Source organism: Somniosus microcephalus, chromosome 20 (assembly GCF_052327205.1).
Source record: "Somniosus microcephalus isolate GS21.2 chromosome 20, FLI_Smic_1.0, whole genome shotgun sequence".
NCBI lineage: Eukaryota > Metazoa > Chordata > Chondrichthyes > Squaliformes > Somniosidae > Somniosus > Somniosus microcephalus.
Genome location: NC_141006.1, coordinates 49,284,707 through 49,356,795, shown reverse-complemented (window position 1 = coordinate 49,356,795; position 72,089 = coordinate 49,284,707). Strand labels below are relative to the sequence as shown.

At 42.9% G+C, this 72,089-nt stretch overlaps 3 protein-coding genes across 3 annotated transcripts; 2 read left to right on the top strand and 1 right to left on the bottom strand.

The window, feature by feature from the left end:
* Positions 1–12,318: 12,318 nt before the first annotated feature.
* On the top strand, positions 12,319–43,202 carry rhd (Rh blood group, D antigen). The gene is made up of 10 exons (XM_085962648.1): positions 12,319–12,584; positions 15,490–15,676; positions 20,131–20,281; positions 22,253–22,400; positions 29,108–29,268; positions 32,072–32,209; positions 33,257–33,381; positions 37,139–37,218; positions 40,981–41,054; positions 42,899–43,202. Exons 1-10 carry the CDS (start codon positions 12,443–12,445, stop codon positions 42,923–42,925), a joined length of 1,233 nt encoding a protein of 410 aa, XP_085818774.1. The 5' UTR covers positions 12,319–12,442; the 3' UTR covers positions 42,926–43,202.
* A 2,538-nt stretch (positions 43,203–45,740) lies between these two features.
* tmem50a (transmembrane protein 50A) lies at positions 45,741–63,281 on the bottom strand. The gene is made up of 7 exons (XM_085962645.1): positions 63,172–63,281; positions 55,238–55,347; positions 53,900–54,012; positions 50,840–50,907; positions 49,945–50,037; positions 48,710–48,770; positions 45,741–48,567 (listed from the first exon to the last, which is right to left on the bottom strand). The coding sequence occupies exons 2-7, from the start codon at positions 55,334–55,336 to the stop codon at positions 48,522–48,524; spliced, it is 480 nt and encodes a 159-aa protein (XP_085818771.1). The 5' UTR covers positions 55,337–55,347; positions 63,172–63,281; the 3' UTR covers positions 45,741–48,521.
* Positions 63,282–63,484: 203 nt separating this feature from the next.
* Positions 63,485–64,844, top strand: snrpc (small nuclear ribonucleoprotein polypeptide C). Its single transcript, XM_085962646.1, has one exon. It carries the CDS (start codon positions 63,570–63,572, stop codon positions 64,053–64,055), a length of 486 nt encoding a protein of 161 aa, XP_085818772.1. The 5' UTR covers positions 63,485–63,569; the 3' UTR covers positions 64,056–64,844.
* The last annotated feature ends 7,245 nt before the right edge of the window (positions 64,845–72,089 follow it).

The window sequence follows — 72,089 nt, the reverse complement described above, 5'->3', positions numbered from 1 at the left end:
TTGGCATAAAAATAAAACAAAAAAGGTGACTCAACCGTGGTTAACAAGGGAAATTAGGTATAGCATAAGATCCAAGGAGAGGACATATAAATTGGCCAGAAAAAGCAACAAACCTGAAGATTGGGAGCAGTTTAGGAATCAGCAAAGGAGGACAAAGGGATTAATTAAGAGGGAGAAAATAGAGTATGAGAGTAAGCTTGCACGGAACATAAAAACTGACTGTAAAAACTTCTATAGATATGTGAAGAGAAAAAGATTGGTGAAGTCAAGCGTAGGTCCCTTGCAGTCAGAATCAGGGGAATTTATAATGGGGAACAAAGAAATGGCAGACCAATTAAATACATACTTTGGTTCTGTCTTCACAAAGGAGGACACAAATAACCTTCCAGAGATGTCAGGGAACATAGGGTCTAATGAGAAGGAGGAACTGAATGAAATCAGTATTTGTAGGGAAATGGTGTTAGGGAAATTGACGGGATTGAAGGCCGATAAATCCCCAGGGCCTGATAATCTACATCCTAGGGTACTTAAGGAAGTGGCCTTAGAAATAGTAGATGCATTGCTGGTCATCTTCCAAAATTCTATAGATTCTGGAACAGTTCCCATGGATTGGAGGGTAACTAATGTAACCCCACTATTCAAAAAAGGTGGTAGAGAGAAAACAGGGAATGATAGACCGGTAAGCCTGACATCGGTAGTGGGGAAAATGCTAGAGTCCATTATAAAAGATGTAATAGCAGAGCACTTGGAAAACAGTGACAGGATCGGACAAAGTCAACATGGATTTACAAAAGGTAAATCATGCTTGACTAATCTACTGGAATTTTTTGAGGATGTAACTGGTAGAATAGATAACAGAGAACCAGTGGATGTGGTGTATTTGGACTTTCAGAAGGCTTTCGATAAGGTCCTGCATAAGAGATTAGCATGTAAAGTTAAAGCACATGGGATTGGAGTAAGGTACTGACTTGGATAGAGAACTGGTTGGCAGACAGGAAGCAAAGAGTTGGAATAAACGGGTCTTTCTCCGAATGGCAGGCAGTGACTAGTGGGGTACCGCAGGGATCGGTGCTAGGACCCCAGCTATTCACAATATATATTAATGATCTAGACGAGGGAACTAGATGTAATATCTCCAAGTTTGCAGATGACACAAAGCTGGGTGGGCGTGTGTGCTGTGAGGAGGATGCAGAGAAACTCCAGTATGATTTGGACAGGTTGGGTGATTGGGCAGAAGCATGGCAGATGCAGTATGATGTGGATAAATCCGAGGTTATCCACTTTGGTGGCAAAAACAGGAAGGCAGATTATTATCTGAATGGCAATAGATTGGGAGAAGGGGAAGTGCAACGAGACCTGGGTGTCCTTGTGCACCAGTTGCTGAAGGTAAGCATGCAGGTGCAGCAGGTGGTTAAGAAGGCAAATGGTATGTTGGCCTTCATAGCGAGAGGATTCGAGTACAGGAGCAAGGATGTCTTTCTGCAGTTGTACAGGGCCTTGGTGAGACCACACTTTGAGTATTGTATGCAGTTTTGGTCACCTTATCTGAGGAAGGATGTTCTTGCCATGGAGGGAGTGCAGCGAAGATTCACCAGACTGATAGCTGGGATGGCAGGAATGACGTATGAGGAGAGATTGGGTCGATTGGGCTAATATTCGCTAGAGTTTAGAAGATTGAGAGGGGATCTCATTGAAACTTATAAAATTCTAACAGGACTAGACAGACTAGATGCAGGAAGGATGATCCCGATGGTGGGGGAGTCCAGAACCAGGGGTCACAGTCTAAAGATAAGGGGTAAGCCATTTAGGACAGAGATGAGGAGGGATTTCTTCACCCAGAGAGTGGTGAACCTGTGGAATTCTCTACCACAGAAGGCAGTGGAGGCCAATTCATTAAATATACTCAAGAAGGAGTTGGATATATTTCTTAAGGCTAAAGGGATCAAGGGATATGGGGAGAAAGCAGGGACAGGGTACTGACGTCATTTAATGAGATCAGCCATGGCTAACTGTATATAATTCTCTTTAACGATGTTCTAACACCAGCCTAAACCTGTACCATTGTGTTAGGCATTACTGTGTTTTGTATATAGAGTTTGCATGTACGGGGCGTGGCCCCTTTAAGAGCGCGGGAAAACGCGGGCAAACGCGATGATGTCACGTCGCAACCCACGGGACTGTCCAGTCAGTCCTCGTGGCCTCTCCGTTGAGTAAAGACCTGTTTAACTGTTCTCTTGTGTCGATCTCCGTTATTCGTAGGAATTCGTTAATTCCTACATTGGTGACCCCATTTTTGTGAACGTTTTCACAAAAGAAGAGCACAGCATGGAAGAAAACGCTGTTTCTCTAAAGCTACCGCAGTTCTGGGAGCAGCAAGCACCCTCGTGGTTTATTCAGGTCGAAGCCCAGTTCGCCCTGAGGAACATCGATGCGGATCAGACCAAGTACCTTTACGTGGTCTCCGCACTCGACAGCTCTACCGCCTCTCGGATCGTCAGCCTCCTCGAAAACACCCCAACGGAGCGCAAGAATGAAACCCTCAAGCGCGGTTACTGCAGGTTTTCGGGCTAACAAAATCGGAGCGCGCCAGTCGATTACTCGCTATGCCCGGGCTCGGGGACTCCAAGCCTTCAGAGTTGATGAGCCAAATGCTCACACTCCTGGGCTCAGAACGGGAATGTTTCCTATTCCGCGAGATTTTCCTCAGCCAACTGCCTGAACAGGTCCAAGCTGCCCTGGCCAGCTCTGAAATTGAGGACTGCGCAACACTCGCTGCGGAGGCTGACAAAATTTTCGCTGTAACTCGGCAGTACTGCGCCACCACGAGGCACCCATCCCCCACAGACGTCGCCCCAGCTCGTCAGCCTGCTGGGCTGTGTTTCTACCATGCGCAGTTCGGCGCGAAGGCAAAGCGTTGCCGCCCTCCCTGCAGTTTTCCCCCAAAACACAAACAACAACTGACACTGCGACCACCGAGGAACGAGTCTAACGGGCACCCCGCGGCCGCGATGGCGATCGGCAACGCGGGAAAACTGCTGTTCATCACTGATACTCTCTCCAGTCGTCGTTTTCTGTGCGACACCGGAGCGCAGTGCAGCATTTTACCCGCACCCGCCCTCGATGTGCAGACGGGGAACCACGGCCCCACCCTTGAAGCGGCCAATGGCGGAACAATTCGGACCTTCGGCAGACGGCGAGTGGAGGTGTGCCTCGGGGGGCAACGTTTTCACTGGGAGTTTGTTACGGCCAAAGTCTCCCAGCCCCTCCTCGGCGCGGATTTCCTGTGCGCCAACAGCCTCCTGGTCGACGTTAGGAACCGGCGGCTGATCAACGCAGCAACTTTTGATTCTCTTCCGTGTTACCGCAGTAACACTACGTCACGCACCGTCTCCTGTGCGTTCCCGACTCCTGATGAGTTCGCTCGCCTGCTCGGCGAATTCCCCAACCTGACAAGACCCACATTCTCCTCCACCGCTACGAAACATGGTGTGGAACACCACATCGCCACCAACGGCCCCCCGGTCTACGCGCGGGCCCGGCGCCTGGAACCTGGCAAGTTGGCGGTCGCAAAGGCGGAGTTCGCAACCATGGAACGGTTAGGGATTATTCGCCGGTTGAATAGTCCTTGGTCTTCACCCCTCCATATCGTCCCGAAGCCTGGCGGCGGATGGCGGCCATGCGGTGACTGTTGCCGCCTCAACGACGCCACTACTCCTGATCGGTACCCGATCCCCCACATACAGGATTTCTCTGCCCATTTGGCAGGGAACACCGTGTTCTCAAAAGTCGACCTCGTCCAGGGCTACCACCAGGTCGCAGTTCATCCACAAGACGTCCAGAAGACCGCAGTCATCACCCCATTCGGCCTCTTTGAGTTTTTACGAATGCTGTTTGGGTTAAAGAACACCACCCAGGCTTTCCAACGCCTGATGGATTCCGTGCTGCGGGACCTCAAGTTCCTCTTTGTCTACTTGGATGATATTCTGATTGCCAGTCCTACTAAGGAAGAACATACCTGTCACCTATGCACCCTTTTTCGACGCCTCAGCCAACACGGCCTGATTATCAACCCAGCCAAGTGTCAGTTTGGTCTGCACCAAATTGACTTCCTGGGGCATCGCATCACCTCAGAGGGAGCGGTTCCTTTACCTTCGAAAGTAGAGGCGGTGACATCCTTTCCACGCCCGCAGAACATAAAGGCCCTGCAGGAATTCCTAGGCATGGTAAACTTTTACCACCGTTTTGTGCCTAAGGCGGCACTACTCATGCAGCCCCTGTACGAGGCCCTCAAGGGCAAGACTGGCAAGAACCCGGTAGAGTGGTCGGATGACATGGTCCGAGCGTTCGCCAACACCAAAAACGCCTTAGCCAACGCGACTATGCTGGCGCACCCACTGCCAGGAGCCACCATCGCCCTCACCACCGACGCGTCGGACTACGCAGTCGGTGCCGTGCAACAGCAGTGGGTGAATGGGACGTGGCAGCCATTGGCATTCTTCAGCCGTCAACTACGGCAGAACGAGAGAGCATACAGCACGTTCGACCGGGAGTTGCTCGCCCTTTTTCTGGCCATCCGCCATTTTCGGTTCCTATTGGAAGGACGTCCTTTCACCGCCTTTGTGGACCATAAGCCGTTAACCTTTGCAATGGCCAAGACCGCCAAACCGTGGTCAGCCCGACAGCAGCGTCAACTGACCTACATATCCGAATTCACCACGGATATACGGCATGTGGCCGGTCAGGACAACCTGGTGGCAGACTGCCTGTCCCGCGCGATCGTCAATACGGTTCATTTGGGCATTGACTACGCCCTCATGGCAGCGGACCAAGCCTCAGACCCGGAAGTCCAAGCTTACAGAACGGCCATCACGGGCCTCCAGTTGGCCGACATCAAGTTCCATTCGGCAGGTACCACGCTGTTGTGTGACGTCTCCGTACAGGATCCTCGCCCTGTCGTGCCGGTCGTCTGGCGCCGCAAAGTGTTCGACGCCATACATGGGTTGTCACACCCAGGAATGAAGGCCTCTCAGAAACTGATGTCAGCAAAATTTGTATGGCATGGCATACATAAAGATGTCCGCGACTGGGCCAACACCTGCATGGTCTGCCAAAAGGCCAAGGTACAGCGCCACATCAAAGCTCCGTTGCCCACCTTCACAGTTCCGGAGCAACGTTTTGACCATGTCAACGTGGACCTGGTAGGACCACTCCCACCCTCCCATGGTTTTTCACACATCCTGACCATGGTTGACCGCACCACCAGATGGCCGGAGGCGGTCCCCCTGTCATCCACTACTTCGGCGGACGTGGCCAGGGCGTTCATTTCCTCCTGGATCGCCCGTTTCGGAGTGCCCGCAGATATTTCATCAGACAGGGGACCGCAGATTTCCTCCGAACTCTGGAATGCAGTGGCCCAGGGACTCGGTGTCAAATTACACCGCACCACAGCCTACCACCCACAGGCGAATGGCCTCTGCGAGCGCTTCCACCGGTCAATGAAAGCCGCCCTGAGGGCCAGCCTCCAGGACGCTGGATGGGCAGACAAGCTACCGTGGGTCCTGTTGGGCCTTCGCACGGCCCCCAAAGAAGACCTTCACTCTTCATCAGCGGAGCTTGTGTATGGTCAGCCACTGCGAGTCCCAGGGGATTTCCTGCCGACATCGACGGAGCCATGGTCCGCGTCTGCCCAGCTTGCTCATCACCAAGAGGCGGCCAGATGTTTCGCACCGGTGCCCACTTCGCACCACGGGCTGCAGCGGTCACACGTTCCCACGGAGCTTCACAAGGCTGAATACGTTTTTATTCGCCATGACGCACATAGGGATCCGCTCAAGGTCCCATATACCGGTCCCTTCCGCGTGTTGGAAGCAGGGGACAAAACCTTCACAGTAGATGTCAGTGGTAAACCAGACCACATTTTGGTCGACCGTTTAAAGCCAGTGCATTTAGACCTCGGCCGCCCCGTCGAGACAGCACAACCGCCGAGACGGGGTCGGCCACCCATCGTCGTTACAGCAGACCAAGTGCGACCGCCCGCCGGACCGCCAGCCGCCCAGCAGCCTCCGCCTCGAGAGTACAGGAGTCGCTCTGACAGGCTCGTCAGACCCCCTCACCGTTTGACTTTGTCCGTTAAAGCGAATTCTGGGGGGGCGCATGTAGCAGAACCATTGAATGACTCTGGCTAACTGTATATAATTCTCTTTAACGATGTTCTAACACCAGCCTAAACCTGTACCATTGTGTTAGGCATTACTGTGTTTTGTATATAGAGTTTGCATGTACGAGGCATGGCCCCTTTAAGAGCGCGGGAAAACGCGGGCAAACGCGATGACGTCACGTCGCAAACCACGGGGCTGTCCAGTCAGTCCTCGTGGCCTCTCCGTTGAGTAAAGACCTGTTTAACTGTTCTCTTGTGTCGATCTCCGTTATTCGTAGGAATTCGTTAATTCCTACAGTGCGATCACCTTTCATGAAATCCATCCGTCCCAGTAACATATGTCACCGGCAAATCCATCCCAGTGAAATATCTAGCCCTATTGAATCCATGCCAGTACAAAGTCTCCGCTCCCCCCAATGAATTCACCCAAGTACCGTGTCCCTCTCCTTGTGAGCCCAACCTGTTAGTGTCCCTCCTCTTGTGAGCCCAACCTGTTAGTGTCCCTCCTCTTGTGAATCCAACCCAGTACAGAGTCTGCTGCCTCAAAATAATCTCTCCATCAATAAAATAAAGTCACGTTAAACCTAACCCAAGGAGATTTTATTCTAAAGTAAAATTGCTGGTTCTTAAAAAGGGTGAAATGTGCTTCTTAAAGGGGCCGAATTTATTTTGTGTCACCCTGCCTGAACGTACTTTCTTTATCTGAAAGCTGAGACACAGAAACATAGGAACAGAAGAAGGCCATTCAGTCCCTCAATCCTGCACCGCCATTCAATTAGATTATAGGTGATCTGCACCTTAACACCATTTACCCACCTTAGCTTCATATCCCTTGATACCCTTACCTAACCAAATCTATTAATCTCAGTCTTGAAAGTTCCAATTGTCCCAGTAGCCACAGCCTTTTGGGGGAGAGAATTGCAGATTTCTACCACCCTTTGTGTGGAAAAAGTGCTTCCTGATTTCCCTTCTATATTGCCTGGCTCTAACTTTAAGATTATGTCCTCTCACTCTTGATTCCCCACCAAATGAAATAGTTTCTCTACCTCATCGAATCCTTTGAACCTTTAAACACCTCAATCCTCTATACTCAAAGGAATACAAGCCAAGTTTGTGTAACCTGTCCTCATAATTTAACCCTCTAAGCCCCGGTATCATTGTATGTGCTGCATTCCCTCTAAGGCCTTCCTGAGGTGCGGTGCCCAAAACTGAATATTATCCTCCAGTTGGGGTCTAACTGAGGCTCTATACAACTGAAGCATAACTTTCAGCCCTTAGTAATCCAGTCCCCTTTAGATAAAAGCCAACATTGTATTAGCCTTTTTGATTGCTTTTTGTGCCTGCCTGCTAGCTTTAAATGATTTGTGTGCTTGGACTCCCAAATCTCTTTGATCCTCTATAGTTCTTAGTGTCTCACCATTTAGAAAGTACTCGGATTTATCTTTCTTAGGTCCAAAGTGAATGGCCTCACATTTGCCCACATTAAACTCCATCTGCCATCGTTTTTCTTACTCTGTCTATGTCCCTTTACAACTTCCTGCTCCCACCTGCACTACTTACTGCCCCTCCTAATGCCTTCCAGAAGGCATTCAATAAAGTTCCACACAAATGATTATTGGCAAAAATGAGAGCGCACAGAATTGGAGGTAGCCTTTTGACTTGGGTTGGAAATTGGTTGGGAGGTACGAGACTTTGCTTTCAGGGGCTCAACATCTGTTTATAAATACCACCTATTTATCAGATGGAAGCTTTTTTGGTTCCAGTAGATGTATGCATTAATTGCAGGGTATAGAGCTACAATCAGTCAAACCTAAGAGATTTGGCATTGTAGTACAGTAATGGACATTGTAACACCACTACCATAGTTGCAGTTGAGATCAGTTAGTCCAGTACAGACTATAGAACAAATATGTTCCACCACTATCTGCTGATAAAACACTCATCCCTGCTTTTGATACCTCCAGACTCAAATACCCTAATGCTCTCCTGGCCGACCTCTCACTTTCCACCCTCTGTAAACTTGAGCTTATCCAAAACTCTGCTGCCCGTATCCTAACTCGCACCAAGTCCCATTCACCTTTCACCCCTGTGCTCGCTGACCGACATGAACTCCCAGTCCACCAACGCAAATTAAAAATTCTCATCCTTGTGTTCAAATCCCTCCATGGCCGTACCTCTCCCTATCTCTGTAACCTCCTCCAGCCCCAAAACCTTCCGAGAATTCTGCATTCCTCCAGTTCTGGCTTCCGGTGCATCCCTGATTTCCTTCGCCCCACCATTGGCGGCCGTGTCTTCAACTGTCTAGGCCCCAAGCGCTGGAATTCCCTCCGTAAACCTCTCCGCCTATCCACCGCTCTCTCCTCCTTTAAGATGCTCCTTAAAACCCACCTCTTTGACCGAGCTTTTGGTCACCTGTCAATTTTAATCTGATTATGCTCCTGTGAAGCACCTTGGGACGTTTTACTACATTAAAGGCGCTATATAAATGCAAGAAGTTGTTGTTTCACTGGATAAACTTCCTGAGCCATCAAATTAGCTACAGGTAATTTTTTGGTTCTCTTTTACTACTGCTGGGAAGTCGGGAACCTGACATAACAAGGTATCCGCCTGAGTAAAACAGTGGCAATGCTGACTGGAGATTACTGATTGATTGACAACCACGGTTGTTTCATGGCGTGAAAGGGGCTGATAGTACTGAAGAAGAATGTAATAATGTTTGAGAATTTATAGGCATTCCTTTAACAGCAGTAAATGGTGTATCGATTTTGCAATTAAGCAACCGGTTAGCCGGACTGAAAAACTTTAAATGCACAGGTGGTATTTAGTGCCAGGAATATCATTAAGAACATGACCATCAGTTACACTGGTAGCATCCATCATAATTTTACCCTTGCAATTCTGAACTAGGCAAAGAATAGTCTGCTGAATGGTTGGTAAGTAAATGATCAAGTTGTGAATCTGTGCCTGCTTCCAAAAAGAACTGTCAGTCCCTATTTGACATTTAATAGATGCTATTTGATTCACCTCTCCAATCCAACAAAAAGAGAGACATAATGGGGCATACACTACCACAAGGAGAACAATTACAAATGAGGTATTCTGGGATTTGTATGTTTAGGTCTCAAGGTCAAAGCACATCGCAGAGCTAAGAATGGCTGCAATTGTTTTCTGTTGTATCCTGTGCAACATGGCAACACTGCATGGTATTACCATTGACATGTTAGAGGTTACAAATGACTGCGGATGATGATGGAGGACGCGGAGTGAAAACAACATCAGGTAGATGCTGGTATGTGGATAATCACTCTTTTGCTAGTAATTTTGGCACTTACTCACGTAAGGTTCGGATGTTTGTCAGGAGAATGGTAAAGAAAAGATCATTTTCATAAGAAGTAATTTGAGGACTTACTACATAAATGCCTTTTGTTTAAATTATAGAGCACTGAGTCATCCTCGGTTCCCGAGGGACTGCCTAAGAAGAAGAGCACTAAAATGGTATGGCATTTTAAGTATTAGCTAGGGAATCTTCCTTGGCACTTTTCACAGATATTCTGGGCACTAGAGTGTGGTTTTTGATGTTTACTGCAGTCCCACAGCAGCCTAAACATGGCATTGGTTTGTCCATGACTGTAATACAGCCAGTTTACTGAAGCAATATATCACATTTCTGACTAAAGATAAATCAGATACGTGTTTACTGATACTGAAAGATACAGGCCTCACATGTATAATAGTATTGCTTACCCACCACTTTACAAAACTTCCTTAAGGTACAGTTAACCCTTCAAAACCTCTTATTCCCATTATTTACATTATAAAATATTTATTTTCTTGCAATACCTCTCCCAGTGGATTCACAATATTGCCAGTTTAACAGGAGAGTGGTTATTTGAGCCAATCACAATCTTTTACTCTAAGGGGGTGCGATAAGTTGGAGGTGTGACTCCTTTGAAAAATGTAATGTGACGGACGCATGTTAAACATAATTTTTAAATTTTTTTATACCTAAGTCTTATATAGTGTAAGGATTTCAATACAAAACCCAAAATAAATGTAACAAACATATGCTATTATTGTGCTAAGGAGTATAAAATGGAAAATGCAGCTCTGTTTAAACATTTACAAACAGACCATTCTACTTACACAGCTTTTTATGTTTTCAGATTCAAACAGTAGTCACTTTGTGGGGAGCAGTATTGGAACAACACTATTTGTGTGGCCGGAAAAGCTTGATTGTGCCAGACAAGCTGAAATATCCACAAAGGTAAAGTCTGGAAGTAGACTGTATTGAAACGTTGACTCTATTTCTCTCTCCACGGATGTTGCCTGGCCTGCTGAGTTTTTCCAGCATTTTCTGTTGTTATTCTGGAAGTAGATACTGTTTAATTGCATCCACTTATTTTGTTGGACCAGGACTTACGCCCATCATTCCCTTTTCAAACCCATTCTTAACCTCACACATTCTATCCATACTTTCTTCCATGTTTCTCTGATTGCATTCCTTTTCTAACCTTCTTGTGGCCCATAGAATCATACAGCACAGGAGGAAGCCATTCGGCCCATCGTGCCAGTGCTGACTCTTTGAAAACGCTATCCAATACATGTTTATTCCACGTGCTCTCTACTAATTTTCCTCTTAATTGGATAAATTGGGTGCTGTCTTCCCTCCTGTCCACTTTAATGGCTTCCTTCAAATGCTTTTCTTTTGCAAGCCTGGGTTTCATAGGCAATATGCAGAAATGAAGATTGCTATCCTGGTGGAGAGTGAGGAGGGAGATTATCATTGCAAGGGATCTTTTTTTCCAAAAGATGATATGGGTTTCTTAGTGTTGTTCCTTTGATTCGCCAGGATTGGTGCTGACTGGCAGAACAATGCTTTTATAACCTTATAGGAACGAAGGAACAGGAGTAGGCCATTCCGCTTCTCGATGGATTATAATGTGAAAGAACACTAAGCTACATGAACTTCATTTGAAACAAAGAAGTGTGTCATTCATTATTTGTACTTTTCCAGTAGTTAAGGGAAGGGGTTCTTAATGCATGGTCCTGGGGCATCGTGTGGTGTTCCCCAAGGTACCTTATTTGCTGGGGGGTACAATAAATTGAATTTAGTATGGATTTTGGTGTGGGGTGCAGATTGGGCTGGAGGTGGGTGGGGCTACTGCTCCACCCGCCTGCCTTTTGATGGTCTGGGCCTCCTTTAAATCGAACAAGCACGCTGTCAGTGCTATGCACCCTGCCTATAGGCAGCTCGCCATTTGAGAGGGTGGGAAATCTGACAGGGCAGAAGCTCATCATGGGCCTGCAGCAGCATCTTAAAGGGGAGGGCTGGAAGGGTCAGGCGCTAAACAGAGCAGCAGATTCCGGTGGCAGGACGTTTGATTAGCACACACAGCAGCAGGAAGCTGAACTTAATAAAGCCTTGAAGGCTCGAAACTCTCAAGACACTCAAGAAAATTGACTGCCAGACCTACTTCCACCTTTCCGTCACTGCAGTTAAGGATCCCTTTAAATAGTGCAGTACATGGCCACCTCCCTGGGTTGAGGAAGTAGGGGCAGCAGTTCTGATGATAGACACGGAAATGGCACTCGGGGCCCTGACAGTGTCAGTTGACCTCCATTCAAATATTTTAGTTAGGCCCCTGCATGTTTCCTATGGGACCGCTGGCCGTCTGAATGGGAATGGGCGGACTTCCAGCGGCTAGTTGCCATTTTTTGTCTCGTTACCACCCCTTTCCCCCACCCAAAAAAAAAAATGGGGCAGTAGTGAGACGAAAATCATCTCCAATGTCCCTTGGGCTGTGAGGTTTACGTGAGATGGAGGAACTCGGTGTCGGCTGTGTGTGCAGTGAGGCAGCACCTCCATTTGTCCCATTAAAAACCCTGGTGGGTAATCAGGAAGATGGATAATTGGCACACGGATAATGGTGATTATTACACTTCATAAAATGGAGCAACAAATGTAGATTAAAGTCAATATCCAAGCCTAAATATAAGTTTGTGCCAAGGAGATATTAAAGAGGACAATAAATGTTAACCATAATTTGATAAAGCTCTTAAAGGGGAAGTTGATTGGACGAGTGTGTCTGGATAACTGTGCATCCTATTAAGTCACTGCCCCTTGAAGATATAGGCGTGTCCAATATAATTTATCTAACAGCAGCTTTTTGCTTGTGACTGGGTAAAAGGAAACTGACAAATACTCCCGAGGACTTTATACTTATTCATTTTATTGACATATTTAATTGGTAGGAGAAAGTTCCCAAAATATTTAGAAAAATCATAATGTCTCAGAAGCTAGCTCCAAGCATCAGAATTAGCTTTCCTCTGCTGGCTCTGATTTTACAATGTACAATAATAGTGTCATTTGTATTATTTGCTGATTACCGTAAAGATAGTCCAAGAAATTACACCGCCACATACCCAGGTAAGTGTGCATAAAACTATTTCCCGTAGCATTTAAAATGTTAAGTGTGTGCTTTTTTAGATTAATGCTGTTAAATCCTTTCCACTGGGGAACGGCTTGTGACTAACCAGACTTACTTCACACAGGAGCTTTCATAACCGACAGACATAGGAAACCTTCAACAAGTCTGTCCAGGTTAGCTTTGGATTTAGTTGCCAGAAGTCAGAAGACAGGGCTCTAACATTTAGTTTTCCACCATCATTTAACCACTAACAGACTTTCAATACATGTAGCTCATTTTATTGGGCCTTGTATAATAGAAACTCAATAACGAAATTGTTCTCTGCATCTGTAGGTGCATTTGTAAAATTATTGCAAAACATATAGTAAACAGAGTCAAGAACAACTGTAAATTTTGTATAGACTGGGATGTTTACATCAGAAATACAGGAATAATTAAAGGAATCAGTTCATGTTGGCGAGGACAAAAAAAAGTAATTGTGAGTGTAAAATGGTGTTCCCCGTTTGATACACATGACCACTTTTTCATTGGCATTAGTGGATGAAGGAAAATTATAGTCCCAGGCTGAAGGCAACAAATTGCAGATGCAAAGATCGAGATCGACATTTCCTGAATTCCGGAATTGTCTGTAGAGGGTGCCACTCATTAGGGTGATTAATGCACTGATGTCCCAAGCTTATTTTTATGATAACATTAACAAAATGTAATTTTCTGCATATTTCTATTTCCACCTAATCCCTTCCCCCTTCACTTTTAAGTTATCTTCCCCCTGCTGTTAGGTTTCTCTGCACTTCACACTTGACTGACGTTCGGTAAGTGGTGTATCAAGGGGGCACGAGTGGCTCACCCTCCAATGTCTCCCTATTTGCTATGGGGAATAACCCATCATCAGTCTTCCCCTAATGTACGGCGAAAGTCATGAATTTGTCGTGTGCTGTATTATAGGTGGAAACTGTGTTTTTATTTGTTAGCTTGCACAGCTCACTGGAGCAATACTTCCTGCATCACCACATTGCTGTTTTTTCTTTATGTGTCTAACATTGAATGTTATATTAAAAAGTAGAGCCATATATCCCAGTCTAACAATAATTCTCAATTCACAATATTAATAAATAAGGAAAAGTACATTTTAAACTGATATACTGTTAATTTGTGAATTAAAATGTTACATTTGTGAAGTGCCTTGCGATGTTTCCGTGCATTAATTATTTAATCACCTTCAGTTTTATCAAAGTAAAAAAGAAATGTATATATTATTAAATAGAGTCAGTAGTGATTTTTAGTTACTAGAATTATTTATAAACTGGAACTCAAAGGTTAACTACAATAGGGCAAAACCCAGGAACCAAAACAATATAGTTCAACTAAGTTGTATTGTCCAGTAAATTTAAGTTAAAATATATGTTGTATGATGTGTTCTATGTGGCAACATGTCACTGACAAGCCAGGTCACTGTGGAATGTGGAATTTCCCCCTGTTATATTTCAAATATGATGGGGAAAAATTATGGAAATTAAAACAGGATTTAATGTGCTTGTATCTTTTTTTAAAAATTAAATGATGTCCAAAACCCAAATGTTAGCAGTTTGGTGGGTTTGTTTTGCTTGTTGATGCATAATTTGCTGTACATTACAACCTTACTTTAAAACAATTTTGTGAAAAGTTTTAAATGTTGTTCACCTGCAGGAGTATATCTTGTTACCAGGGGCCGGAAGCAACAAAGTTAAAGCACGCTTGTGAAAGTGTCTTACAACATAGGATGTAAATGGAGACTTTCGAGTGCCGTGTTTTGGCTGTTCTTCTGATGCAACATGTTTGGGCGAGGCTATAAACATCAGTAGTTCACAGCAGTAACTCCTAAGATATGATAAGACCAAACCACTAATTCCAGTGTCAAAATAACTGGGCGTTAAACTTTGACAATGCTGATAAGAGAAACCATTAACGGTCTCTTTTTAAAAGTCAATTTGGAATTCTATTTATCTTAATTTCGATTTTAAACTAAGAAACACAGTACAGAAAAAATTAGAAACCGTGAAAAAAGTATTAATTTTGTCAGAAGATACATGCAAATAATATTTTTCATCCATATGGTTACCGCCCCATTGAATGTTGATATTTACATTGTTTCACATTATTACTATTAAAGATTCGCAGTTACATAGCACCAAGTCACATTTCTTGGAAGCATCTCAGAGCACTTCACATGCAGGCAAACACAACAGCCAATTTGCACAAACAAGATCCAACAACGTGATGAGTGAGTTTGTTTTGATAGTGTTGGTTGAGGGAAGAATGTTGACCAGGACGCTGGGAGAACTCTCTACTCTACTTCAAATAGTGGCATTGGATCTTCAATATCCACCTGATCCACAGGATCGGGGAGGATTAACAACTCAAATTATTTACCATTGCAACAATTAACATTGGGGCTTGCAGTACGTTCAAGTCACAATAAAATACAGATACTGTATATACTGGTACCGATTTTAGTAGCGCCATTTACCGCCATCCACTTTTGTAGTGAAACCTGGGAACTGTATATAGCCAGGCGTTAAAGTAAATTTTGGTTACTACACCCCTATAAAGAAAGCACTTGTGGTTATATAGCACCTTTTACGACCTCAGGACGTCCCAAATTTACAACCAATTTTGAAGGGCAGTTCCTGTTGTACTGTAGGAAACCTATAGCGAAAGTGCAGATTTATAGCTGGCTTTGAAACAAAATTACAATTAATTGAAGTTGTTTCAAAGACAAATCGTAATTACTATAGTGGAAGTGGAGTAATATTGGAACACAACCAATAAAGCCATGTATCATTTTAGATTATGATTTAATTCTCTCCCAATGATTAAAGTTTCAGTTTTGACTGCACTCTCTTTTACCTTTATTTTCAACAATAGTATTTCAAGATGTCAATACAATGGTCTTTGTCGGCTTTGGCTTCCTGGCAACATTCCTCAGGAGATATGGGCACAGCGGCATTGCCTTTACTCTGCTCCTTGCAGCCTTTGCACTTCAGTGGGCCACACTCCTAGAAGGGTTGCTCTTTGACTTTGAGGACTCAAAGATACGAATAAGCCTGAGCAGGTAACAGTTTCTTTATACCTCATTAGAAATGACCTTAAACTCACTAGGCTGTATAGAATGCAGATACCTTTATTAATCCTGTGTTAATAGTTTTAGCTGATGCCCAAAGTGAAATATATTGAAATAGTAAATAATTGTGCCTGTTGTGGGATTACCTGAGAGTGCAGCAATTTTGGAGAGAAGTACAGTACCTCATCTTTCCCAGAGCTCCCTACAGCTTTGAGTTTCCTTTCACCAGGCCTTTGCATTCCTAGGAGATCAACTGTACTTAAGCGAGACAGGACTATAAATCTAGGTTGGTACTTGAGGGGCCATTGCTAACCAGGAAATGCTTACTTGAGACCTTGACAGATGCTAGGTTTAATGAGATATTTATGATTGCCGCTTTTGAAAAGAGTCGTATGCTGGATCAACAGAGACTGAAGTACAATAGAATCCTTATTAAAATGCCTTGAATAGTTCCTCCTCTTGCAAGTTGATCTTTATGGGCAATTGTGTAATACACTGGGAACAAGCTGTTGTACCACTGAGAGTATGTGTTCTGTATGATGTGTGAGGATAGAGTATAGTAGCTTCACTTTTTAGTATGATTGCAATTAACCTACATAATTAGTTTTTTAAAAGAAGAGATCATGTGATCTATAAACGTAGCGATTGCATTTGTATAGACTCTCATATTTTAAATTCAAGTTCCAAAACTGCCTGCCACTAAACTTCACTTGTCACAGTTAGGATGCTTTTGCTTTTTAATTTTAGCCAACTCCAAGGTAGAGAGCATTGGAATAGTAAATCATTCAACTTCCTGCTGAGGCAATGGCACTGCACATAACGTTGTTGCATCCATGATAGTTCATCCAATTAGACATATAGGCCTAGAAATTCAGTTAGGCCCCGCCAGCAGGCTAACGCCCAAAAGTTAGCGCTGCGCGCGGAGCCCGTTGCGACCGCCAGAAATTCACTTTTAGCGCCCCAATTCGGAACCGGGCACTGTTCCAGGGTGTGCCCGCCTCCGCTTGGGGCGTTGAAAGTGAATTTCAGCGCTCCAGCTGCCGCTGCCGATGCGGTGCGGCAGGCTGGGGTACTGCAGGCCTCCTCCTTCTCTTAAGGAGGAGCTGCCGGCAGCCGTGAGATCGCCGCTGGATTCTGGCAGCAAATGAGCCCAGCACCACGGAGAAGTGCCGGACTCACGGGAATCAGCCCCGGGTGGTGGAGGAGGCCGGGGAGGGAGGTGCGGGCAGGCGGCCGCCGAAAAAGCGGCCGGCCGCACCTCCACCTTAAAGCGCCCCAGTAGCGCAGCAGTATGGCCCCGTTTCACGAACGTTGTTTGCGGCCGCTGCAGAAGAGGCGGCCGCAACTAAATATGGGGTTTGGGCCGGAAGCGGGGCGGTACCGGGGCACTGCGCACACCGATGACGTCATCGGTGTCGGCGCAGCGCTACCGGCTACCGCCGCCATTACCACAGCGCTGAATATCAGCGCAACCTCTTATACTGGCGCAGAAACCCTCTTTAGGCGCCAACTGGGCGCAAAGCTTGCAGCGCCCAACTGAATTTCTAGGCCACAGCTCCCCATTACTGCTTATTTGGTTTGTAAAGCAAAGCTGTTAGTAAGGACCGAATGCTGAATGCTTTAAACTTGCAGCAGAAGAGCAGTTTAGAAACATAGAAACATAGAAGATAGGAGCAGGCGTAGGCCATTTGGCCCCTCGAGCCTGCTCCGCCATTCAATGAGATCATGGCTGATCATCCAAATTCAGTACCCTGTCCCTGCCTTCTCCCCATATCCCTTGATCCCTTTAGCCTTAAGAAATATATCTAACTCCTTCTTGAATATATTTAATGAATTGGCCTCCACTGCCTTCTGTGGTAGAGAATTCCACAGGTTTACTACTCTCTGGGTGAAGTAATTCCTCCTCATCTCTGTCCTAAATGGCTTATCCCTTATCCTTAGACTGTGACCCCTGGTTCTGGACTCCCCGGCCATTGGGAACATCCTTCCTGCATCCAGTCTATTTGGTCCTGTTAGAATTTTATAAGTTTCAATGAGATCCCCTCTCATTCTTCTAAACTTCATGTTTGGCTCACAGGACTTGGTTTAACTCATTAGCTGCACCCTGATCAGCAGAGTTGTTTCTTCTGCTATCGCACTCTGGGCTGTGATCAAGAAATCATGATGGCTAACATGGGAGAATTTATGTAACAAACCATCATCCCTCACCCTTCTTCATAAACCACTAATTCGACAATATGGACTGATGCCATTTATCATTACCTATGGTTGTTTTTTTTTAATTCATTGATGGGATGTGGGCGTCGCTGGCTAGGCCTGCATTTAGTGCCCATCCCTAATTGCCCTTGAGAAGATGGTGGTGAGCCGCCTTCTTGAACCGCTGCAGTCCATACGGTGTAGGTACACCCACAATGCTGTTAGGAAGGGAGTTCCAGGATTTTGGCCCAGCGACAGTGAAGGATCGGCGATACAGGTCCAAGTCAGGATGGTGTGTGGCTTGGAGGGGAACTTGTAGGTGGTGATGTTCATAGAGCTCAGATGCATGGCTCCACACAGTAGTGTGATGTGGTTTTGCTCTCCATTATAATCCATCGGGATGTCCGAGGAGGAGCTGAGTAGAGTTATGGCATTTCCCCACAAGCAAGGAAAGAAAAGCAGGGGATGAATCAGCCCTCACTGCTCCTGTATATATTACAATAGTAGACAGTTCAAAATCATTGTAGGCAAAGCACGAGCAGCAGGTCATTTACAAAATTTAGGTCAGGTAGTCATGTTTAGTGGAAGGAGAACAAGAGAGGAAAATAGAAATAAATATAGAGACAAAAATAAAAAGAATAATTGAGGTATAATATGAGCAGTAAGAAATCAGCATGTGCAAAGCTAGGAATTGGAATAGTTATGGCTGCTTAGGTATAAAGTGTAAAAATTAATACACTTCTATAAAAGTGCCAGAACTTCTGAGAGAAATTGCATTATTCCTTTGGGCTGATTTGCGTTTGTGTTCCTGCTAAACCTATACCTGCGTATAGTAAAAAACAGTATAACAGCAATCTGTGGTCTCAACCAGAAACACGTGACTAAATCTGGTAGCCTACAAGTGAATCCTTTGTACTGTAGTTGGAAGAGTCTCAAGCCTGCCGTTGAAGCTTGGTAAATTGGAATACTGCAATTTTAAGTTTTAAGCAGAATGGCAAAACTTAATCAGAGTTGGATGTCTGTGCAGAGAATTTAAAAGGAATGTTGTACATGGCGGGAGATCAAAGGATGCATACAATGTAGGGGATTACAGCGGTCAGACTAGACATAGCCTTGTGGCGCTGCTCCCTTTCAGTGCCTGTCTAGTCATTGTGGAATTGACAGCTGAATTCTACCAGGTGTGGCGAGGGGGCTACAGTTTAGTCTGTACTTTTGGGGATAAATTGGACATATATCAGAAAGAACTATTTACATATTGGACCTTGGTCTTAGACTGTGGGATATCCAATGGTCACGTTTATCTGCGTTCCCAAATATGTGAAGCTTTATATTGCATATTATACATTTCTTTTTTTCTGATTTTCTCTCGATATCTATATGATTTTTTTTTTGGTTTTGTTTCAATAAACTGTTCCGCGAAGAAGTAAATTCACCTTGTTATACACCACAAACAACAGGATTTCACAAAAGTAAAAATAATCCCAGTTGGTTGTGGTTGCTGTTGTTATTAGGGGCAGAATTAGCTCTGAACAAGGGTCCTAAAAAAACAAGTCAAACTGCAGCTTTGAAATGCTAATCTCACTACCATTGACTGTTAATATAACGGTGGTCTTAATGTTGGTGGTCAGAAAGTAAGAACAATAATTCCATATTTTATGAGTGATCATCATTTTACTGATGTTATCTTTCCTTAAAAAGATAGGGAAAAAGTTGAAAAAAATTGACTTGGCATTTGTACTGCAGCTGTCTGGGAGTGATGTCTGCCACTTGATGTCTGAGAGTGGTATCTGCCACCTGTTATGGACGGTCTCCAGACCCTTGTTATATTGCATCTGTCTGAGATCCCAGGCACTATTCAAGCACCTTTGAAATGCAGCATCACACTGGACTGGAGTTATACCACAGCTGATACAAACTAGAAGCGATGTAAGGAAGTATCACACCACTTCGCTTGAGTGTGCTTGGTATCAGATGAGCACCTGAATTATGCTGCCAATGTTTGCATAGATGTGCATAAGAAACTGCTCCACACTGATGCAAAAGCATGTAACTGCAGCCTAAAAAAATGAAACTGATAGTTAAATCTGATATTAAATGGCTGCCTGCATATTTACAGTGTTTAATTTCTACAGGTACATTTCCCAAGGCTCTGATACCACATTTCATGTTATCCCCAACTGGTTCCATTTGAATTTGGTTCATTCTTATGATTGCTTATCATAACTAACAGGACTTCTTGTTGTTTTTAGTATAATCCATGCGGACCTTAGTGCAGTATCTGCACTGGTCTCAATGGGAGCAGTCCTAGGAAACACCAGTCCTGTGCAGTTACTCCTGATGACCATTTTGGAGGTGACATGCTTCATTGTTAATAAATGGCTCCTGAAATTTTTGCTAGAGGTAAGCAAACAAGAGGGAAGGGAAAAATTGTATTTGGGAATTTTTTGATGTGGAGATTAATCACATTCAAGTGAAAAATTAGGAGGGCAAAATATGTCTATTATAAGCGCTCCTAAAAATGCTATGTCAGCTTTTTCTTATATCTACCATCGTTCTGGTACTATTTCTCTAAAGGCGATAACAGGGAGTATGAATTCATTTCCATATAAGTACTCACAAATGCATGGATTGTGATATTATCCACAGACTAATATACTTTCCAATTGTTTTTTCTGGTTTTCTCCCCTTACACCTCACCATTTTAAATTCATCCTGTGGTTCATCCATTCGATACTTCATCTAAGTGACCATACTTCATGTGCGAGTTCAGACAGTGAGCATTGGCAGGCTGATTGACTCTTGGGGCATCACAGTTGAGCTCAAAATCTGCCCTTACCTGAACTGTTTCAGACAAAGAGCATGGAAAAGTGGTCAGGAGCAGGAACCATCGCTGATGTCCCCCATTCGATAGTTCCCCACTGGCTACCCAGCTGGAATCAACTGATTCAGGGGCCTTTCTTGTCAGTGTGGCCCACTACCACATCGGGCAGTGTGTTTGCCCACTAAACAATCAGTCAGGTTCTACAGTTGAGTGCTAACTAAGGAAATCATTTTGCATCAAAAAATCTAGGCCTAGAAATTGGTTTAGGCCCATTTTCAGGTGAAGTACAGTCGGCACGCACAAAGTGTGTACCAGAAGCTGGAGGCTGGAGGCTCACCTGAAGCTGGGCCTCAGGTCTCATTTTAATAATTCCAGCAAGCCTGAGAGATGATCTAATCAAGGTGTTTTAAACAATAAGGGATCCGATAGGGTAGACTCAGAGAAATGATTTCCTCTGGTGGGGGAATTCAGAACAGGAAGGCATAATCAACAACAACAACAACATTTATTTATATAGCGCCTTTAATGTAGTAAAATGTCCCAAGGCGCTTCACAGAAGCGTTATAAAATAAAATTTGACATTGAGCCACATAAGGAGAAATTAGGGCAGCTGACCAAAAGCTTGGTCAAAGAGGTAGGTTTTAAGGAGCGTCTTAAAGGAGGAGAGAGAGGTAGAGAGGCGGAGAGGTTTAGGGAGGGAATTTCAGAGCTTAGGGCCTAGGCAGCTGAAGACACGGCCACCAAAGGTTGAGCGATTAAAAATCAGAGATGCTCAAGAGGCCAGAATTAGAGGAGCGCAGCTATCTCGGGGGGTTGTGGGGCTGGAGGAGATTACAGAGATAGGGAGGGGCGAGGCCATGGAGGGATTTGAAAACAAGGATGAGAATTTTTTAATCTAAGCGTTGCTTAACCGGGAGCCAATGTAGGTCAGCGAGCACAGGGGTGATGGGTGAACAGGACTTGGTGTGAGTTAGGACACGGGCAGCTGAGTATTGGATGACCTCAAGTTTACACAGGGTAGAACGTGGGAGGCCCGCCAGGAGTGCATTGGAATAGTCAAATCTAGAGGTAACAAAGGCGTGGATATTAAAATATTAAAATTAGGCCATGTAGGAGTGAAATCAGGAGGCACTTTTTCACACAAAGGGTAGAGGAAATCTGGCACTCTCTTCCCCCGAAAGGCTGTGAATGCTGGCTCAATAAAATTTACAAGACTGAGATAGATAGAGCTTTGTCAGGTTAGGATGTCAAGGGATATGAAGCAAGGGCGAATAGTTGGAGTACAGATCAGCCATGATCTAATTGAATGGTGAAACAGGCTTGAGGGGCTGAATGGCCTTCTCCTGTTCCTATGTACTGCTCCAATTTGGGCTGGCAGCCTGTCGGCCATGACCCTCAGGTAAGCCCTGGGGGAGGCTGGAAGGGGGGCTAGCGCGATTCGTAGTACTGCTGTGGATCAACTTAGAATAAGAAAAATAATGTTCAAAATATTAATTCATGATTTCACTGCAATGCAGGCAGATTTAAGCTCTTGTGCTCTTCCATTACAGGTTGACCGTAAAACTAGTGGCATGTATCTGCATCTTTTTGGAGCTATTTTTGGACTGATAGTTTCATGGATTCTCTATCGACCAGGGCTGCAAAACGGCCATGAAAAGGAAGGATCATTCTGGATATCTGACCTCTTTTCTATGATTGGTATGTATCGATTTAAGCCCCTCTTTGGAATTCAAAGATGTATTCTTGGGCACCCATCAGCTATTTTAAGGTCTAGGTTTTCTCACTGCTCTGTCACTTGCCTCAGCTGCCTCATCCCAGTTAGCACCTATATGTGCAGGATATGTAACAACTCCCAGGGTTTCTAACATGCACCTTATGTTGCCCCCAAACCACCTGAAATGCTTCAGAAATTAGTGTAATGACAAGGTGCGATGAGAAAGGAACCAAAATGTGTCAGGTCGCAGGCCGGGTCAGGTCACAGGCCGGGTCAGTCCCAGGCCGGGTCAGGTCCCAGGCTGGGTCAGTCCCAGGCCGGGTCAGGTCGCAGACCGGGTCAGTCCCAGGCCGGGTCAGGTCCCAGGCTGGGTCAGTCCCAGGCCGGGTCAGGTCACAGGCCGGGTCAGTCCCAGGCCGGGTCAGGTCCCAGGCTGGGTCAGTCCCAGGCCGGGTCAGGTCACAGGCCGGGTCAGTCCCAGGCCGGGTCAGGTCCCAGGCTGGGTCAGTCCCAGGCCGGGTCAGGTCGCAGGCCGGGTCAGGTCGCAGGCCGGGTCAGTCCCAGGCCAGGTCAGGTCGCAGGCCGGGTCAGTCCCAGGCCAGGTCAGGTCGCAGACCGGGTCAGGTCGCAGGCCGGGTCAGTCCCAGGCCGGGTCAGGTCGCAGGCCGGGTCAGGTCGCAGGCCGGGTCAGGTCGCAGGCCGGGTCAGGTCCCAGGCCGGGTCAGGTCCCAGGCCGGGTCAGGTCGCAGGCCGGGTCAGTCCCAGGCCGGGTCAGGTCGCAGGCCGGGTCAGGTCCCAGGCCGGGTCAGGTCGCAGGCCGGGTCAGTCCCAGGCCGGGTCAGGTCCCAGGCCGGGTCAGGTCCCAGGCTGGGTCAGGTCCCACTCTCTGCCCGTAGGCCACTCAAAAGGATACTGTGCATCAGTAGGATTTTAGGACCACGTGGTCCAGTCTCACCCATCTAATCACGTCCGATTTTTGTTTGCTTATGTGAGTTTCTAATTATTTTTCAAAATATAGAAAAGGAAAATCTCAGTAAAGTGTTCCAGAAAAGCAGCAGTATCATTAAAATTATACATGAACTCAATGCCATAATAATAGATCTGAAACTTTTCGTGAAGTGTTTAGAAAGACAAAAAGACTTGCATTTCTATAGCGTCTTTCACGACCACCAGATGTCCCAAAGTGCTTTACAGCCAATGAAGTACTTTTTGAAGTGTAGTCACTGTTGTAATGTAGGAAACACAGCAGCCAATTTGCGCTCAGCAATGTGATAATGACCAGATAATCTGTTTTTTTAGTGATGTTGATTGAGGGATAAATATTGGCCCAGAACACCGAGGAGAACTCCCCTGCTCTTCTTCGAAATAGTGCCATGGGATCTTTTGCATCCACCTGAGAGAGCAGACAGGGCCTCGATTTAACGTCTCATCCGAAAGACGGCACCTCCGACAGTGCAGCACTCCCTCAGCACTGCACTGGAGTGTCAGCCTAGATTTTTGTGCTCAAGTCTCTGGAGTGGGACTTGAACCCTCAACCTTCAGACTCAGAGGCGAGCGAGCTACCCGCTGAGCCACTGCTGACACTCAAGACCATTTCAAAGACAATTTTTCAAGAAACCTCTAATCAAACTGATAATTCAGAAACTGTCCAGGAAATCCATTAAGAAGCGTAAAATGCAAATATCAGGAGTAGTTACAAAAGTGCAAATCTAATCTATAATATATTCAATCTTGAGCCAATTTTTACCATTATAATTTTCTGGGGGAGATTTTAACTCCCTCCACCTGGTGGAAAGTGGGTGGTAGTGCAGTGGGTGGCTGACCGCTCCTTTCCTGCTTTCCGCCGTCATTTTTCCCGGTGCCTCCCGCTGAAGCACCCACCTAAATCAGGCAGGAGCCTCATTAATCCCTGTAAATTGGAGTCCTGTGACATACGTAGAACCTTGATGCCAGTTTAACAGCCTACTGCGTGGAGTGTGTGGCATGGATGCTCCGCTCAGTAACACCTGGTGAGACAGTTAGAAAAGTATTGAAATTATTTTTGTGGTGCCAGGAGGAGCAGGAATGCTTTCCCGGGCTCCACAAGAATAACATGGGCCACTGCCAACCCTGGCTCCCCACCATGATCGCAATACCCCTCCCCACCTCAGTCCCAAACTTACCCATTTCCCAGGTGGGTCAGCCTGTGGACTGCCCGATATTGCACTGGCCCAGAGCTGGCAAACTGCATCAGGATGCCCATTGGCACCCGCAAGCCACTGCATATATATTAATAATGGACCGGGCCTCCCACTGGCACTATCAGCTAGCCGGCTGTCAAGCTCAGTTGGTCGGCTATCCAACAGTTAAAATCTGACCCCCCCCCCCCCGCTTCCACTTTATCTACATTTCTAATGGAAACTGCCTATGTAAACTTGTCTCGCTGCAATTATACCCTCCCACCAGTGGTGGTGCTGTAGTACCTCTGTCTTGTATCAAAGGACAGATGTATGACTTTAAGATGTGGACCCAATTATGTCTGCAAACCCAGGCCCAATTATTTCCCCCCCCAACCCTCTAAACCCCTTTCACCTGAACATTACATTAGTATTTATTTTATTTACTTCAAAAAGTACTTCATTGGCTTTGAGATGTCCAGTGGTCGTGAAAGGTGCTATATAAATGCAAGTCTTATTTTTTATTTTTGTCCCAATATCATGGGGGATCAACTAGTATTCATAAAGCATTTTTGTCATAGATGACTTACTGTTTCCATTGTTAAAAGATTTGGGCATCATTCTTGAAAAAAATGTTTTATTCTAAATCAGATCATGTCCTACAGACTGCAGTTTGAAAGACTCATCATTATACATTGCAACACAGCAAGTATGTCTACAACCACAATAGCGTGTTTACAATTTTAAGCTGTAAGAAAACCGAATTATGGAGTTCCTGACATACCACGCTCTGGGCAAATTGTCACAATTGGAAAACATTTCTAAACACTCTTAAAAGTGGCAAATGAGGTGATAAAAACCATAATCAGCTTTTATTGTGTAAAGAGTGCAGACAATGGATAGCAGGATGAGCTATAGAGATAGTGGATGTATTGGTTGTCATTTTCCAAAATTCCATAGATTCTAGAATGGTTCCTGCAGATTGGAAGGTAGCAAATGTAACCCCACTATTTAAGAAAGGAGGGAGAGAGAAAACGGGGAACTACAGACCAGTTAGCCTGACATCAGTAGTAGGGAAAATGCTAGAATCTATTATTAAGGACGTGGTAACAGAACACTTAGAAAGTAATAATAGGATTGGGCAGAGTCAACACGGAATTATGAAAGGGAAATTGTGTTTGACAAACCTGTTAGAGTTTTTTGAGGTTGTAATTAGCAGAATAGATGAGGGGGAGCGGGGAGCTAGTGCATGTGGTGTATTTGGATTTTCAGAAGGCATTTGATAAGATGCCACACAAGAGGTTATTAAACAAAATTAGGGCTCATGGGATTGGGGGTAATATACCAGCATAGATTGAGGATTGGTTAACGGACAGAAAACAGACAGTAGGAATAAACAGGTCATTTTCGGGTTGGCAGGCTGTAATTAGTGGGGCACCGCAAGGATCAGTGCTTGGGCCTCAGCTATTCACAATCTACATCAATGATTTGGATCAGGGGACCAAATGTAATATATCCAAGTTTGCTGATGATACAAAGCTGGAAATGTAAATTGTGAAGAGGATGCAAGGAGGCTTCAAGGGGATATAGACAAGCTAAGTGAATGGGCAAGAACATGGCAAATGGAATATAATGTGGAGAAATGTGAAGTTATCTATTTTAGTAGGAAAAATAGAAAAGCTACTTGAACAATCTAAAGCACCCGGCCTCACCCTATATGAATCCAAGGTTAAATTCCTCCTCTATGCAGATGACCTGGTTCTGCTGTCACCAACTAAGGAGGGTCTACAGCAGAACCTGGATCTGCTGGAGTCATTCTGTCAGACCTGGGCCCTGACAATAAACCCCCCAAAAACCAAAGTCCTTGTGTTCCGGCAAAGATCCAGACATCAGGGACCCAGAATAAATTTCACACTAGGAACAACTAAAATTGAACAAACCACTAACTACACATACTTGGACTTAAAAATCAGCTCTACGGGAAATTTTCATCTGGCTGTGAATGAACTGAAAGAGAAAGCTAGAAGGGCTTTCTATGCCATTAAAAAATCAATCCAAATAGAAATCCCAATTAGCATTTGGCTCAAAATTTTTAAATCAGTAATTGAACCAATTGCACTCTATGGCAGTGAGGTGTGGGGATCGCTAACACAACAAGAATTTGCAAAATGGGACAAACACCCAATTGAGATCCTACATGCAGAATTCTGTAAAGGTATCCTCCGGACTCAAAGGAAAACCGTAAACAATGCATGCAGGGCAGAACTAGGCCAATATCCATTAATAATTACTATCCAAAAAAGAGCCACCAAATTTTGGAAACACCTAAAAATGAGCAACCCCCACTGCTATCATTACGAAGCCCTGAAATGCCAAGAGAAGACCATAAAGAAGAATACCCTCAGTCAACTAGTCCTGGGACTCAGTGAATTAACTACTAACACTACTAACAATAACCAGCCCCAGGACAGTGACATCGTAGCACAGAGAATTCGACCCAACACAATTGTCACTAAGCAAAAGGAAAAATACCTGTCATATTGGGCAGAAACAACAAAAACCCAAAACAAACTCAATTGCTACTTGGCCCTAAACAGACAGTACAACATGGCTGAATACCTGACCATGGTAAAGGATAGCAAACTGAGAAAAACCTTGACAAGGTACAGACTTAGTGAACATAGCCTGGCCATCGAAAAAGGCAGACACAGACAGACCCGGCTGCCAAGAGAGGACAGGATATGCTCTCACTGCAGTCAGGGAGTGGTGGAAACAGAGAGGCACTTCCTCACAGCTTGTGGAAAATGTCAGGGCATCAGGGAGAATTTCGACCAAAAATTCACAAAAATATGCCCTGAATTCAGAAATTTGAATGACGACCAAAAACTGCCATACCTACTAGGGGAACAGAGAAATTCTGTAACCTTAGCGGCACACTATGTTACAGCTTGCCATAAACAGAGGGACAACCAGTAAACCTAAGAAAAGAGTATATACAAATTATACGAATGTATATTTATACACTCAGGGATATATCTGTTTATACACTGTATGAATAGATCTGCGTTTATGTGTTCAACCATAAATGTTTTTCGATGCTTTGGCAACATAAGATGTACCTTATCATGCCAATAAAGCGATTTGAATTGAATTGAATTGATTGGGAAATGTTGGTGTTCAGAGGGACCTGGGTGTCCTTGTACACAAATCACTGAAAGTTAACATGCAGATACAGCAAGCAATTAGGAAAGCAAATGGTATGTTGGCCTTTATTACAAAAGGATTTGAGAGTAAAGACATCTTACTGCAGTTATATACGCCCTGGTGAGACCACACCTGGAGTATTGTGTACAGCTTTGGTCTCCTTACCTAAGGAAGGATATACTTGCCATAGAGGGAGTGCAACGAAGGTTAACCAGACTGATTCCTGGGATGGGGAGATTGTCCTATGAGGAGAGATTGAGTAGACTAGGCCTGTATTCTCTAGAATTTAGAAGAATGAGAGGTGTTCTCATTGAAACATACAAAATTCTTACAGGGCTTGACAGGGTAGATGCAGGGAGGATGTTTCCCCTGGCTGGGGAGTCCAGAACCAGGGGTCACAGTCTCAGAATAAGGGGTCGGTCATTTAGGACTGAGATGAGGAGAAAGTTCTTCACTCAGAGGGTGGTGAACCTTTGGAATTCTCTACCCCAGAGGGCTGTGGAGGCTCAGTCGTTGAGTATATTCAAGACAGAGATTGATAGATTTTTGAATATTAAGGGAATCAAGGGATATGGGGATAGTGCAGGAAAGTGGAGATGAGGTAGAAGATCAGCCATGATCTTATTGAATGGCGGAGCAGGCTCGAGGGGCCAAATGGCCTACTCCTGCTCCTATTTCTTATATTCTTACGAGGTTTTATATTCGTTCCGAAAGGTTAATAAAATGCGGCAGCCATTTTCCTTACAGCAAGATGTCATAAATGTGTCATAATGTGCTTTTGGCAGCATTGGTTGAGGGAGGAAGGCTGGCCATGACACCAGAGAACTCTCCAACCTTTGAATTGTGCCAGGGATGTTTAACATTTCCCTTGAACCACTGGTAGATGGGACGTCAGGCTAACATTTCATCTGAAGGTCATTCACATCTACTTGTCTGGTAGAACTGTTTCAAAAAAATACTCTGCATTGGTAAGATTTTAGGACCCCAGTCTCACCCATCCAACCACAATCAGGTTATTGTTTTGCTCATGTCTGCTAATTTTTCAAAACATATTAAAAAGAAAAACTTTGTAAAATTTCTAAAAAGGCAGCAGTATATTAGTATAATTCAGGAAACAACCAATCAAACTGATGATTCAGTAACTTTCCAGGAATCCATAAAGAAGTGTTCCTTTTCCGATAATATGTTGTGAAAGTTTTTTCTCTAAGTAGATAAAATTCTAATATGTATTTACTGTTGGTCCTTGTGTGGTTTCCATACAACAGGAGGCTGCGTGTTAGATACCCTCCAGTTCTAAGTCCAGTGACTAAAATTCTTCCTCATGTCCACAGGTACTATCTTTTTGTGGATGTTCTGGCCCAGTTTTAATGCAGCACTTCTTGATATGGACAGGGACAAAGCGGTTTTCAACACCTACTATGCCTTGGCTGCTTGCACTGTTGCAACATTCGCGATTTCCAGTCATATCCATAATAAAGGGAAAATAGACATGGTAACAGAATACTTTTCATCTACTTCGCTTAACTGTGTTTATCAGAATTCTAGCAGTGGCAGCTACCCTGCTTCCTCCATATAATTACTGTACTACTGTTGCCAAGTTATTATTCTGAGATGTAAACAATGATCTTGAGTGGGATCACAATGCTTCATTATTCACTCAAAGTGAAAAATATACACCATTAAAACACAGTGCTTAAATAATAGCTCTTTTTTAAACTTACGTGATAAGTATGCAATTCATTCTAGTATTAAACAGGGACTAAGATGAACTGTATGTTCAATGCACTTGTTGAAGACAAGCATGTTATTACCGTGCCAAGATACTACATATTTGTATTGTTTCTTCACAAACCTGTGCTTAAGTTTGACCAAAGTAGGATATTCTTGTTCACGGGGACAGGGAAACAAGTCTCGGTTTAATGTTTCATCTGAAAGGCTGTGCTCCTGTACTGCAGTACATCTGCTTCTCGCACATATATAAATCAGTTTTATTAAACTGCTCTCTTATTTGCTACATAAAGCCCAATGGGAATTGTTTTTCACACGATACTATTTAACAAAAACAGAAAATGCAGGAATAAAGCAAACCAGAAAGCCTCTAAAAGGCAAAGATAGGTCAACATCTGGGGTTTTCCGTTCTGATGAAGGGTCCCACCTAAAATATTAGCCTCTCTTTCCTCTTGAGATTCTGTTTTTGTTTCAAATATCCAGTGTTGGCCATTATTCTTTTTGTAAATTTGATACAATTTCTATTTTTTTGTAAATTTTATTGAAAGAGTGACAGTGAAACAAATTACAAGTCCAAATGGGATACTCCACTATTTGCTGCTGAACTGAAAGCAGGCGTGGCATGGCAAACCCTCCACTTAACATTCTCTCACGTTCCTCAGTCTTGTTTATAAAGCGGCATTTTTTTCCTTCGATACTTGAAAATAAAAGATTCCCCAAATGGCACAGCAGGTTTAGATAACGACTAGCTGAGCCACACGGCTCATGTATGGCCACAACTCCGATTCTCACTCTGTGTAGAGTTAGTTGATCTCAGACAAGGGGGTCCTACAATTGGTCCTGATGTCTCTGCATTAGGAACGAGGCAATCGACCAATGGAATCGGCAATACCCGCTGGAAGTCAGGATGTTGTGTGAGGAGCAGATCCGGGATGGGTGTAATGCCTCCTGTGTTTAAACAGCTTGCTAACACTCAGTGTTGAGACTCATACATAAAGATAGCAATTTGGGCGAGGTACCAGAGGGCAACTGGTGCCCATGGAACGATATGCCAGCAAGGAGTCAATACCTTCTGAAAATGGGAGAAAATTGTTGAGGAAAAATAAAATCTCTGAGCCTAGAACTTCCACTCCTTTTTGGAGTGGAAATTGGGTGTTGCAGGAGCAAAGCTGTTGGAAAATGGGGCAGAACCTGCCTGCACCAGGTTTCCACACCTTACTGGCTCCCCAAAGAACATCCAATGGGGAGGTAGGGTTTCCAATTGCACCGCCCAAATCCTTATCTCAATTTAGGGGCACGTCTGACAGGATCCTTGGCTCACACTGGAAATCCTGCCAGCCATGTGGCCAGCGGTACATAAGAACATAAGAAATAGGAGCAGGAATAGGCCACCAGGCCCCTCGAGCCTGCTCCGCCTGCCTGCAAGCTATGAATGTCATACTGGGCAGTATTTGAGCCCCATAATGTCATATTCAATATGGGGCTCCCTTGCAAGGGAATCTTCGATACAACATTTTTGAGCAGCTTCAATCTTCGGCCAGATCGACCTGTGGACCTCTGCTGCCTGTGAATTGGCTGGCGAAAATTCGCTGTGACATCTCGCCAGGTCTGTGGCAGATGCCTCAGTAGTGGCAGTGCTGGTGTGGGCACCTGCCCAATAGATAAATCACCCCACCCAAGATTCGGGATGAGGTTATGACAAGACAGGTTAGAGGGACTGCAATGTATGGCCAGACTTTCTAGCCTCTTCATTTGAATATTTTGTTCTTTTAAATCTTGCTTTGTCTCTAGTGTTCTGTAGTTTTTTTACTCCTTTTGTCTCTTTCTGTCTTTCACTCAGTGGTTTGACTCAGTTTCTAGCTTTCTCTCTGTATTATTGTTTTCCATTCTGGCTTTTTCTCTGTTCTGCACGCTCTATTTGTGTGCACGTCCATGGTTTGCAAACATATTTGTGCGGGCTACCCCCTGCAAATAATGAATTTACCGGGAATCGAAGGAACAGTCATATTTAAAATAAACAATTGGATTCGTCGTCTGTCATCCTGAGGTAAAATCAGAAAGAGCTTAACTGCTTCCTTTTTAATTTATAGCTTTTTTGGGGGTAAAAACCGAATTTGTGATATTAGAAAAAGGTGTTAGAATATTGGTATTCACAATGCACCCCCCCCACCCCCTTCACCTGTGGCCCTCAACAAAGTCCCAGCTCCGTGTGTCAGTGGGCCTGAATTTAGAGCCTCCCAGCTTTTGGGATGTCGCAGAGAAAAACAGAGAGCAGTCGAAAAAGGCAAAATGTATAAAAGCTCAAACAAATTAAGCACGTGACGTTAGTTTATGAGAGGTCAGTGAGCGTGGCCCTCGAGCAAGTTATTGCTGGGGACTGCAGTCCTAATAAAAAATTAGTGAGCACCTCTGTGTTAGAACAGGCTTTTAAAATACCACGTACAAAACTAACGTGAAAACTTGAAAAATGAACTTAGGAACTGGACAACATTCTGCCTTTGTGTATAAAATAATGATTCAGAAATAATTGTTGCTTTACACTAATTGTTTTAATTGTGCCCCTACAGTCACATATCCGCAGTGCTACACTGGCAGGAGGAGTCGCAGTTGGACTTTCTGCTCCTCTGATACCATCTGCTTACATTGCAATGATAATTGGCTTGATTGCTGGTATTCTCTCCACCCTGGGGTTCAAGTACCTGAAGGTAGTATTGAAAAAAATCATCAAAAGTAAAATGTGTTTACGGATGTACCTTAGTTATTCTATCTATGTATTTGTATTTACTGTCTTTCTCTTTGACAAAAGAGAAATGTACCTGAAATGCTCTGTTGAAATATAAACACCAAGGTTGATAATTCAGTATGCAGGGCCACAGGGCAGTAAGACCAGTAGCTTGCAGAAATCGTTGGTCTACAGCAAAAGGTCCTATGAAGTCCAATCCGTGAATCCAATCTTTTTTGGTAGGTTTTTAAGTAAACTTCGAGTCTTGCAACTATAGCATCAGCATAGCTGATCTTAAATTGACTGGCTGCCCCACATAAATTCAGCAGTGCATCTTTTAGACTGAAGCTACCAATTTACAGGATTTTATGGCACTCACTGTTTAGACACAGATGGCCATCAGAAGCAGATTGTAGAAAGTCTGCTTGAGATGCACTCTAGCTAAGCAAGCCAAATGCAGTAAGCGTATGTCAGTGTAAGAACGCATTCATCCATGCAGACCGCAAAGTCCCAGGTTTGATCTCTGCTCTGTGCTGACTTGGCTCGGCATAACTGGTGGACCAACTGGGCTGCTACAACAAGGCAGGGGAAAAAAACATCAACCAGAGTTCCTACTCCTGATCGCTGTCCAGTGACCTGTACTGGAGAGTGCACAAGTGTGGAGAGCAGGAATATGCTTGGCTCTGGTGCACATTCCATACTTGAGCTACTTGCTGATACTCACTGTCAAAGCCTACATGTGAAGAATGGGCAGTTGTGTTGGGCACCAGAGGGCTGCAGACATACGTGAAACTGTACACAAGCAAGAGTCAACACTTTCAGGGGAGGGGGTTAAAATCTTTAAAAAAGATCATTTTTTAAAAATGCATTTGCTATCAAACCAATTACACTTTCACTGCCAAAGATTTATTCTTGCATTTGCTAGTCTTAATCTGTGTCAGTCTTATTCGGAGTACTCTAAAGTATTGTTTGGTTTCCTCTCTTTGTGTATGTGTGCAGACAACGCCTAACAATTTAACATCTCTTCTAGGCCAAGTTTCAATTATATTTGGGTGTGCATGATACCTGTGGTGTTTTATATACCCATGGCTTGCCTGGATTCATAGGAGGAATAGTATATATCATCTTACTTTCCATAAGTGAGGATTTGCAACGGTATGTTTTCAAACACTATACTAAATAAAATGTCTACGGCCTTTTGCTGTGCGATATCAGCATTCAAATGTGTAACACTTTCGTACAAGATTGACGTTATCCGACATTTTTAATGAAGGGAACACTCAGCAGGTCAGGCAGCATCTGTAGAGAGAGAAAGAGAGTTAACGTTTCAGGTCGATGACCCTTCATCAGAACTGGAAAAAGTTGGAGAAGTAACAGATATTTAAGCAAGTGTGGGACAGGGAAAGGGAGGAGGGGAGGAAAGAACAAAGGGAAGGTTAGTGATAGGATGGAAGGCAGGAGAAATTAAAAGACAAAAGGTGGTGGTGGTGCAAGGCAAAAGGAGATGGTAATGGGACAAGTTAAGAAACAAAAGATGAGTCTAGATAAGGTGTAAATGACACTGGCAGAGTCATTAACAGCTGTCATGTGAGAGAAAAAAGAAAACATAAGGACCGAGGTTATAGTCTGAAATTGTTGAACTCGATGTTGAGTCCAGAAGGCTATAAAGTGCCTAATCGAAAGATGAGGTGCTGTTCCTCGAGTTTACATTGAGCTTTGTTGGAACAGTGTAAGAGGCCGAGGGCGGAGAGATCAGAATGGGAGTGGAGTGGAGAATTAAAGTGACAGACAACCGAAAGCCCGTGGTCCCGCTTACGAACTGAACGGAGGTGTTCTGCAAAGTTTGGAGACCATTCCCTGCCCCACACTTGCTTAAATATCTGTTGCTTCTCCAACTTTTTCCAGTTCAGACGAAAGGTCGTCGACCTGAAACGTTAACTCGGTTTCTCTCTCCACGATGCTGCCTGGCCTGCTGAGTGTTTCCAGCATTTTCTGTTTTTGTTTCAGATTTCCAGCATCCGCAGTATTTTGCTATATTATTTTAATGAAGGGTTTGTCATATAAATGCATTGGCCCAGAAATTCGGGCCGGAGGCTTCTCGCGGGTGCAAGCCCCCGACCTGCACTTACCTAGCGCGCCGGCCGTTGAGCTGTGGGCCTGCATGGGATTCCGATCCTGGGCCTCCTCCAACTGCCGGCGCGCAGTGCTTGCGTATCCCAAGGGCGCAGTTAGTTCGATGTGTCCCCTGGGATCACGTGGGCCATGGAGAGCCAATGGTAGCAGGGAATGCTTCATTCATAAGTTTGACAGGAAGAGCTGTAAAACCTATAAATACTATAAGCCCCAAAACATCACTAAAACTTCAAATACTGTAAATTAAAAAAAAACATCACTTTTTAAAATAACTATAAATTACATGAAATAACTATTTTAAACAATTTAAATTTTTGAAAAAATCAATTACATTTTCTAACGGGGCTAAAAATAAACTTACCTTTCTTTAAAGTATTTAAAAATAATAAACCTGTGGAAAAAATGTTTTAATTTTAATTAATTCACCACTTACCTTGTTAAAAGCAGGCCTTGCGCCTGCTTTTTAAAAGTGTAACTCCTGGAGACTTACCCTCCCGGAGAAACCTGCAAAAAAAACGTAAGTTCGATGCGCACGCGCTGCCTCTCCGGCGCACGCATTCGACCTCTGAACCCCTTCCTTTAAGGGAACGGAAGTTCCGGTTTCCCGCGCATGCGCAGTGCATGCACGAAACCGGCACTTCCATTGGGCCTACGGGCGAGTACCCCGTGCGTACTCACCCGTGGAGACCCGAATTTCTGGGCCAATAAGTATCTAGGAGCTCCTAATACACAGCATCATTTCTAGGCTGGTATGATCTGTGTTGCTTTATAAGTAAAATTTCACTTTAATTTTCAACAAGTTCTGTTCTTTTGTTCACTGTTACTTTATTATTTTTTTTCAATTTTATTTTCAGTCTAGTTTGCCCTTAAGTAGAGAAATCTTCCATTTCTTTTGCCAGTTCCTTTCTTTCTCTCTAAATTCGTGTTGAGGAATTAAACATTTCCGCTTTTTGTACCTGTGTCAGAATCAAGCACTCTCACCTTATACAGATTGTGGTAAAGCTGCTTTTAGACTGATCCAAGCAAGCGTGTCAATCCCCGTGATAGGGTTTAGGGTACTTTTAATCAGACATTCTCGTTCTCATTAGTCTCACTGTGTTCCCCACCTCATATGTGATCCCGAAGCTCTTGGATTTCTGCCCTCACAGAGAACTTGTAGCTTTACAGAAAAGTAAGAGAACAATGTCATTTGCCTCACTCTGAACAAGCTGTGTTCAGCGAGTTGATAAGTGCAAAGCCAACTGGCAAGTGCCTACCCCCCCAAATATACAGTTGGTTGCCTTTGGGGATGTCTAAGTAAACAGTCTCCGCTGCAGGAATCATAGGTTTGCTAATCATTAACTTTAAACATGCATTTGAATTTAAGGTGCGAGTGGCTTACCTTTATGGCCCTGAAATTTGTCTCTGCTGACATAAAAAATAGAAAAAAAGGTGTATGAGGTTCTTCTCTTGCGGTTTGGGTTACGATTCATTTTGCGGCAGATGTATAAGGCCCATGGCATCCCTGAGTACCAGGGCCCCCAGCGCTCCATGATTCTATAGCAGTGGAAATCGCCGCAGAATTTCTCCTCTGCAGGGAATCAGAAAGAGGCTGTATTCGGGTCGGTGCTGGAGTTTCTCCCATTCTTATTGGTGGGTGCTGGCATTTCTTTCAGCTCCTGATGATTTGCAGGTTTGGTTGTTTTGTCTCTGATTCAGATCTTCAGTTTCAAATTAATGGCTAGGCCAGTGCAGCACGTGCCAGGTGGGGTGGTTTAAAGAATAGGGTGCTTCATGGCTGCGGGAAGACCTCCATCATTACTATGGGCTGAACTGAAAAAATTGGAACATTCCTTTTCTAAATTTAAATGCAAAAGTCTGGAGGGCAGTCAGCTTTGATAAAAGTGCCATCACCAATGTCAATATATATGGTTATATAGTTGTGAAGATATAGATTAAACTAAAAGTCTGACTGCTTGCTGGTGACGTGGTGCTGGTGGGCTGGCTGCAGCGGTTGCAGGGTGGCTAGCTGACTACAGATTGGTTGATTGGCTGCAGGCTAGTTGGCTCCTGTTCTGCTGCTGACCACTGCAGTCTCTGCTTCAAGCTCTCGTTCTGCTGCTGCCCTCTATACCCTCTCGTCCTCATCAGGGACCATAAGTTTAAAGTTCGAGAGTTGTTCAATCAAAAAATTGCTGTTGTTGCACTATTCCTCAGACATAAACATATTTAGCTCACTAGGTAATGTGCCACAGAATCTACAGTCCCTTGCTAAATTGGACAGCTCTTTCAAAGAGCCGGCACAGGCACGGTGGGCCGAATGGCCTCCTTCTGTGCTGTACGATTCTATGATTCTATTCTATGCTGCAGTAATTGATTGGCTTGTGGCAGAGATTAGCTTGTGGCGGAGATTGGCTTGGAGGTGTTGCAGAATTCTAGGGATTCTGCTTAATACTGACACTGGTACCAAAGTTGGAAAAGTATCCTATTCCCCAGCAGTCACATCGTTCACGTTGATAAACACAAAACATTTTGTTTCTTAACCTATCTACAACATAGTTGCTTCTTGGTAATCATGAATGAGGGTGTAATTTTACAAGTCCACCTGTAGCACAAATCGGAAATTCAGGCATGCACTGCCCACCATTTTCTCAGCATTCATTTTAATATTGAGTGGCTGAATGACTGATTTCTGCTGCCGGTGGGTGAGACTCCCCACCGACAATGCAGACTTGTAAAAAGTACACCCGTAGTTTCCTTCTTGGCTCAGTTTTAAGCTCTGTGGATTTTTTGCTTTCAGAAAGATGCTGCATACTGAATACTGGCAAACAGCTATGTTTATTACCATGGCAATGAGCATACTAACAGGATTAATCACAGGTGAGAGTGTAAAATATCTTATATAGACAGAATTTCAATAATGCAGCTGTCATTTAGGGAGTGATGGTATAACATCTGTGTGCAGGAAAATGCTTTAACTAGCTCAGAGTGATGTCAGGAACATAAAACTTCTCCCTCCCAGTGACATTCTAGTTTACTTTTGTCAGTTGCCAAGCTACATAATGAACTCTAAGCAGATTTGTGTCACTGCCAACATTAAATTAGTATCTAGATAGGCATTCTTAGAATTCAGCTATTTGCTTTGCGTAATTTCATGGCAAGGAAAGGAGTCATGTTAAATTTAATCATATATTCTACTGGACTAGATTAAGGGGAATAGCAACAACCTTGTGAATGCTAATGGTGTCCTCACAGACAGTGGCGACATCTTTGAAGAGGCTGTTAAGGTCCACATGGTCAGTAAAAGTGAGAAAGCTCCTCTCATTGATGGTGGAGTTGGGTTCCATGGCTTACTCTGTGACACTTGTTTTCGGGAATGAAAAGTTTACCTTTACTTGGGGATAATGGAGAGTGGAGGCAAGCCCGGCATAATTCTTGTGGAATTTGTCACAGACAGATTGGATGGTGACAGTGATCACAGGGAGGTTGGGAACACATTTGTGCATTAGGACAGAGGCCACTAGTCCCACGCTTTGTGGTTGACTCCTAATGCCCTCTGAAGTGCCCTAGCAAGTTCTAAGTAATCCCTACAGAATTCAATGATATTAAGGAAATTGGACGGACTCAGCCAGAAGATCAGATACTGATCTCAGAAGGAATAGTGATGAACCTGGGGTGGCACTAACCTAAAAAACAATGGTTTAACAAATTAAGTGCTTTCCAGAATTAAACTTCCTTAATTTGATTTTGTAGAAACCATAACAACGCATTAAATTTGTTGGAAGTACATAAGCAATAAGTTAAAATGTTGTTATTTGAATAATCATAATACAATACTGTAAAAATAAAGTGTTTCTTATTTTTAGAGCTCTGTCAGTGATTTTCAAGTTTGCAGATTGAGAGATATGAAACATAGCACCTTCCTGATTCAGCACCATCTCAGACAGTAACTGAGCCACACTAGGAGGGGTGCAACTTTATTAAAAGAGCACAATATCTCCATCTACAGGCCATACAGGTCATTGCACCTGTGTCTCTTCCAAGAGCGCAGTTTTAATCGGTAATAACAGAAAATGCTGAAAACACTCAGCAGGTCAGGCAGCATCCGTGGAGAGAGAAACAGAGTTACCGTTTCAGGTCTGTTTTAATCAGTGATGGGTTTGGCAGTAAAAATGGAAGTTCTTAAAAAAAACTGTTCTTTTAACATTCTTTGTCAAAGTTTGGAAGAATAACCATGAAAGTTTCTAGATTGCTGTAAAAACCTAATTGGTTCACTAATGTCCTTCAGGGAAAGGGGTCTGCCACCTCTACCCAGTCTGGCCTACATGTGACTCTAGTCCCACGCTTTGTGGTTGACTTTTAATGCTCTCTGAAGTGACCTAGCAAGTTCTAAGTAATCACTACGGAATTCAATGATATGAAGGAAATTGGACGCACCTATCGGTGATGACTCAGCCATAAGATCTGAATAAGACCAAGGCAATTTCAGCCAAGTCAACTGTGCAAAGTCCTCTTCACCAACATCTGGTGTCCAAGTTGGGAAAGCTGTTCCATAGACTAGTCAAGCAACAGCCTGATGTAATCATACTCACAGAATCATATCTTTCAGCTAATATCAAGGCAGAAATGCATCCCTGGTTCAATGCAGAGTGTAGAAGGGCATGCCAGGAGAAGCACCAGGCATACCTTAGAATGAGTTACAATCCACATGAAGCTACTACACAGGGCTGCCTGAATGCTAAACACTTAAAGCAACAGGCTATAGACAGAGCCAAGTGGTTCCACAATCAGCGGATCAGAGCAAAAGCTTTGTAGCCCTATATTTGGTCAAATGGTGGTGCACAACCAGGAGGAGGTGTGTCCATGAACACCGCCATCCTCAACCATAGTAGAACCCAGCATATGAGTGCAAGAGACAAGGCAAGTGTTTGCAAGTGTCTTCAGCCAAAAGTACCGAGTGGATGATCTCACTCGACCTTCTCCAAAGGTCCCCACCATCATAGATACCAGTGTCCAGCTAGTTCAGTTCAATCCACGTGACATACGATCATACGAATTCGGAGCAGGAGTAGGCCACTCGGCCCCTCGAGCCTGCTCCGCCATTCAATAAGATCATGGCTGATCTGATTACTCTACATTCCCACCTACCCCCGATAACCTTTCACCCCCTTGCTTATCAAGAATCTATCCACTGCCTGAAAAATATTCAAAGACTCTGCTTCCACCGCCTTCAGACATGTACCACCTAAGTAGCAACTTCCCAATCATCAGCAAAATAATGGTAGGAGCCATCAAATGACACCTACTCACCTATAACTTGTTCACCAATGCTTAGTTCAGGTTCTACCAAAACCACTTGGTGACAGACCTCATTATAACCTTGATCCAGACATGGACACGAGTTAAATACCAGAAGAGAGATGTGAATAGCTGCCCTCAACATCAAGACAACATTTGACCAAGTATGGCACCAAGGATCCCTAGCAAAACTAAAGTCAATGAAGGTCAAAGGGAAAACCCTCCAGTGGCTGGGAGTCATACTTGACTCAAAAGAAGATGGCTGTGGTTGTCATCACAGCCCCAGAACATCACTGCAGGAGTTCCTCGGGGAAGCATTCTCAGCCCACCTATCTACAACTGCTTCATCAATAGTCTTCTCTCTGCCAGGGCAACTAGGGATGGGCAATAAATGCAGCCTTGACAACACTGCCCACGTCCTGAGAACAAAGAAAAGAACTATCAGTAGTTAATAACAGTATTTACAATATATATTTTTCTTAATGTTAAATTTGGCATTTCCTCGTATCTTGGAAAGACAAATATCCTGATAGGTTCAAATCAGAATTTGGCTTTGGATCATCTGAAGATGAAACTAAACATCAGACTCTCATTCCTCGGCATTAAACTTTCCCCAAATAACATGTGACCCAGAAAAAACACATGATGCATGCTTGTTAAATCATACATTTGGAATATTACATTTATTCCATGGATGTGATAGAAGACCTTGCTGGAACAACCATTTTGTTTCTATCAATTGCAAATGAAAATGGTGTCCAAGGCAACTACCTCACCTGTTCATGAGCATTGTGACGAACCCAATGCAGAAAACCACACTCACTGGTACTATGCTGCAGACACACACAAAACTGAAAGGACTTACAGTGCTCACAGGATTCATTCACTTGAAAAAGAGAACTGAATTACGTATTGTTTTATCATGTTTCTCAGAAATGTCCCAAGGTGTCTTATGGGACCTGCTTTGAAATGCAATCACTGTTATACAGGCAAACGTGGTAGCCAATTTGCACACAGAAAGATCCCATAAACAGCAATAAGATGAATGGTCAATTAATCTGCTTTCATTAGTTTTGCTTGAGGGAAAAATGTTGACCAGAACAGTAGGAACTGGCTGTCTGCTCTTTCTGGAATAGTGCAACATCCATTTCAATAGATGGAGCCTCGGTTTAACATCTTATCCAAATGATGGCACCTCTGACAATGCAGCACTCGCTCAGTATGGCACTGGGTTGTTGGTTTAGATACTTAAGTCCTGGAGTGGAACTTGAATGTATTTTTAAAAGAATAAAGCTTGTGCCTTTAAGGATACAACCTATGCAAGTTCCCTTTTTTTATTTGCAGGTTTTATTCTAAAGTTAAACATATGGAAGCGGCCCCCTGATCTAAAATGCTACGATGACCAAGCATATTGGGAGGTAAGGAGAACAATCACCTGTGCAAATAGGATCCACACAAACAGAAGTGCCCTATTTCCCTTTGGGGAATGTTGCTGTCATTTTGAGTTAATTATTCTAAATGACATTTTACTCACAAGTTCAAATTATCAGTGAAGGAGTTTGTTATTTTATGAATAATTATTGACTGGTACACATAATATATTGCCCAACAGCACTGTTTTGGATGTGAATTCTCTATTTTTGGTTCTTTTGCCTGAATATTTATCAGTTACAACCAGTTACCTCTGGTGTCCCCCAAGGATCTATCCTTGTCCCCCTCCTATTTCTCATTTAGATTCTGCCCTTCGTCAACATCATCCAAAAACACGTCAGATTCCACAGAAATGCTGACAACAATCAGCACTACCTCACCACCACCTCTCTCGACCCCTCCACTGTCTCTAAATTGTCAGACTGCTTGTCCAACATCCAGAACTGGATGAGCAGAAATTTCCACCGACTAAATATTGGGAAGACCGAAGCCACTGCCTTCAGTCCCCACCACAAACTCCGTTCCCTAGCCACCAACTCTATCCCTCTCCCTGACAACTGTCTGAGGCTGAACCAGACTGTTTGCAACCTTGGTGTCGTATTTGAGCCCGAGATGAGCATCCGACCACATATCTGCGCCATAACTAAGACCGCCTATTTCCACCTCCATAACATTGCCCAACTCTGACCCTGCCTCAGCTCATCCGCTGCTGAAACCCTCCTCCATGCCTTTGTTACCTCTAGACTCGACTATTCCAACACTCTCCCATCTTCCACCCTCCATAAACTTGAGCTCATCCAAAACTCTGCTGCCCGTATCCTAACTCGCACCAAGTCCCGTTCACCCATCACCCCTGTGCTCGCTGACCTACATTGGCTCCTGTTTAAGCAACGCCTCGATTTTAAAATTCTCATCCTTGTTTTCAACTCCCTCCATGGCCTCGCCCCTCCCTATTTCTGTAACCTCCTCCAGCCCTACAACCCTCCGAGATATCTGTACTTCTCCAATTCAGGCCTCTTGCGCATCCCGATTTCAATCACTCCTTCTTTGGTAGCAGTGCCTTCAGCTGCTGAGGCCCTAAGCTCTGGAATTTGCTCCCTAAACCTCTCTGCCTCTCGTTCCACCTTTAAGGTGCTCCTTAAAACTTACCTCTTTCATCTGCCCTAATATCTCATGTGGCTCGGTGTCAAATTGTGTTTGATAATGCTCCCGTGAAGTGCCGTGGGACGTTTTACTACATTAAAGGCGCTATATAAATGCAAGTTGTTGTTATAGTATTTTAAACAATAACTTTTGGGCAGAACTCTACTGTTCTATTATCTTCCTATTTATCTTTTTTTTTACCTCACTGGGTGATGGACCTCTCACTCTCCAAGGAGTGGACTGCTCAAAAAAAATTGATAAGCTGCCTCATTCTAAATGTAACACCAGCAGATCAGAGCAGTTCCACTGGGCTGGAGGCTAATTGCACAGATGCTGCCCATACCTGCACATTCAAGTCATAGAATTGTTAAGTGGCATAAGGTATCAGTTTATCGGTAAACCTCAGGCTTTATTAAATTAGCACTGGTTCATCTTCAGAAGCTCAAATCTTTCAAATCATAATGTTGTAGATTAAGATGTCTGCAGTTTTAAATATCACAAAAGCAGAAATGAGCGACTGTAAGTGTGAACTGCTGTTACATCAATCGTTCAGTAAATTGAGGTTTTTTTCCCTGAGAAGAACTCTGTAAAGAACTAGGAGGGCAGTTTTGCTCTGGGGACTCATGTTTGCTAGAAACTACACTGAAAGTAGATAACAGAGCTGATTCAATTCATTTTTTTTTAATAGTTTCCACACCTGGCAACTATAACCTGAAGAAAGAAACAAGTTCGCCAACTTCGTTCCTATTTTGAAACAAAGAATAGCAGAAACTAGAGATTAAGAACCATTTCAGAAAGGTGGAACTAATTTCACAAAAAGTGTACAAAGAAAAAGAATGAAAAAAACAATTGAATTTTAGCAAAGGATTAATGTAAGTGTGTTCAATACATGTTGAACATCCACTTGATTCGGTAGGTCCTTTGTCAAAATGCTATAGCTTATGCATTATTCAGTTGTGTCTGTTTTTTGATTAAAAATTGTATTGAACGTGTGCCAGGATGCATTTTCTGGTGGTGAAAACTTTAACCTAGCATTAAAAAAGTTAAAGAAATTTTAAATAAGTAAATATTCAGGGAAAAAAAAGCAGTGAGCTCCCCTAATGGAGCATTTGGCAAATGTATTGCACAATGTGGAATGGAGCCACACAGACTAGATCATGTTCAATCCATAGTCTGTTGAGTAAGATGCGGGTCAGCCAGGGCAACAATAGGGTAGTGCAGTGCCCCTTGGAAAGGAATGGGAAAAATCAGATAGGGTTTCCATTCCTGATCACTTGGCAGTGATTCGTGTTGGAAAAATGTCTGCGGATGAGAAAATCAAGGTTGGCTCTTGTACCCCTCACATTCAAACAACCTGCCGACACCCACTGTCTGGGCTCGCCCATGAAGAATGGTCATTTGGGAACATTACTGGAGGGTTGATTCATGTTATGAAATTAGAGAGTGTCGACTTTACAAATTTGTCCTCCAGTATAAAGCTTTGTGTACCAAGAGCATATATCAGAGATTTAGGCATGAAGATCAGCACACCAAGTGGAAACCACAATTCTGAAGAAAGAAACCCAGCACACCCTAAATGGACAAAGTCTGAATTGCCGACATGTTCTGTTGGGGGTGAAGCTCCTCATCAGGAGTACATATTTGTAAAATCTATCTTTATATTTCTCCTAATACGACACCATCACTCAAAATTGACATCAGATTTTCTCCAACTTTACAAAAAGCTTTTCAAAATTGAAAATATTTTATAGGTGTTAGTCAGAAGTGGGATAGGATTCAGTACTTTCCATTCATAAAGCCGAATAATCCATAACCCACTCAACACGTGAGTTTTTCCACCCAGCAACACTCATGGAAATATTTAGATCATATCTCATTTCTATGTACATTCCTCCAAACTAGTTTTGTGTCAGCCCCAATATATTGCTTTTACCTTTATATGCATATACAGGATGGTGTCATTCTTATGGGATGAAACACATTTTTGCAACAGGCCACAATTTTCTGATGTGCTTATCTGTAAGTCATTAAATGGAGTGTTTAATCCGATACAAATATGTATTACATTTTAGAATGTTCCCATAAAACAAAATATATTAAACCTATTTCAATTATAGCATAGCTACCACAGATGTTGCTCCTTGGTTTTAATAGTGATCTAATTTATGTTTTTTTTGATCAGCCAATCTGACAGGCAAAAACTCAAATGTAGTGGTCTCCAAATCAAGTTACTGGGCAATCTACACCCACCTGTAGGGTTTCCGTTTGTCCAAACTGAGCTGCACTCTCTCCTCATAGGGACACATCTCATTTATCCAAATCCACAGAACTTTGGCACAGGTTAGCAAGCCAAGCCTAACCCCCCCCCCGGTTTGTGTGAGATTACTGGAGTTCAACCAGCTAAAACTTTGCAACTTACCAGAGCTACTTCCTGTTGGTTGTCCACTCGCACCTGCCCCACTCGTTGGATTATTTGGAGGCAAGTGAAAAGAATCCTGGTCCCCATCAACAACCCCTCCAGGTTCCATTAACAAGCCAGTGTGGCTGGTAAATTATTAAAAATACCTTTGAGTACTGCGGACCCACCTGCTTCAGGTATCAGATTACCAAGTCCAAAGGTTCATTTAGGTTTCAGGCTTCCATTGGTAGGCAGGTCATCTTGAAACCGCCAGGTAATTTACTTGAAATTAGTCCCCAGGCTATATTTGATTACTGATCAGAAATGGTCTTTACCTTTCTATCCCCAGTGTAATTTGCAAGAAGGATAAGCAGAGGGTGATCGCTACAGCAACACAAGATGGCAGTTATCCTCATTTTTACACCAAAGGTGCTAATGCACATCAGCAAAATATTTTAACCCATCAAGGGACTGATCATCTTCAATTTGGGCCTTCTACTATGGAATGCTCACCACTTTCACAAAATTTCAGGTCCTATTATACCGAATGACTATTCATCAATCTGAGGCTGATTACACACCCAAAGTTCCTTAATCCAGTAGTATGAATGCTTTATTGTTCAGACCATATTAGGCTAAAGTGCTCTTTACAGAACATCTCTTCAGATTCATTCTTAAATGCAGGAATCTGGGTATTAGCTACTTTCTCCTGCCCGATTTTCTGTTCATACATTAACCCCAATAGTAGCATCAATCGGACTGGTTTTGCCAAACCACTTCTTCCAACTGATTGATAGCTCCATAAATGTTCCCAAATTATATTTTCCTCTCCCTCTTCGGCCATACACAATTCCAAGCCAGGACAGATGAAATAGCAGTTCCAAAATCCCTGTAATCTGCTGATGGACTGCAAGAGCAGCCCTGGACAACTCATTTAATAATATTTCCACCCCCTTCTTGTGAGGAAGCAATGTTTGATGTTGATCCCTAATCATGTGACCAAGCTAAAGCATTCACAGTGCAGAGAATTATGGGCACAGGTCCTTAGTTGATCCTTCCATGGCACAGCACATCATACAATAACCTTCTGCATTAGCAGATACTCACAATTATAATTATTACAACAAATAGGTCCAGTTTATTGCTACACCATCTTTGAAATTTGGCTCCCATTTATTGAACTGATTTAATACTTAGTAATTTTGCAATAATTGTTACATTGCATGTACACTTCATTAATACAAATTAAAAATTGAATTACCAAGTCATTAAAATACATGATTAAGCCCCACAGTAACTTTAACCAAAGCAAGAGAAAGATCATAAATGATAACTGCAAGTTTGCACTGCATGTCTCTGCAAAACTAAATTATATACAAAACACAGGATTATAAAAGCATTTATGGGAATCTTGTACTAGTTCTTATTATCAGGAATGCAACAGTTACAGTACTACATACAAAAATCAAAAACTACTACATTAGCTACCAAGCCAAAAAATGTGTGGGGGTCATCGAAGCCAATAGTCGACATGGCTGCCAACTTAGCCACTTACACTCATGACCTGCAAGTAAACTAACATTCTAAGGATGCCACCGCTGCTTATCTGATTACTGGAGTTTCCCCACCATCAAATAAGTGGTTAGACACAGTTAATTAGTTAAAATGAAGGCTATTGTCGTGTAAAATTGTAATTACAAGATCCTCCCTGTATTAACATTTCCCCATCAAATCTGGCAATGATCCTCAATCACTGAGCTACCCAAATCATCTATTGCTACTTGCTTTTCCTAGCCAGACTGAATTCAGTTATGGATTCAGCAGATTGGAAAAGGGAGAACTAGCCAATTTAAAGAGGAACAGTCATCAGGATTCTCAGACTTACCAGCCCTGAAACCTTTGATGTAACTTTGCAGTATCCAACATGGTGGACCACCAGCCCATCATCACCATTTCAACAAACAATGCAGAAATTTAACTCATTGCTATTTACGGGTCCTTTTTTAGTAGTTAAACACGATGACTACACATCAAAAGTATTTCATTGGCTGTAAAGTGCCAAGACATCTTGAAGTTGTGCAAGGTGCTATACAAATTAAAGTTATTTTTATATACAGAAGCTTCTATATTTAAGATACATTGGATGGGAATTTCCTGGAAACTGCTGCCATAACAATGGCGTATCTGCGTTGTAAAGCTTTTTCCAAGCGCAAAACTCCAAGGAAAATATGGCACGGGTAAACCAGTTAATGCTATTTTAATTTCCTGGAATTTTTGTGGAGAGCTCCGACGAAACACTCCAAAACTTAACATAGCTCCGCCTTTATTCAAAACAGGTGCAAGCACAAATCTGATTCTTGCTAGTTTTCTTGTGGTGTTCAGTTAGGCCAAGAAATCCAGGCACAAGTGGGCCCAATGTCACCTACTAGTAGCATCATTTATGACTCATGATTTTCAGGCAGGCTGGACTATTTGCAGCTTGATTTCCGCTCTTTAGAACTGATTTTTTTTTTGGCTTGTCTCTTACTTTGCTTGGATCAGTTCTTCTGACCCAGAGTCCTGCGAGTTCCTAAAGCTAACATTTATAGGATCTCTACTCCACACGTTCAGAATGGCAAAGCAGCTGCAGTGGTTGTCCCACCAGACATTTCCCCATCATCATGAAGGAGGAGCAGAGGCAGGAGGCATGGAGTGAGCGGCACCATGGCAGGACACAGCAGCAAACTCACTCTTACCTCCCACCAAAGGGTGTATAGAATGGACTTACAATTTCTAGATTCGCAAGTGAGATTGTGAAATGGACAGAGCAGTTTATGTATCTGGGATCATTGTTCCACAAGTCACATCGAAGCAAGGCAGAAATATGTTGCAGAATTGTGATGTGCCAGGCAGTGAAACTTGAACAACATCCTGCTTCCAACAAAACTTTATCTGTATAATACTTGCATCATTCAAATTCTCCAGTATGCACTGGAGACTGGGACTGTCTCCCAAACAGTCCTGCAAAAATTAATGCAGCGGACCAGTGGTGTATTTGCTGCATCTGCCAGTATGACCATGTCATCATTAGTCAGGTCAGAAAGAGGACTGCCCAAGTGTCACAATTACCAAAAGGTGTTTGATCGCTGTTTGTGGCTACATTCGAGCAGTAACACGCCTCCTCATTCCTTGTCCACTGAAAACATGGAAACGGCCCCCTAAAAGACCAACAAGCACCTGGCTCTTGACCGTTACAGCTGGCCCCAGGTCAGAGGATATTCCCTATGAGGAGAGCCAATAACTGTGAGAGATCCATCAAGCAATGCTCTAAAGGAGCATGCTACAAAGAATGACGATTACAGGGGACAATGGTCATACCAGGACACCCCCCTCTCCCCCCAGGAGCAGTGCATGCATGGACTGCGCTTTGAGAGAGAAGTAATTGAGCACCGTATGAAATGGTGCCCATCCTTGGTTACACCTCTTCCGAGCAAGTTTGTTGCACCCTATGCAAATTAGTTTCCCAGGAAATTATAGAACACGTTCACGTTGGAAAGTTCGGTGTGAAACCCAGCGTGACTTATGACATAACTTACCAATTCCACCTTGCCAGGAAATTCCCATCCTTTATTTTAAAAATCATGCTATGCTTAATCTGCAATCCTCCACCATTTTAAATTCTGCTACTGTGAAGGGCAACAGTTTAATCTGTTCTACATTATTAGATGTCACTCATCCTGACAATGCTCCTTTAAAAACAAGCCACATATCAATATTACAAAGTCAGATATGAGTGACAAACTCGAGGGAAAGTTGTAGAGTAATGGCAGCATGTAAACTCAACAGCAAAAAAGTTACAAACAAATACAGCAAGAGATACAGGTTGTATGAGAAAAATACAGAATATAGTCAATACACTGCAATGCCTGGATATTTACTGCCACAGATCTTCTGTACGTCCAAACTTGAAGACCAGGCCCCTGCAAGGAAAGAGAAATTATCAGCAAAAAATATTTTTTTTAAAAATCTGTATTTCGGTTGCTTAGAATTAGTGTGCATTTTTAAAAGCTTTAGAAAATAGACCTTATGTAGACTTTACACTACTACTACAAATATGCTTACCCAAAGAAGATAAATGCATTTTGGAAGAAGACAGCTATACCAGGGTAAACGTCTGGCCTTTCTAAAGAAGGAAAAGAAAAGTCAAATCAACTTTTTTTTTTATTTTTTATAAATTAAAACTGAAAAATACAAATACAGAGAAACAGAACCAACAATAACATGCATTTATATAGCACCTACAACTTGGAAAATATCCCTCAATTTTGAACACAAACATTTTGTCTATTCAAGTCATAGATACATATATGCTTATATATATCCCAACAGATTCTTTTTAGTAGATTTATTTGATGTTGGAGCTAATGGATGGTGGCAACTTTAAATAAAAATAGAACTTGCATTTATGCAACACTTTTCACATCCTCAGGATGTCCCAAAGCACTTTACAGCAAACAAATTAGTTCAGAAATTAAGTCACTGTTGAGGCAACTACTTACAACAAGGTCCCACAAATGAGATCAGCTAATCTGCTTTGGTGGTGGTGGTTGAAAAATAAATGTTGGCCAAGACACAGAGCCAAGATGACACTTGTACAAATACACAAGAAAAACTACCTCTACTGCAGTGATAAATGACGTATTTGGGTCTACAAGGAACTCCATGATTGATCTTCATACCAAAACTGAGTTTGATCTTCATACCAAGACTTGAGTTTAAGGAAATCATGTTTCCCCTCTTCAAAGTCACCATGAAGACAGGCAAGGGAAAGTGGCATTAAAGTGGCATTGCACTCATGTCAAAACTGCAGCTCAACTGGATTTGATGGTGAACATGGCAACTAAAGATTTTTTCTTGCATGGATTGCAATTACATATCCTCTTCCAAAAAAAAGCTTTCCCCAAGTCCTGTAATGTTCTGTAGCAATTGTTACCTCTACTACCCCCCACCAGTGCAATTTAGAAAAAAATCAATCATGGATATTGCTTAACTGTACAGTATACATAAACCGCCAGGTCCAATCTTAAAAACTCAACCTGAGGTTTAACCCCAAAATGTATGAAAAAAAACCAATAATTCATTAGCCACAGTTCTCAGTGATTACAAACAATGTGTGATCAAGCCATGTGCTCTGTTACTTTCTTTTTTAATGTTTAGGAGGCATTGACAGGGAAGTGACCCAATGACTCAAAAAAAGCTAGAAATAAATCAATTATTTTTTTCAAGCAAGTCAGGCGTGGAACTAAATAAGTGAGTTTTCAAAAAGCAGTTTAGAGGAATTACTTGCATTCACTTACGTGGCACAACATAACCTCCAAAAAGGATCCACATGGATGCAATGAGAGATCCAAATGCCAACATAAAACCAATGAACAGCCAGATTCGAGCACCTGAAAGATAATCACTACTCATGAGGTTATGCAACATACAATATACTGAGAGCAAACTGTCCAAATTTGATTAAACTATATAGTAGCAACTTTATATAATGCAGTCTTCAGGAATCTTTCAAAAAGTATGCTACAACCAGCTGGGCATTATAGACAGGATTCTCTATTAATGAAGAAGTCATAAACAATGAGAGTTATATACCATTGTGATGGGCTATTATCTTGCCACAACACAGTACCTTTCAGCTATGATAAAAGGACAAGCAAAGCACACAGATTTTTATTTATTTATTTAAATGGAAGAGCAGATCCTAGATGCAATGACTTTCCTGATCTAGTTAGGAGAACTACATCCTCCTATTGCTAGTATAGTGGATAAGCAAATGCATAAGAGAGAGACATTCTCCTCTGACTGCCAAAGAGGTGAGCAGATCCAGAAGCATATCCTCTACTGGGTGACAGAACTCCAACAGCAGAAATTTAAAATAAAGGACAGGGCACAGATGCAGCACCCTCTTCATTGGTTACAAAAGTGGGAACCGAAAACATTTATGTTTATAGTATAAATGTAAAAGTTGATGAATGTTATTTATGTACTTATATTCTCATTTGTAAACTGATTCTGTTAAAGCAGTTATCAAACCAAGAGGATTCAGGCAGACTTAGCTTGGAATCGTAACCCATACGATCAGAATAGAAACAAAATGGCAAAAGGCCCAGGAAAAACAGAATTTAACCAGAAACAGCCTCATACAGGTAGTAGAATTCACTTCATATTATTGATCAGAATGAAAAGAAATACCTGTCTGGCCCATACAACCTTCACTATAGCCATCTCCACGGACCTGTCCATTTGAAACTGCATTTATCCTAAAAAGAGACATTTTCAAGTCAAGCTTCATTAGTATCAGAATGAGATTGAGAATTCATGCATGTGAAACAAATCTCCAATTTATTACAGTTCCCTTGACTGGAAGACGAGTGCAAATTTTTAAAATACTACATACAAGCACAACTCATGTTGCATATATGTTGTGTAAGCATATCATCGAGTACTTGCGAGGAAACCCAGCCTTCTGCATCCCTGTGGAATTACGCTATTCAAAATCACAGCAATGAGCATAGGTCAGAGGTATAATGCTGAAACTAGAGTGTTCTGGTCAGGCCACACCTGGATTCTGCTCACTGAGACGCTAGGGAGACATTAAAGCTCTGGAGGCAGTTCTGAGAAAAGGCATGAGACTGACCAGAGGCCCAAGTTATGAGGAAAGACTGGAGAAATATAGATTTGCAGTTTTGAAAAGGAAGTGATTAGGGCACATTTGCATTATAAGTTTATCACTGGTGCAACACTAAACTTGTCTAATGTTAGAGTTATGGACTCGGTTTCCAGAGCAAAGCAAGATTCTACATCTGTGTCTGTCTTGTGAAATCACTCCAGTCAGCAGAAGAAATTGGAAGTAGTCAAGAAGTTGTGCACGGCAAAAAGCTAAACATGTACATGCTTATCAAAAAGAACAAACTTGGAGCAACGACGAGACGATCAGGAATGGGTAAAAGTGTTTGAATAAACTGGAATTGTCAATTCCAATTGGCAATGTTTAATTGCCATGTTCAATTTTCATTAGGGTTTGCTTTTTAAAAAAAAATATTGAGTGAGCTGTGCAAGTCAAACAAACTATAATTGTGCTCAAACAAAATTCCCAAAAAATTCTGCTATATTGCATTCCAACCTAAACCATGATTTATGCAATATAGTAACAGATCAATAAAAAGGTTCAATTATCCTTTTCATAAGGTCTTCAAAAACCATGGTGTTATTCTGAATTTTCCACAGCTCACTACAGAAAACCAAAACTCCTCACGTTAAAGAGTATCTTTGTTGTTTTAACAAATTCTGATTTGAAATTATTCTATTCTATAAACAACTTGATTTTACACTTGTTGCCATTTCCCTTGTTCAGTTTTGTACAGATGAAGGTTAATATTTTGCCACAGTCCACAAGGCTTCATGTTAGCAAAACCAGGTTACCTGTATAAACATTGAAGCTTAATTAAGCTACATATTAAAAAGCAATTATACAAATGGTGAAAAGCTCTATTCAAATAGAAGTCCTCATCTCTTACCAGAATGATTTGAAATATAAAAATATACAATAAAAGCTCTGCTTTATTCAGCTGGATCTGGAGAAGAAGATGGGCCCCATCTGTACTGACAAGCTAAGCATGTGAGGATCACCATGACTAGCATACTGCACTACATTTATTTACACAAGAAATGCTAGAGTAAATGACAACTTGCATTTATATAGCGCCTTTAATGTCCCATGGCGCTTCACAGGAACGCAATCAGACAAAATTTTACACCGAGCCAAAGAAGGGACTACAGGTATTAGGATATTAAGATGGGTGACTAAACATTTGGTCAGAGAGATAGGTTTCAAGAGAGGTGGAGTTTTAGGGGCAAGGGAGTTTAGGCACAGCTGCCAATGGTGGGGTGAAAGGAGTAGGCGAATACAAGCGACGTCACAGAAGTGGAAGTAGGCGGTCCTGATGATGCAGAGGATACAAGGATAGGGGCTCAGGGTCAGATAGGATGCCAAGGTTTCAAACAGTTCAGTTCAGCCCAGGACAGTGGCCAGGGATGGGGATGGAATTGGTGGCTTTTGTGGTGGGGGCTGCAGACAATGGTTTCAGTCTTTCCAATGCTTAATTGAAGAGAGTTTCAGCCTATTGAAGAGGCAACCCGGAGGGCCAGTGGTTGGCTCGAGGGACTAATAGGATAGTAGCATTGCTCAATGTGTTGATGTGGTGAGAATCTGTGATTATTCCATCACGTGTAAGTCAGTACCTTTTAATGTAGGCTGTAATAATGTCAGTAGCCATGTTAGTAACAAGCCATTGTAATCGTAAGGAATAATGGGACGCTTGGCCATATGTAAGCTAAGATGTTAAAAACTGTAGGCGTCAGCAGTTTGGACGAAACTATGTTTTTGTCTTTGAAACCAAGGATAATGAGCAAAAGATAAGGGGGAACTGAAGGCCAGATATTGTGGTTAAAAGAATCACAGGGAAGCAGACTTAAGGGCCTTGAGACTGGGACAGTTGAGATAACAAGAAACATCTGCCAAAGCCTACGTAACCGGTAATTAACGGTTGATCAACTGCCGGTAGTAGCTTGATTATGTATAAATAAACTGCCACGACCATTGTAAATTTGAGACACTTCGGTGCGCTGAAGACTCTCCCCTGCATGCTTGTAATAAAGTTTTCCCGTATCACAGCCTATTCGTGACTCCGAGTGGCTTCTTTCCACAACACTATCAAGGACTGAATGTCGGACAACCAATCTGACAAAGAGGCGGTTGAGAGGTGGTGGGGAGGTACAGCTGGACGTTGTTAGTTTAAATCAGGAACTGATGTTACGTCTTCGGATTGAGGTTGCCAAGGGGCAACATGTAAATGAGAAATAGGCAGGGGCCAAGGATAGATCCTTGGGGACTCGAGAGGCAACGGTGCAGAAAGAAAAGCCACTGCAGGGGATTCTCTGGCTACGAATGGATGAGTGAGAGTGGCACCAGGTGAGGGCCACTCAGCTAACAGAGGAGAGGCATTGGGGGAGGATAGTGTGGTCAACTGGCTTCAGAACGATCGAGAAGGATGAGGAAGGAGAGTACACCATGTCAGAGGATGTTATTTGTGACTTTGATTAAAGCCATTGCAGTTCTGTGGCAGGGGCAGAAACCGGATATGGAGAGATTCAAACAGTTATAGGAAAGATAGGTATGGATTTGGGAAGACAACATGTTCAAGGACTGGAGAGTCACTATAAATCTCATTGCTAAAGCTCATCTCTACTTACATGAGAAATGCAAGTGTTGCTATAACTCCACAAGTGTGGTAGGAATGGTTGAATGTTTCCATATCTGGGTACTTCACAGCAGCATCAATGATTATCCACCAGCCTGTGAAAAACTAAAGACACAAAGTGCTTCAAAATTCTGTAAGTGGATGGTTAAGTAAAATTTAGTATTCATTTTCTCTAATTCACATTAGTGATTGGCATATTCCCAAGAACAAATAAAAATATCTTGGAAAAAAAGTTAGCAGAATAAGGCACAACAAAAATAGTTCACCCACAGAGTAAACCAACACAGACTGAGAAGCTCCCAGATCCAATCCCACATCTGTGCCATTAGCTGCTCTAAGCCAAGGCAGCAGTAGCACAGTTATAATTTGCCCCAGTCCCTTCGATTGGGATAAGCAGACTGGATTCCTGCTCGTGATCATAATATAGGTGACCTCTACGTATGCATGTACAATGTTGGGTGAAGATGGGATTAGGCTTAGCTATAACCATCCCATGGTCAAATAGTCTGCTGACACTCACTGTTAAGGCTCACATATGACTATTAGCTTGAATGAAGTACCAGAGGACATCCAGTATCTAAGCAATTGTAAATCAGCAAGGTGGTAATGTCTTCAGGAAAGAGGGGGGATGACATTTTAGAGGGTGGAAAAAATATTTATGTTTGTTGTATAGAAGTGAGTAGGCTTCATGTAATATTCAACATACAGGAAACTTTCGATTTACCGGCACCTAAATAACCGGAAATGTCGGTTAACCGGCAAAATTCAGGAGTCGGTTCAGGTAACTTTTATTACTTGCACAGCAACAAATGGAGGAAGGCAAGGGTGTGGCTGAAGCTGTTGCTAAGCTACAGAGACGCTTGCAACTTGTGGACATTGTTCTGAAGCAAAGCAACAGGGTTTGTTGCTTTATACGGAGCTCTCAGCTCCGTATCTTTTACTATAGCTTTCGGTTATCCGGAATTTTTGATGAACCGGCACCACGTCGGTCCCGGATAAAAAAAAAAGTTTCTTGTACTGGACTCTGAACTAACCCAGCACACACCTCATACTTAGTGCTCTACTCAAATGTTTAGATGCTGCATCAACACAATAACATACATATCTTCAGTGATAGGGATGCTACTCAATCATGGAGCACAACAGAATAATTTAAACAGCATTAGAAGGGATAAGCAGGCAAATTCTGAGCAAGATGCTAGGGAGCTTGGTTAGTGTCAAGTTATTAGTGCTTCTTCACTCGCATACAAATCTTGTACCTACTCTATTCCAAATAATCACTTCTATAATTATATTAAAAGAGGAAAATAGATTTGCAGGAGGTACATACCAACACACCAGCAGCTATTGATGCAATGGCATTCCGTTTCTCACTCCAGTCAATACATTCACATTCTGGACATCTGATGTTATCTAAAAATCCCGACATCGTATAAACCTCTAAAAAAAATTGAGACAAAGCCATATAAATGACATTTAAAAAAAAAAACTCGTTTCAGACTTAAGGAAAATATAGAAATCATAGAACAGTACAGCACAGAAGGAGGCCATTCGGCCCATCAAGTCTGCGTCGGCTCTTTCGAAGGGCAATCCAGTTAGTCCCACTCCCCCGCTCTTTCTCCATATCCCTGCAATTTTTTCTCCTTCAAGTATTTATCCAATTCCCTTTTGAAGGCTACCATTGAATCTGTATCTACCACCCTACCAGGCCGTGCATTCCAAATCCTAACCACTTGTGAGAAAAAGTTTTTCCTCCTGTCACCGCTGGTTCTTTCACCAATCACCTTCAATCTGTGCCCTCTGGTTATCGACCCTTCAGCTACTGGAAACCGGTTCTCTCATTGACTCTATTTTAAACACATGTAAAAAAATCTCTCCTTAGCCTTCTCTGCTCTAAAGAGAAGAACCCCAGCTTCTCCAATCTAGCCACATAACTGTAATCCCTCATCCCTGGAACCTTCTAGTAAATCTCTTCTGTACCCTCTCCAAAACCGTCATGTCCTTCCTAAAGTGTGGTGCCCAGAATTGGACACAATACTCCAGCTGGGGCCAAACTAGTGTTTTATGTAGGTTTAGCATAACTTCCTGGCTTTTGCACTCTCTGCCTCTTTATAAAGCCCAGGATCCCGTTTGCTTTATTAACTTGATAAAGTAATTTGCTAAAATGCTTGATCAAAACAGTTAGGTTTGAGGGAGAGTCACAAACCAAGGTTTTAAATTTAAGTACAGCAAACTTTGAAGGGATGCAACATAGATTGACTACAGTAAACTAGACTGAACTGTTAGTGGGTAAACCTACAGTGAAAAGTATTCAGAGAAGTATTTGGTATGGTACAAAACCAAAGACTCCACTTGTGTAATTAAATCAACCATGGTCAACAAATGAGGCACGAGAGCCTGAAGCTAAAAGAAAAGGCTTACACAACTGCATGGAAAAGTAGAAATCCAGCAGACAAAGCTATAAAAAGCAACAATGAGATACAAAAAATGTAGCAAGAGGTGCAGAAAGGAATATGAAAAAAATTGCAAAGCAAATTAAAGCTAACAGCAAAAATTTTATAAATATATTGAAGAGTGTGGTGAAGGGGAATGTGGGTCCATTAAAGATGGATGCAGGCAAGACTATAGTGGATAAGAAGAAATAGGCAGAGTTGTTAAAATGAGTACTTTGTAAACATGTTCACAGTGCAGGAAGGGGACAAGTTACCAGCAGTGCAAGCAAACCTAAAAATAAGTCACGATGAGGAACTTAATGGATTTAATACAAGTTAAAAAATGGTAATGGAGAAAATGATTGGATTTCAGATAGACAAATCTTCATTAACCTGATATTTAATACCCTGGGTTGGAGACTGAAATAGGTGAAGCGATTGCAGATGCATTAGTCATAGTTTTCCAAAGCTCTCCAGATTCAGGAACTATGCTTTTGGATTGGAAAATTGCAAATGTCACTCCATTATTTAAGAGAGAGAAACCAGGTAACAACAGAGCTGTCAATTTAGCATTAATTATGGGGAGTTATTAGAATCTATCATCAGAGACAGGGTGACTGTGGACTTGGATAAGTATCAATTGATCAAACAGAATCAGCATGGATTTGTAGAGGAAAGATCATGTCTGACCAATCTGGTTGATTTTTTTTCCCCAGGACGTCACTAGTATGGTTAGAGGGTCTATGTGGACTTTCAGAAGGAATTTGTTACGGCTCCACACAAGAGATTATCAGCAAAAATAAGATCACATGGAATTGGAGGTAACCTTGTGATATGGGTTGGTAATTGGTTGCAAGGTAGGAAACAGAGTAGGAATAACGGGTTCATTCTCTGATTGACGAGATGTAGTCACATAGGGATCTGTACTGGGGCCTCAGCTTTTCACCATATATATTAACGACTTGAATGAAGGGCGAAAGAGTTGCATATTCAAGTTTTCAGATGACATTAAAGAGATGTTGCAAGATGTGAGGATGGGAAGAAGGTACAAAGGGACATAGACAGATTATGTGAGTGGGCAAAACTATGGCAGATGGAATTCAATGTGGGAAAGCGAGAGGTCATCCACTTTGAATCTGAGAAATAAAATAAACAGAGAAAGGAGACGATATTACGAGGGGCGACCAAAAACTTGGTCAAAGAGGTGGGTTTTAAGGAGGGCAACAAAAAGGAGGTGGAGGCAGCAGGGTTTGGTGAATTCCAGAGCCTAAACAGTCAAAGGCACATTCGCCAATGGTGGGGCGCAAGCAGGATGCACAAACGGAAAGAATCAGAGGTAATAGGGGGGGGGGGGGGGGGTACACTGAGCGGAAATTTAAAAAGTCAAAAAAAAATTAGAAGGCAAAAGTGCAGGGTAGCGATGGTGGTAATGATAGCCAGAGCGTGACAGGAAGGGACAGAGCCTATACACATAAAAGTGCATCAGAAAGAGGGGTCAGAGTAGGGGGAAATGGTAAAGAGACAAAATTAAAAACTCTATCTGAACGCACACAGCATTCATAACAAGATAGATGGGTTGACAGCACAAATAGAAGTAAATGGGTATGATCTGATAGCCATTACAGACATGTGGTTGCAAGGTGACCAAGGCTGGGAACTGAATATGCAGGGGTATTTGCCATTTCGTAAGGATAGGCAGAAAGGAAAAGAAGGTGGTATAGCTCTGTTAATAAGGGATGAGATCAGTGCAATAATAAGAAATGATATTGGCCTAGAAGATCAAGACATAGAATCAGTTTGGGTGGAGATAAGAAATAATAAGGGTAAGAAGTTACAGATGGGAGTGGTCTACAGGCCCTCAAACAGTAGCCACACTGTAGAACAGAGTATAAATCAAGAACTAATAGAGGCTTGTAAGAAAGGTACGGTTATAATCATGGGAGATTTTAATCTTCATATTGATTGGACAAAGCAAATTGGCAAAGGTAGACTTGAGGAAGAGTTCTTGGAGTGTATACGGGATGGTTTCTTGGAACAATATGCTGTGGAACCACAGGGAGAAGACTATTTTAGATCTGGTAATGTGCAACGAGGCTGGATTAATTAATGATGTCGAAGTGAAGGATCCTCTTGGGAAGAGTGAGCACAGCATGGTAGAATTTAAAATTCAGTTTGATGGTGAGAAAGCTAGGTCTCAAACTAGTGTCCTGAACTTAAACAAAGGTAATTACAAAAGGTATGAAGGCAGACTTGGTTATAGACTGGGAAAATATATTACAGGGTAAGACTAGAATAGCAGTGGCAAACTTTTAAGGAGATATTTCATAGCTCTCAGCAAAGATATATTCCACTGAGATAGACTCCAAGAGACGGATGAACCATCTGTGGCTAACAAAGGAAGTAAAGGCTGGTATCAAATTGAAAACAAAAGCATACAATGTTGCTAAGAATAGTGGAAGGCCAGAGGATTGGGAATTTATTTTAAACCAGCATAGGACGACTAAAAAAACATTAGAGAGAAGATAGCTTATGAGAGTAACAGAAGATAGGAGCAGGAGTAGGCCATTCGGCCCCTCGAGCCTGCTCCGCCATTCAATGAGATCATGGCTGATCATCCAAACTCAGTACCCTGTCCCTACTTTCTCCCCATATCCCTTGATCCCTTTAGCCTTAAGAAATATATCTAACTCCTTCTTGAATATATTTAATGAATTGGCCTCAACTGCCTTCTGTGGTAGAGAATTCCACAGGTTCACCACTCTCTGGGTGAAGAAATTCCTCCTCATCTCAGTCCTAAATGGCTTACCCCTTATCCTTAGACTGTGACCCCTGGTTCTGGACTCCCCTGCCATCGGGAACATCCTTCCTGCATCTAGTTTGTCCAGTCCTGTTAGAATTTTATAAGTTTCAATGAGATCCCCTCTCATTCTTCCAAACTCTAGCGAATACAAGCCCAATCGACCCAATCTCTCCTCATACGTCATTCCTGCCATCCCAGGTATCAATCTGGTGAATCTTCGCTGCACTCTCTCCATGGCAAGAACATCCTTCCTCAGATAAGGCGACCAAAACTGCACACAATACTCAAGGTGCGGTCTCACCAAGGCCCTGTACAACTGCAGCAAAACACCCTTGCTCCTGTACTCGAATCCTCTCGCTATGAAGGCCAACATACCATTTGCCTTCTTAACCGCCTGCTGCACCTGCATGCTTACCTTCAGTGACTGGTGCACAAGGACACCCAGGTCTTGTTGCACTTCCCCTTCTCCCAATCTATTGCCGTTCAGATAATAATCTGCCTTCCTGTTTTTGCCACCAAAAGTGGATAACCTCGCATTTATCCACATTATACTGCATCTATCATGCATCTGCCCAATCACCCAACCTGTCCAAATCATACTGGAGTTTCTCTGCATCCTCCTCATAGCACACATGCCCACCCATCTTTGTGTCGTCTGCAAACTTGGAGATATTGCATCTAGTTCCCTCGTCTAGATAATTTATAATGGGAATAACTGGGGTCCTAGCACCGATCCCTGCGGTACCCCACTAATCACTGCCTGCCACTCGGAAAAAGACCCGTTTATTCCAATTCTTTGCTTCCTGTCTGCCAACCAGTTCTCTATCCAAGTCAGTACCTTACCCCCAATCCCATGTGCTTTAACTTTACACGCTAATCTCTTATCTGAAAGTCCAAATACACCACATCCACTGGTTCTCCCTTATCTATTCTACCAGTTACATCCTCAAAAAATTCCAGTAGATTAGTCAAAGCATGATTTACCTTTTGTAAATCCATGCTGACTTTGTCCAATCCTGTCACTGTTTTCCAAGTGCTCTGCTAGTACATCTTTTATAATGGACTCTAGCATTTTCCCCACTACCGATGTCAGGCTTACTGGTATATAATTCCCCGTTTTCTCTCTACCTCCTTTTTTAAATCGTGGGGTTACATTAGCTACCCTCCAATCCATGGGAACTATTCCAGAGTCTATAGAATTTTGGAAGATGACCAGCAACACATCTACTATTTCTAGGGCCACTTCCTTAAGTACCTTAGGATGTAGATTATCAGGTCCTGGGGATTTATCGGCCTTCAATGCCATCAATTTCCCAACACCATTTCCCTACAAATACTGATTTCATTCAGTTCCTCCCTCTCAGTAGACCCTATGTTCCCCGACATTTCTGGGAGGTTATTTGTGTCCTCTTTTGTGATATGTATTTAATTGGTCTGCCATTTCTTTGTTCCCCATTATAAATTCCCCTGATTCTGACTGCAAGGGACCTACGCTTGACTTCACCATTCTTTTTCTCTTCACATATCTATAGAAGCTTTGAGTCAGTTTTCATGTTGCCTGAAAGCTTACTCTCATACTCTATTTTCCCCCTCTTAATTAATCCCTTTGTCCTCCTTTGCTGAATCCTAAACTGCTCCCAATCCTCAGGTTTGCCGCTTTTTCTGGCCAATTTATATGTCCTCTCCTTGGATCTTATGCAATCCCTAATTTCCCTCAATAGCCACGGTTGAGCCACCATTTTTCTTTTATTTTTATGCCAGACAGGGATAAACAAATTCTGTAGTTCATCCATGCAATCTTTAAATGTTTGCCATTGCCTATCCACCATCGACCCTTTAAGTAACGTTCCCCAATCCATCCTAGCCAACTCGCGCCTCATACCATTGTAGTTTCCTTTATTTAAATTCAGGACCCTAGTCTGAGTCAACTGCTTCACTCTCCATCTTAATGAAGAATTCTATCATATTACGATCGCTCCTCCCCAAGGGGCCTCGCACAAGATTGTTAATTAATCCTTTCTCATTACATAATACCCAGTCTAAGATGGTCTGATCTCTAGTTGGTTCCTCGACATATTGACCCAGGAAACCATCCCATATACTCTCTAGGAATTCCTCCTCCACAATATTGTTACTAATTTGGTTAACCCAATCTATATGTAGATTAAAGTCACCCATAACTGCTGTGCCCTTATTGCATGCGTCTCTAATTTCCCATTTAATGCCATCCCCAACATTACGGTTTGGGGGTCTGTATACAACTCCCACTAACGTTTTCTGCCCCTTGGTAAGCTAGCAAGAAATATAAAAAGACAGTAAGAGCTTCTACAGGTATATAAAAAGGAAGAGAGTAGCTAAAGTAAATGTTGGTCCCCTAGAGGATGAGTCTGGGAAACTAATAATGGGAAACAGGTAAATGGCAGAGACTTTGAACAAATTTTTGTATCGGTCTTCACGGGCGAAGACTCTAAAAGCATCCCAATAATGGATAATCAAGGGGCTAGTGGAATGGGGTGGGGAAACAGGAGTGTGTGATCATGTTCTCTAATTTACTATGCTCAATTCAACACAATCAACTAGTGCAGATTATAAAATGTAACAAATGAGTGCTTTCAATGCAGTAATATTTGCATTGTTCAACAATTTGCTGTTACTAATGGAGTAACAATTATGGCATACCAGCATATTTTAAAAAGGTAGAAAAAATAGAAAGGCAGAGTATTTCCTAAATGGTGAAAGATTGAGGAATACAGATGCTCAAAGGAACCTGGGTGTCCTGGTACGAGTCACTGAAAGTGAATGTGCAGGTGTAGCAAGCCATTAGGAAGGCAAATGGTATGCTGGCCTTCATTACAAGAGGATTTGAGTACAGTAGCAAAGAAGTCTTACTCTAATTATATAGGGCCATGGTAAGACCACACCTGGAGTACTGTGTACAATTTTCATCTCCTTACCTAAGGAAGGATATACTTGCCATAGAGGGAGTGCAACAAAGGTTCACAAGATTGATTCCTGGGATGTCGGGACTGTCATATGAGAAGAGATTGAGTAAACTAGGCCTGTATTCTCTTGAATTCAGAAGAATGAGGGGGAATCTCATTGAAGCATACAAAATTATTACAGGGCTTGATAGGATGGATACTAGGAGAATGTTTCCCTTGGCAGGGAAGTCTAGAACCAGGGGCCACAGCCTCAGGATAAAGGGGCTCCCAATTCAGGACTGAGATGAGAAGACATTTCTTCACAGAGGGTGGTGAATCTTTGGAATTCTCTACCCCAGTGGGCTGCGGAGGCTCAGTCATTGAGTATATTCAAAACAGTAGTCGATAGATTTCTGACTAGTAAGGAGGCGATAGGGCCGGCGAATGGAGTTGAGGCAGAAGATCAGCCATGATCTCATTGAATGGCAGAGCAGGCTCAAAGGGCCTAATGGCCTACTCCTGCTCCTATTTCTTATGTTATGTACACAAAATAAAAACCAGTTTCTTCCACTTCAAAATTGATATTCCTGAACACAGTAAAATACTTACAATCCTAAATTACCCAAATAACCTAAATCAATGCATTCAAAAATTTGCATTGCATTTGCTTAAAGCACTACCAACACCTTCTCGCCAGTTATGTGAAAGAATGATCCATTTAATAAATTAATGTTAACGAAATTGTTGGAGAATGTAAAGCAGTCACAAGATTTTGCTGAAACGAGCCTGAGAAGTGAATGACTAGGCCTTGCAAGGCTCTCGGGATTTATGGTCCTGCAGGACTTCCACTCCGTTTTCTGTGGCTGAAAATCTGTTGTTAAAAAAACGACATTTCCCATGCAAGGAGTGCTGGGTGTGCGCATGCTCATTCTACCAAAACTTCCACACACAGCTGCGACCATTCCTTTAATTATATGGCAACGGCCTAGTGTACCTTAACTTACAACGGCAACGACGACCGCAAACTACACAGCAGCAAAGCAAACATCCCAAATAAAATAGTTAAATCGTTAAAAAAAAACATAACCGAGAAATTAAAGACAATCCATACTTGCTTGTCCGCCGATAAAAAACGACCACAAACAATGCTCACTCCTTTCTCTCAGCAACGGTGCTAACGCGCATGCGTAATAGGTCCGGACTATCACGTGATTCGTGACGTCAATCCAATGTCGCAGACGCCAGGTGATCTTGCGGCGCGTGCGCATGCCTGTTTTGGGGGGGGGCATGAACCATGACGTAATCCGTGACGTTCCGTCGAAAAAAGCAATACTTTTGCTCTCGGAAACGCCAGGTGACCGTGCGACGCATGCGCTTCAGCAGCGAAGTGGGAACGCGCATGCCTAGTCGGGCCTGGACCATCAGGTGACGTCATCCGATTTTATACAAAGAGGGGCGGCTCGCGACACATGCGCACAACAACAGCCGCGCCGCCGTCGAGCCGACAAAATGCCGAAGTATTATTGTGATTACTGTGATACTTACCTCACGCACGATTCCCCATCTGTCCGCAAAACGCACTGCGAGGGCCGCAAGCACAAAGAGAACGTCAAGGACTATTACCAGAAATGGATGGAGGAGCAGGCCCAGAGCCTGATCGACAAGACGACAGCCGCTTTCCGCCAGGGTAAAATCCCCCCCACCGCCCCCTTCCCGGCGCCGGCCGGCCCGCCTCCCGCCGGGGCCGCCATCCCGCCTCCGCCGGGCAATGTCGGCGTGCCGCCGCCGCGCCCTGCTATCTTGCCGGGGCCCCCGATGGGAGGGCCGCCCATGATGCCGATGATGGGCCCAGCGCCGCCCGGGATGATGCTGGTGGGCCCGGGGATGAGGCCGCCGATCGGAGGCCCGATGTCCATGATGCAGGGCCCGATGATGGGGCCTCACCGGCCGATGATGATACCTTCGAGACCTGGAGTGATACGTTCGGGCAGATGAGCCGTGACTTGAGGCGGGAAGTTTACTCAGTGCAGCTTTTCCTAACCCCCTGAACCAAAGCCAGTCGGAGGGCAGCGGCGCCGTTTGAAGATCAGATTTGTAACCGTCTTTTATAAATTGTGGCCAATCGCATGTCTGCCGCCATCTTTATTGCTACCAGCCCGCTGTGGTTAATGCGAGCGGATTTCTGGCTTGCAAGTCCGCGATTCCTACTGAACGACCATCTGTAATCTCAATTTGTGTAACTTTCACATTTGTAAATGGGCAATGCCCAGTTTAGAAAGAGAGTTTCACCGATTCTGGATTTCTATGGATTTTGCAGAAAACAGACGGCTTGTGTAACATTTTTCTGATTATATACATATTGCCCCATTGTATTCGGCAGATAAAAGACACTGGCTTTCAAATTGTCCATTAATTTCTGGTCTTCCTGTGCCACATGTCATTCCTTGGCCGGAAAGCCGATGGATGGTTGGAAATCCTCGAGTTCTTTTGCAGGACTAAATTTTGTTTTTATCTACTAAATCAAAGACCCGCTGCTGTGGCTGACCCAGTTGACTGTGCAAAGGCATTTAGTCATAAAATATTGGATTAAATTGTATCTGGAGTTTCTTATTTCTTCACTGGTTTTGAGTAGCTGAACCAACCAGCTGAAAAACGTAACTTGAAAGTGCACTGATATTAAACATAACCATTTATTTTGTTGCATTTTTTTTGCAATCCTTAATTTAGTGGTGGAAATATTAAGTTTTTTTAAATCTCTATAATAAACTTCAGAATTTGGACAGACCTGGTTTATTTTGCTGTCTTACAAAGGATATAATGAAGCCGCTGTTTTGGACTTGAAACTTGGTGTCAACCAACAGAAATAATTGTTCATCTCAAATACTACGTGTTACTAGGTGAGTTGATTGCCCAACAGTAGAAGGAATTCATAAATGGCACGATCTCATTTTGCGAAGCTTATTGTACAACTTTAATCTGGTCTACTGTACAAATTTTGCAAAATTAACTAATTGAGGATATGATTATGCTAGAGCTGTTAGTTGGTGTGTATTTGTAGAAGAATGAGGGTTACCCCATGTAGATTATATTCCAGATTCTAACATACTCATTGTATATAATTAAAAGAAGTGAGGCATGGCAGTTTTATTCCACTGAGCGATTTAGAAACACCAGTAATGCATAACTCCTGCTGTCAAAAATGAAGCTACAGGAAACTTTCGTTTAAACAGAGGTTAAATCTCCGGAATGCTCTAGCCACCGGCAAAGTTCAGGAGTCGGTTCAGATAACTTTTTTTACTTTTTGTTGCTTTTTTTCTCCATTCCTGGCTCTGCAAGCGTCTAGCTGAAGCTGTTGCTTAGCTACAGAGATGCTTGCAAGCTGCGTTGACTGTTTTGAAGCTGTTGCTAAGCAACAGGGTTTGTTGCTAGATACGGAGCTCAGAAGCTCCGAATGTTTTAACATTAGCGCTGGTTTCTCTGGCGGTGTTGATCGACCGGCACCAGCTCGGTCCCGTCAGTGCCGGATAGTAGAAAGTTTCCTGTATATAGAGGAATAGAATGTTTCTAACCTATCTTGTGTCTGTCTTGAACCTTGCCAGTGCAAGTGCCACATTCTGCCTTCACTGCAATTATGTAAGACCAGCATTTCTGCACCAATGTGACATTTGTGCATTTCCTGCTCCAATACGTAAGGTCTCCAGGATTGGTTCAGTGTTAGCACTCATTCCTCTTGAGTCAGAAGATCAAGGGTTCATACCCCACTTCAGAGACTTGAGCACATAATCTAGCCTAACACTTTAATACTGCTGTCTTTTGGATGAGATGATAAACCAAGTCTGCCCTCTCGAGTTGTTGTGACAGATCCCATGCAATATTTGAAGAGGAGCAGGGAAGTTCTCCCAGTGTCCTGGCCAACATTTATCCCATGACCAATATCACCAAAACATTATCTGGTCACTTATCTTGTTGCTGTTTTGGCTGCTGTACTTCCCTACATGACAAGCAAGTACACTTCAAAGTACTTAATTGGCTGTGATGTGGCTTGAGATTGGATGTGTAAGTCACTGGCAGTGCCAGCATTTATTTCCCTTGAGAAGGTGGTAGTGGGGGGGGGGGGGGAGATTCCTAGAGAGCAAATAATAAAAATGACAACAGAGAAGGTCATAGACTTAGGTAGCAGTGGGGAAATTAAAAACCAGAGCGTGTCAGGAAGGGGCAGAAGGTATGGAATAAAAGGTAAAGTAATAAAAAGGGCAAAAGCAGGAACTAAGTGTCACAAAACATATTTGAAAGTTCTCTATCTGAATGCACGTAGCATTCGTCACAAAATAGACGCGTTAATGGCACAAATAACTACATATGGGTATGATCTTGTGGCCATTACAGAAACATGGCTGCAGGGTGACTGCCTGGGAATTAAACATACCAGGTTATTTAACGATCAGGAAGGACAGGAAGGAAGGGGAGGTGGGGTGGCTATGTTAATAAAGGAAGGAATCACTGTAATACAGAGAAATGATATTGGGTCAAAAGATCAGGATAATGAAACAGTTTGGGTGGAGGTAAGGAATAATAAGGGGAAAAAAACACTAGTGGGCGTAGTCTATAGGCCTCCGAACAGTGGCAACTCTGTTGGACGGAGTATCAATCAGGAAATAGTTGAGGCTTGTAATAAGGGAACATCTATAATTATGGGGGATTTTAACTATCATATTAATTGGACAAATCAAATTGGGCAGGGCTGCCTTGAGGATGAGTTCATTGAGTGTATTCGGGATGGGTTTCTTGAGCAGTATGTAACTGAATCGACCAGGGGGCAAGCAACCTTAGATCTGGTCCTGTGTAATGAGACAGGATTAATAAAAAATGTCCTAGTAAAGGATCCCCTTGGAATGAGTGACCAGAACATGGTTGAATTCCATATTCAATTAGAGGGTGAGAAGGTTGGATCTCAAACAAACGTGCTAAGCTTGAATAAAGGAGACTATGAAGGTATGAGAGTGGATTGGGAAAATAGATTAAAGGGTAAGACGATACATGATCAGTGGTGTACATTTAAGGAGTTATTTTACAACTTCCAAAAAATATATATTCTACTGAGAAGAAAAGGGTGTAAAAGAAAAGACAGCCATGCGTGGCTAAGTAAAGAAATTAAGGATAGTATTCGACTAAAAACAAGGGCATATAAGGTAGCCAAATCTAGTGGGAGGATAGAGGATTGGGAAAACTTTAAAAGATAGCAAAAAATAACAAAAAGATTGATTAAGAAAGGGAAGATAGATTATGAAAGTAAATTAGCAAAAAATATAAAAACAGATAGTAAGAGTTTTTATAGGTATATAAAAAGAAAAAGGGTGGCTAAAGTAAATGTTGGTCCCTTAGAGGATGAGACCGGGAAATTAATGGTGGGAAATATGGAGATGGCAAAAACACAATGAATATTTTATATCAGTCTTTACAGTAGAAGACACTAAGAATATCCCAACACTGGACAAACAGGGGGCTAAAGGGGGGGAGGAGCTAAACACGATCAAAATCACTAAGGAAGTGGTACTCGGTAAAATAATGGGACTCAAGGCGGATAAATCACCTGGACCTGATGGCTTACATCCTAGGGTCTTGAGGGAAGTGGAGGTAGGGATTGTGGATGCATTGGTAATAATTTTCCAAAACTCCCTGGACTCGGCAAAGGTCCCGGCAGACTGGAAAACTGCTAATGTAACACCCTTATTTAAAAAGGGCAGTAGACAGAAGGCTGGAAACTATAGACCGGTTAGCCTAACATCTGTGGTAGGTAAAATTTTGGAGTCCATTATTAAGGAGACAGTAACAGGACATTTGGATAATCATAATTTAATAGGACAAAGTCAGCATGGTTTTATGAAGGAGAAGTCATGTTTGACAAATTTGCTGGAGTTCTTTGAGGAAGTAAGATATAGGGTGGATAAAGGGGAACTAGTGGACGTAGTGTATTTAGACTTCCAAAAGGCATTTGATAAGGTGCCACACAAAAGATTATTGCTTAAGATAAGAAATCACGGGATTGGGGGTAATATTCTGGCATGGATAGAGGATTGGCTATCTAACAGAAGGCAGAGAGTTGGGATAAATGGTTCATTCTCAGACTGGCAATCAGTAACTAGTGGTGTTCCGCAGGGGTTAGTGCTGGGTCCCCAACTCTTTACAATCTATATTAATGATTTGGAGGAGGGGACCGAGTGTAACATATCAAAGTTTGCAGATGATACTAAGATGGGAGGGAAAGTAGTGAGTGAGGAGGACATAAAAAACCTGCAAGGGGACATAGACAGGCTAAGTAAGTGGGCAGAGATTTGGCAGATGGAATACAATACTGGAAAGTGTGAGGTTATGCACTTTGGCATGAAAAATCGTAGAGCAAGTTATTACCTTAATGGCAAGAAACTGGAAAGTACTGAATACAAAGGGATCTGGGGGTCCTGGTGCACGAAACTCAAAAGTTTAGTATGCAGGTGCAGCAAGTGATTAAGAAGGCCAATCGAATGTTGGCTTTCATTGCTAGGGGGATAGAATATAAAAATAGGGAGGTATTGCTCCAGTTGTACAAGGTATTGGTGAGACCGCACCTGGAATACTGCGTACAGTTTTGGTGTCCATACTTAAGAAAGGACATACTTGCTCTCGAGTCAGTACAAAGAAGGTTCACTCGGTTAATCCCGGGGATGAGGGGATGGACATATGAAGAGAGGTTGAGTAGATTGGGACTCTACTCATTGGAGTTCAGAAGAATGAGAGGCGATCTTATTGAAACATATAAGATTGTGAAGGGGTTGGATCGGGTGGATGCGGGGAAGATGTTCCCGATGATGGGTGAAACTAGAACTAGGGGGCGTAGTCTTAGAATAAGGGGCTGCTCTTTCAAAACTGAGATGAGGAGGAACTACTTCACTCAGAGGGTGGTAGGTCCATGGAATATGCTGCCCCAAAAAGCTGTAGAAGCTACATCATTACATAAATTTAAAACAGAAATGGACAGTTTCCTAGAAGTAAAGGGAATTAAGGGTTACGGGGAGCAGGCAGGAATTTGGACATGAGTCTAGGTTCAGATCGGACATGGCCCTGTGGGTAGCGGAGCGGGCCCAGGGGCCGTGTAGCCTGATCCTGCTCCTATTTCGTGTGTCTAATTCTGTTAGATTCAGGAGATGGTTCTGTGATAGTGGATTGGCAGTTAGGATCAGATCAGCCATGATCTTATTGAATGGCGGAGCAGGCTCGAGGGGCCGATTGGCCTACTCCTGCTCCTATTTCTTATGTTCTTACACAACTGAATGGCTTGCTAGGCCATTTCAGAGGGCAGTTAAGAGTCAACTACATTGCTGTGGGTCTGGAGTCACATAGGCCAGACTGGGTAAGGACGGCAGATTTCCTTCCCTGAAGGATATTAGTGAACCAGATGGGTTTTTATGACAATCCAGTGGTTTCATGGTCACCATTACTGATGCTAGCTTTTTACTTCATTGGCTGTGATGTGTTTTGGGGTGTCTTGAGGTTGTGAAATGTGCTATATAAATGCAAGTTCATTTGTTTTACTCACTTGGGACTGGGATCAGACTGTTCAAATTCATTTCTCTTGGGCCTGTTATAACTGACTATGTTCATTTGATTAGTCTGTATAGAAATTGAACCCAGACCCGGGCTGAAAGATTTGTGTTCTTATTTACTGACCTGTTCAAAGTACTTCCCAACTTCAGTAGATCAATGTTAACTGAAGACCCATGGAGCTCCCTTCTTGCCTGGCCACTCAAATGATGTCACTGTGATGGAGTGTTCTGTGCTGGGTATACAGGAAGTGGTATGCCTCTCCAATTTGGTCTGAGTTCCTGATCCATGGAAACAAAACATGGAAATCTGAATTTCCTGTCTGCTTTTTCAGGACCCCTCAGCTTGGATTGAAATCATGCTTCCTGTTTGTTCTTGTGAAGCAGCCAATGTCTCATGGTAGAAACTATTTATTTTTTAAAGTCCATCAAAATTAAGTTGAGGCTAATCTGTTTTATGAAATAGGACAGCACTTTGAACAAGTATTTCAGCTAAGAAAACTTGACTTCTTAAATATTGCCTCTAAACATATGGCTGTTGCATGCTGCATATCTTACAAGGTGAGTGTTCCTCGTGAAATATGTAATCGTTTCCCGTAATGAAAGACTAGTCCTTGGTTATAAAGAATTGGCAATAACTGGACCATCCACCATGATCTTCCATTCGTGCATCATCAACAAACTCTACTTTCCTGTGGACACTCCATTGAGATCGTTAACAAGGCTAATTGGTTACATCCTAAATTTATGTTTAGGTACAAATGTTATTTATTGGGAATAGTAGTCCTATTGTGTACTCTGTATGCTACTAAATATCTTTTTCATACTGAGGTAAGCTTGTCCATAATGTAAAATAACAACAGAAAATGCTGGAAATACTCACAGGCCAGGCAGCATCCGTGAAGAGAGAAACCGAGTTAACGTTTCAGGTCTGGGACCCTTCATCAGAACTGGAAAAAGCTGGAGATGTAACTGATATTAAGTAGGTGCAGAGACAGGGGGTAGATGGCCTACTTTATGATCTTTAAAATCTAATTGCAGTAGAAAACATCAGTCCCACACTGTGGATTGCAGCATATTTGCTACCATCGCAAAGTCAATTTCATAAACCTTGCCACAATGGGGCCTAGGCGATAACTTAAAATTGAACTTTTAAATATCTGTTGAAGTAAGATATTAAAAATTGGATTTAATAAGGAAAAACAAACCAGGATTCATCTGTAACACCAATATACAAAATGGAGGGAATAGGTTAATTCGTGCTCCGAGTTGAACAATAGAAGTCTGTAAAAGTTGTATAAACCCAGATACGGTTTAAACAGGACTACGGGTTAACTGCTGAGAGATTAAAACTGTCAAAACAACCCCTTAGAAAGAGGGAGAGATATATGGGTTCGGCCACGCAAGTCGACACCCTTGCACTTAAGGGTTTGTTAAGTGTGAAGCTCAATAGGGTTCTATTCTTTTAACTAACTAAAGTGTTTTTGCTCTGTAGAAATAATTTAAGAGAGAGAGACAGAAAATCTGCGGATTGCCCGCTTTGGAAAGATCTACTATCTTAGAGAAATACTTAAAAAGACCAAGCCATCTGACAACAGCAAATGGACGATCGTAAAGTAATAAAGTTGAGGCCCCTGGGTCATGAGAAAGTAACAGGACCAACCGATAACGAAATGTGAGATTTGTAAGCGACTGGAAGAATGGAATGTCACGGTTTTATAATTACAATTTAACTATAATTCTGTATATGCTAATAAGCTTATCCCCGCCTTTAGGACAGGGCCTTAATTTTTGTATAACTGTGTGCACCTCAAGAGATTCGGTGGAGTCGGAGCCTTGTGTTGGGACGCAAGAGCCATAGCTCCCCAGGCCTGAATAAACCGTTTTTACTTCAATTATTGGGTTTGTCTTTCTTATAACAAGCCAGTGTTGTTGACTTTGTATATCACTTAGTCCACACTTTGGGGGCTTACATCAATTGGCGACGAGGATGGGATCTGCGTTCTGAACCAGACTCTCGGACAGCGTTAACCTAAGACGGGTGAGTATGTTTTAATTACCACCTGTAAAATTAGGGGTTAATCGCTGGCGAGACGTTGAGTCAGAATCGACGTATAAAAGAACTATAAAAAGAAAGACACCTTTAATTGAAGGCGGTTAAAAAGTAAACTGCAGTAGGGGTAGGGGCAGGTAGTTCCCTACCAACCTTTGGGACAGGTAGTTCCCTAAGGACCGTGAGGCGGGAAAACCTCAGTAGGGGCAGGTAGTTCCCTACCAACCTTTGGGGCAGGTAGTTCCCTAAGGACCATGAGGCGGTGATACCTCAGTTAGGGGCAGATAGTTCCCTAAAATCCGTGAGACGGCGAAATCTCAACAATTGAATGAATGGGTGCACCGTGGTGAGTGAATGAGATAAAACCCTACGGTCATAAAGAGGTTAGAACGGACAAGG

Coding starts and splice junctions, on each gene's coding strand:
- rhd (XM_085962648.1), top strand. CDS start 12,443: ATGTCTCAGAAGCTAGCTCCAAGCATCAGAATTAGCTTTCCTCTGCTG. Junction 22,401..29,107: donor TGACCTCTTTTCTATGATTG/GTATGTATCGAT, acceptor TCATGTCCACAG/GTACTATCTTTTTGTGGATG. Junction 41,055..42,898: donor ATGACCAAGCATATTGGGAG/GTAAGGAGAACA, acceptor TTTTTTTAATAG/TTTCCACACCTGGCAACTAT.
- tmem50a (XM_085962645.1), bottom strand. CDS start 55,336: ATGTCGGGATTTTTAGATAACATCAGATGTCCAGAATGTGAATGTATT. Junction 54,013..55,237: donor CAATAGCTGCTGGTGTGTTG/GTATGTACCTCC, acceptor TTGTGTCTTTAG/TTTTTCACAGGCTGGTGGAT. Junction 48,771..49,944: donor TGGAGGTTATGTTGTGCCAC/GTAAGTGAATGC, acceptor TTCCTTCTTTAG/AAAGGCCAGACGTTTACCCT.
- snrpc (XM_085962646.1), top strand. CDS start 63,570: ATGCCGAAGTATTATTGTGATTACTGTGATACTTACCTCACGCACGAT.